The sequence below is a fragment of the Pangasianodon hypophthalmus genome, chromosome 7, assembly GCF_027358585.1.
Source record: "Pangasianodon hypophthalmus isolate fPanHyp1 chromosome 7, fPanHyp1.pri, whole genome shotgun sequence".
NCBI classification, from domain to species: domain Eukaryota; kingdom Metazoa; phylum Chordata; class Actinopteri; order Siluriformes; family Pangasiidae; genus Pangasianodon; species Pangasianodon hypophthalmus.
This window is the reverse complement of record NC_069716.1, coordinates 19,264,372-19,326,708: the sequence shown is the minus strand read 5'-3', so window position 1 is coordinate 19,326,708 and position 62,337 is coordinate 19,264,372. Positions and strand designations below refer to the sequence as shown.

The 62,337-nt window shown below is 38.4% G+C and overlaps 4 protein-coding genes and 1 pseudogene across 6 annotated transcripts; 2 read left to right on the top strand and 3 right to left on the bottom strand.

Annotated features, from left to right (window-relative positions):
* Positions 1–3,931: 3,931 nt before the first annotated feature.
* On the top strand, positions 3,932–21,612 carry loxl3a (lysyl oxidase-like 3a). 2 transcript variants are annotated; one of them, XM_034306184.2, is made up of 15 exons: positions 3,932–4,091; positions 5,603–5,885; positions 6,218–6,381; positions 9,235–9,440; positions 13,805–13,994; positions 14,330–14,510; positions 14,748–14,902; positions 15,049–15,219; positions 16,831–16,961; positions 17,248–17,408; positions 17,572–17,815; positions 18,801–18,916; positions 19,170–19,306; positions 20,853–20,964; positions 21,092–21,612. In XM_034306184.2, the coding sequence occupies exons 2-15, from the start codon at positions 5,606–5,608 to the stop codon at positions 21,163–21,165; spliced, it is 2,322 nt and encodes a 773-aa protein (XP_034162075.2). In that variant the 5' UTR covers positions 3,932–4,091; positions 5,603–5,605; the 3' UTR covers positions 21,166–21,612. The 2 variants fall into 2 exon arrangements, with proteins under 2 accessions (XP_034162075.2, XP_026774014.3); XM_026918213.3 differs by lacking the exon at positions 16,831–16,961 and having other exon boundaries at positions 17,249–17,408.
* Positions 21,613–22,352: 740 nt separating this feature from the next.
* tubb4b (tubulin, beta 4B class IVb) lies at positions 22,353–25,087 on the bottom strand. Its single transcript, XM_026917834.3, has 4 exons — positions 24,917–25,087; positions 24,012–24,120; positions 23,804–23,914; positions 22,353–23,577 (listed from the first exon to the last, which is right to left on the bottom strand). The coding sequence occupies exons 1-4, from the start codon at positions 24,971–24,973 to the stop codon at positions 22,517–22,519; spliced, it is 1,338 nt and encodes a 445-aa protein (XP_026773635.1). The 5' UTR covers positions 24,974–25,087; the 3' UTR covers positions 22,353–22,516.
* Positions 25,088–25,558: 471 nt separating this feature from the next.
* On the bottom strand, positions 25,559–30,995 carry LOC113529110 (lipid droplet-regulating VLDL assembly factor AUP1). Its single transcript, XM_034305946.2, has 5 exons — positions 30,465–30,995; positions 30,206–30,333; positions 27,774–27,879; positions 27,425–27,568; positions 25,559–26,598 (listed from the first exon to the last, which is right to left on the bottom strand). The coding sequence occupies exons 2-5, from the start codon at positions 30,215–30,217 to the stop codon at positions 26,588–26,590; spliced, it is 273 nt and encodes a 90-aa protein (XP_034161837.1). The 5' UTR covers positions 30,218–30,333; positions 30,465–30,995; the 3' UTR covers positions 25,559–26,587.
* A 6,915-nt stretch (positions 30,996–37,910) lies between these two features.
* Positions 37,911–41,869, top strand: LOC113528959 (BTB/POZ domain-containing protein KCTD8-like; annotated as a pseudogene).
* A 1,700-nt stretch (positions 41,870–43,569) lies between these two features.
* On the bottom strand, positions 43,570–55,126 carry aup1 (AUP1 lipid droplet regulating VLDL assembly factor). Of its 2 annotated transcripts, none has more exons than XM_026918469.3 (12): positions 54,908–55,126; positions 53,401–53,538; positions 52,172–52,322; positions 50,515–50,705; positions 49,781–49,853; positions 48,664–48,737; positions 48,253–48,319; positions 47,664–47,733; positions 47,315–47,458; positions 46,975–47,126; positions 45,947–46,035; positions 43,570–45,467 (listed from the first exon to the last, which is right to left on the bottom strand). In XM_026918469.3, exons 1-12 carry the CDS (start codon positions 54,946–54,948, stop codon positions 45,422–45,424), a joined length of 1,236 nt encoding a protein of 411 aa, XP_026774270.1. In that variant the 5' UTR covers positions 54,949–55,126; the 3' UTR covers positions 43,570–45,421. The 2 variants fall into 2 exon arrangements, with proteins under 2 accessions (XP_026774270.1, XP_026774269.1); XM_026918468.3 differs by having other exon boundaries at positions 44,703–45,467; positions 47,664–47,769; positions 54,908–55,123.
* Between the last annotated feature and the right edge of the window lie 7,211 nt (positions 55,127–62,337).

Genomic DNA, 62,337 nt, shown 5'->3' with positions numbered 1-62,337 from the left:
AAGCTCACAGGTTTATATGTAGAAAATGAAGTGACCCTGCCAGCAAAGGAGGGAGACAAGCAACCTAGTTCAGACTCACAGTGTGATCATACGACTGAATGTGATCACAGCTTCTATGCCAGATGATTATCCTCCTTTCACACATCCAATCTCAAGTCAATCAGCACTCTCACACTCCACTGTGCTTGCCACACTCTCGCCACTGATTACATTTGCAGTTAAAGCAAGGGGCTGACCCTCTTCCAGCTCTCTAGCTCTAAGAAAGTATGCATTAATGCTTTTATGAGTCTGGGACCAAATCAGCAACATTAACCTGCCCACTGGAAGCAGTGCTCATGAGGCAAACTTCCTGCTTAGCGGGGTAATGGAGTATGGCCAATGACATGGTAAATGTCAAAATGTATCAAGCACTCTCTGAAGCATGCTGCACCATGTAGGTGTCTGGACAGGCTGTGCATTTCATTTACATCTTGACAGGATAAAAATAAACCAGTGATATACACATATGCAAATACAATTGGACAAAATGAAAAAAGTCCACAACAACAATAAGCACAAACCATATTAAGAAAGTTTTTAGCAGCAAATCTACTTAATTACTTCATATATCTGCAACACTGTGTTATAATGCTGTGATATTCTCTTTTGCAGATGCAGCATGGCAGGGAAGTGAGAGATCTGGCCTGGTAGTTCTAAACAACTGCTTTATGCTGCAGGGCTGCTTTGCTCTCAGAATGAAGAAAAGAATGAAGACAAGCTGAGATGAGACATACCCTGTTCAAGAGGCATGACGGCCTGGAAAGAGGCAAGGCCCAGGTCGTCGTATCATTCTCACACTGGGAGCAATGAGGGGGAGAAAGAAAGACATGAGCATGGCTGGTTAAGCTGGCATTCTGGGAGACTCAAGAAATGGGGAAACATTCAGCAAGGTTAAAACGGAGGGTAACGTTTAGTAGGGGACCACCTTGCCTTTGGCTCCTTTTATTGCTAATACAAATCAAACCAACACCCTCCGTCTCCGCATGTTATGTATGAGCTGGAAATAAAATTTGGGGCAAGGTTTGTCAGCACCTTTTCAAATGTTGATGCTACATGCAAGAACACAATTGAACACATTCATAACACCAAAGTACCGTACATAACACACACATAAAGTACCTCTATATCTATGGTATATTAAACAATGTAGCCAACAAAGAATACAGATAAAATATTTACGATTATTTTATTGCTGATGTTGACTTTTTGGTCACAACTTTGTACTCCTTTTATAAATTATAAAAACAGCAAAGGTTCTCTGTCATTCAAATCAACATTTGCTTGTAAGTTAAATGCTGATTAAATTACAGTGAAGATACTCAATCTGCATCTCTAGTAAGATGATCAATGTTTCACATATTAGGAAAGGAACGCAGATCTGCATTCTCTGCATCACAGCATGAAAGAGAGAATGCCAACCTCAACACAAACTCACAAAGAGACAGCTTTTGTCATCCAAGCTTTTCCTGTGCTGTGATCCATCACATCATTAAAATCAAATCAATATCACTTGCAAAGTCCTCTAGGAACCTCATAATGTTTGATGACCAGCTGACCTTCACAGCCCACTTTGCAGATCTGTCAGTCATACAAATTCACTCTGTATAGTATCAAGGAAAATCAGACCTCACCTGTTAGCGGTTGCAGTGTAGCTCGTGATGCCAGCCCTCCTCATCTCATGTCTCTGTGTCTCACTCCATAGCATAAAGTTCAACAGTTTAAAGGCTCCAGTGGTTTGCAATGCAGGCGATGGAATAGAATGAAACTGTTCTGAGATAGGAATTTGAAAACTGCTTACTTGAAACTTAAAGGCAGTTGTTGAGGTAGTCAGGGAGCATTTATGTAAATCGTATTTTTGTGGTATGTGTTATTTGTAAAATAAGCTCCTAATTTGTGCTGTCAGAGATGGGAATACTTTTTCAGAGGATGAGTGAGCATTGTAGCTCAGCATTAATGCTGAAATGCCACTGATTCCATCTGATATTTCATAGATAATGTATGACCTTAAGGCAAACAGAATTGTTTTTTTTTACTAAATAGCTCTAGTGCCTGAAAGCTACAATGATCTACAATGTGCTCCTTAATCTCATGGGCACAGGTTTTGGTAAGACACTTTTTCTAAGCCTGTTACATAGTCAAATATTTTGAACAGTGAACAGAATGTAACAACTCTCTCAGACTCCCATTATAGAGTAAGTGAGTTGTAAGTCATTTATAAGTGAGTTTCCCCCTAAAATGTAAAACAGATCAAGTAGTTTTTATTTCCTTTAATCATAAATGTCACTGGACATCTACAATAAGTCACTCCTTCAACCCTGTGTGTGATCCCAGCCACTGAGGATAAATATCATTTGGAGTTCTTGATTACATGGCTTTAAGTTTGACTCCAAACACTTCTCATTCATCTGCTGAAATGTTTTACAACTACAAGAAGCATCTCTCAAAGCCCTAACTGTGAACACTTCATCATCTGTGTCTAATTTTTCTCTGCTTTACTGCTTGCTGAATAACAGTGTTATTTGAGGTTGCATAACATGTCTCTATCCTCTTCTCCCCCCCTCTCTTCTTGTATTTCATATCCTTGAATTGTACTCTCTAAACCTAATGTAACTTGTAGCTCTTGGCACTGCACTGCAGGTTTTTTCTTAGCATTTCTTTCTTGCACAGTTCCTCAGATGGAAATTCTACCTCTAGGATTTGCATCAAAGCAATTTCTTGTAACTATATGCTTGGATTGTACTTGCCACTCAGTCATGTGCCAAATGAACACAGGTACATGTAAATGTAAGAAGATGCAAAACACAGAAGACAAACGATTTTCTTTAAAAAAAAAAAAAGCTCTCTCTTGAGGACAATCCTCAGTATGCGAGTGAGTTACAAAGATAGCATCTAACTCTCCATAGATTAGGTGTGAACTCTGTAACACTCTGAAGTTATATAGGAATACTACAGAAATAGAAATACTCCAAACTTACAGCAGTGATCCTTTACTGTAATAAATTCAACAACAGTGTCTCAACAGTGTCTCATGCCGTTTGTATTTAAGGAAAAGTTTATGTCAAGTGACGTTTTTTTCTGTTTAAACACACGCTATATAACGAGTCGGTTCTTTGAACCGACTCTTTAGGGTGAATGTTGGGAGTCGACTCGCGATTCTGAAGAGTCTTTTTCTTCTTTTTTTTAATAGATAGGAATGAGATAAAAAAGAGAGGATTTCATGATGCTTTCTCTGAAAATCTATCAGTATTCAGTACTCATGACTTGAATTAAAGGCAGCTGTAGTATAGTGAGAATGATTTTTTTTTTTTTACATTTATTTAAATGTATTGATAATCAGAAGTTTAGTAGACCATTAACACATCAACAACTCCTAAATGTGTTCATCTGAAAGATACATTGTGAATGCACAAAACACACAAACAGACTGCAATTCGAAGTTATGGTTTTATCATACACATATATAGCAGTGCCTTGCATAAGTATTCACCCCCTTGGGCGTTTTCACATTTCACATAACAAATCAAGATAGTTTACAAAATTATTTACAAACAGCCTGAAAAACTAAAACTGTGATTGCATATGCATTCACCCTGGATTGTTTTGAAAAGAGACGTGGCTAAAGCGTCAATTATTAGTATAGTACAATATACTAATATATAGAGTGGAATAACAGAACAGCTTACCCAGCACCCCCAACCCCCCTCTTTCCAGTCCAATTAGTTTTAAAAAAAATAGCAATGAATCATTTGGGAGTCGAAAGAGTCGGCTCTTTTTGGCGAGCTGAGCCGAGTGCTCTGACTCACTGAAGAGCCATCATTTCCATCACTAATACAGAGCAGTCTGCGCCGCCCCCTCTGGAAACTGCTGAAAGTAGGCAGTAAGGACTCAGTGAACTTCTCACCACAATCCCAGTGCAACCTCTGTCTCCAATCAGCTCTCTCTCGCCCCTGAACCTGAACACAGATCCTGAACAGAGCCTACAGACTACAGGAAGCTCCTTCTGTGCCATTGAAGGAAACTGGGCAGGTGTGAAGCAGCTCCTATAAACCCAGGTAGGAGGAACTAGATGTTTTTTTCTGTTCATCATTTCCAAATGAAGAGAAGAGAGCTAAGAGAATTTGGTAAAGCAATTTCAGTATGAACTTTGCATTGTATTACATTCCATTGGCAGTGTTGTAGCAGCTAGAAATATAATAGATACAGCCGGAGGAGTCTAATTGAATCCATTGGTTCAGATGAATTCAAAAGAAATCATGAACATGAACAATAGTTTCAAGTTGTTTTAATCTGTTAAGACCAACTGGGAAAGAAGATTAAAAAAAAAAACATTTTTTTAAAAGAAATATAAAAGCCAAAATGCGGTGTAAACATTAAAATAAGACAGGTTAAATGAGTAATGTTTATGAATCCATTGTGAATTATCTGAATTTCTGATATGATCCAGGTCATAGTAATGAATAAAGACTTACTCCGTTAAATAATTTAAAATCTTACTTCTCCAACAATGTGTTCTGCATTTTATACATTATCCCTTACTTGAGTTACATATATGAATTGAGCAGTGAACAGTCATTGAAGAGTTTGTGAATCTCCATATGCAACAAATACAGTCAACTTTAGAATTATTGGCACCCTTTATGAAAATGTAAAAGAATAACACAAGCACTTGGTGATATTTTGAGCTTAAACATACAGGTACACTATATTACATATTGCAATATGTTTTCAAACATGAGAAGCTTTTTTAAAAAGTGCATTTTAATACTTTTAGAGGGATCTTGGGCCACTCCTCTCCTGCTCCAATTTTTTCTGAAAATCCTTACTATGCTTGAAGGAAATTTATTGTGTATGTATTTTTATATCCATTGTCTGACTTGTGTTGAGCAACAATCAGCTGTTTTTTTTTTTTTGCGATGAAAGCTCTTTGGTTTTTATGATGATGACATCATCAAGGGATTTTACTTGTGTGCAACCTTATACTTATCCTGAGGTAAAAAGGAAATGGTCAATTGGCCAAACTGCAGTTTCTTGAGAGTGACAGAGAAAAAAAAAAAAAAACTTTTATGAGAATTATGTTTTGTTATGCTGAATGCAAACTATGCAAGTTTAGCCCTGATTTCCCTGTTGCAGATTAATTTTTGGGATCTCTGACAAACCCCCACCCCAAGTTCAGTGACAAGCTTCAAGCAGCTAGCATGCAGGCACTAGAGATTTGGCAATGCTGGATTGGATGTGGTTCAGTGGGGATCTCTCCAGTTCTGAAATTTTGAAAGTTGTGTAGTGTCCATTTGGCTTTAGGGGAAAAGTAACTAGCTTTTCCAACTGTCTGAGTAAAAATGTAATTGTAAAAGGTTGTGTATAATATTTTTATACAGTGATTTTTACCCATTGTTTTGAGGCATGCTAATAATTCTGGAGTTGGCTGTATATAAATATCTTAAAAAAAATTTTTTTTATTATTGCGGTGTAAAAAGTACAGCAGTTATCCAGACATGTGTACCACTGATCATCATTGATCAGTTCTAAAATGTTCTCTGCCCTTGTTTTGTCTTTCTGACTTTAGACCATGGTGAGTGTTTGGGATGTAGGGCTGATACTGGGTTGTATATGGCTCCCCTCCTGCTTGTGTCAGACTGTCTCTCCTCAAGCTGGCAAACTAAAGTTCCGTCTTGCTGGCTACCCGCGCAAACACAACGAGGGCCGGGTGGAGATCTTCTATAACAGCGAGTGGGGCACAATCTGTGATGATGACTTCACTCTGACTAATGCCCATGTGCTCTGTCGCCATCTAGGATTTGTGAGTGCTATCAGTTGGTCACATAGTGCCAAGTACGGAGCGGGCACAGGTTGGTGTAACAGCTGATGTTTCCCTTTGTGATTTTAAAATGAGGACACAGTATGAGCATTGCAAATTTGAGTTCAAGTCTAAAGAAATATACTCAGTGTGGTAAAAAAAAAATGGAGAAGGACCAGAATAGAGTGTTGCGACCACTAAAAATCCTGACTGCTTATAAATAAAACAACTTGAACCAGTAATTATTTTGTAATCTTGGTTGTTAAATTGATTTCTACCACAGCACTGTGGAATTCTCAAATCTGTTCTGCCCTGTCCCTGTTTCCACTTGGCTTGCAGTACTAGCATGCTCATTAACTGTGCTCCATATCACTGTCTCTGCAGGTAAGATTTGGCTGGATAACGTAATATGCACAGGCTCAGAAAGCAGCATTGAGAATTGTGTGTCTCGAGGGTGGGGCAACAGTGACTGCTCTCATGAGGAGGATGCAGGGGTCGTCTGTAAAGATGAGAGGCTACCTGGGTTTTTGGAGGACAACATCATTGAGGTAAGCTGAATATGGCAAGAGGAAGACAGGATGTGGCTCTGTAATGCAAAGGAATTGTAATTTGAATTTCCAGACCCCAAGTCTACTATATTTGCAACCGTTGATGGACGTAGACCTGTATGTTACCACTCTGAATATCTGAGACTTTGGGATAAATAGCTCATTCAAACACGGTCATTTATTTTTTAAAATTTATTTTCTAATTTGATAATTCAATAAAATCTTTTGCTTAAGTTAGTTTACATGCTGCTCATATCAAATTGAACTTTGAAAGACAAATAGATTGTGCTGCAAATGGTTTTTGCCTTTTTATGTGTTTTTTTTTTGTTCATGCTGGAACCAATTATCATGCTTCAAACCGAGCAATTTGAATTAATTAAAGCAATGACTCAGATTCTGCAAAAAGAATACAATAGGACGAGTTCTGTCAAAGCAGTGTCATTATCTGAATGCTGTGAGTGTTCTTTTTTCTTAAAGAAAAGACGGTTTTCCATTTTTCTCATTTACTTTTGTTACTCTGAATGTTATTCATGTAGGTTATTTGATAAACTTAAAACTCACTCCAATTCAGTTTTCAATTTGCATATGTTTTACTGGGGAATTGTAATGATCATTCGATTTTGCTGTCTGTCATGTGACCTAACAATGTTTTATTCTCTTTCACTCTCTCTCTTCATGCTTCTTTCCCCTTTTTCCCCAGCTGACTTCTACAGGATGGGGTTTAAGAATGTAGAGTAGAACATGGAGAATTCTATCTGCTAGTGCAAGCTGTGCAAGCTGCTGCAGCCTCTGCAGGAAATTAGCCTCTTATGGTCTGGCTGCCTGTGTACTGACCTCACATCCTCACATCAGACGGAGAGTGTAGTAGTAAGAGAGAAGGGGTGGAGGACAAACAGCTGCCTGGTCTCTTTACTTCACACACACAGCTAGGCTGGAATATTGCATATAAGAGATTTCAGGTAGAAATTTAGCATAATTTCTAAAAAACAATTAAAAAGAATTGTATGATGAGTAGTCTCACTAAATAGACATAAACCCAAAAATGGGAAAGTTGTTTACCATCAAAAAAGAAAATAATGGGACTGGAAACTCACCACAAAGCCACTCGCAAACAAATACCCACATTCACCCACACACGCAAATGCACACTCATAAAGAAACATGAAAACAGATGCACAGGGAAAGGAAGAGGTTCTTATTCTGTTCACTTCTGCAAGGACAAGCACACCATGGCACTGATTCCGCAGACTGAGTGTACATACTTGAGTGTGTGTGTGTGTGTGTGTGTGTGTGTGTGTGTGTGTGTGTGTGTGTGCGTGCACACGTACTCAGCTCACATCTGGATTTCTTTCATAACTTCACAGTTGTTCCCATTTTCTAAAGCTAACTTTGGCGATTGTACATGTCTTTTTTTAAAATCCATTCACATGCCACATACTAATAATATCAGTAGAATAAAACTGTTGGCAGTTTGCACATGATGTATAATAGTGATTTCGTATAAGCCAAATTACAACTTTTTCTACAATAGGTATAGTCTATTAACTACTGCAGCTAATAGAACTTGTATGGTGGTGCCATTTTCCCAGAATATACCATATGAAAACCTGATTGTCTAAGTTGGAATCAGTTTTCAGGAACATTATTAGATATTACTACTAGCGATGTGCACAGGCATTCGAAGATCTGCTTAACTGCTTCAGGTGATTTTATGTGTTTTTTTCTCGTGATGGGTAAAATGGGTGATCAGATATGAAGATGTTAACACTTAGTACAGCTCCATTAAAAGTTGTAACTACATTGGACACCAGTTAGATGCCTCAGCTTTTTATATGAAGCCCAGGTTAAAGTATTATGTAAAGTATATATTAATGTAGCTTATTATATTAGAAAGTGAGTGTGCCTGTCCTATTCTGTTAGATACAAAGGTAATGGAACCTTATGGCAACTGACCGGGTTTGAATCTGTACAGTAATAGGTTCGTACAGATGTTAGAGGAATGTTCTTCAAACCAGTCCAGGGTTATTGTAAGGTTCCCCAGAGGTCAAATAATGTAAAGGCAATGGAATGTTAAGGGAACATTCGCTGATCCATATGCGTAACTAAACATCAACATTCTGTAAAAGAAAACTTTCCTGGGAATTTAAAAATTTTCTAGGTTTCCATTTTGTTTCTGCTATAAGCTAACAATACAACATTTTGGAGCTGTAAGAAAATGTGGAGTTATTTGAAGTTGCATATATGCGTCTCACATATGACAGATTTGATTACCAAACATTTATTTTATGCTATATTAAGTTATTACTTTATAACAGACATTGACAGTAGAATAATGTATTGTTGCTCTTGCCAAGTCTTTTTGCTATTGGGATTTCTTGCTTTTATGAAGGGATATGATATTATGCAATATTAGCCTGTGGTTTGAAAAGCCCTGCAACATTTATTAAACTTAGATAGATCTGTTCCATAACCCTCTTAAAGTCCCAGCGTATTATTCGTATATTCATCTTAAAGCATATTATTCAGAAGCTACTATGAATTATTCAGTAGCCACACTGAAACTAATAGGAAAGGTATGTAGTTACACAAGTGAGGAATGTGAGTCTTGACCCATCATTGAATCCTGGGAGTTTAAGTGGCTACATCTGCAAAAGAGTTTTATTAATGTCTAGACTTAATGTAATATAATCTGCAAGCAACTGAATTCTCGAAAATGTGCAAAGTAAGCTGCGTGCTGATTGTTCAAACCACTGTGCTAAAAGCAGTACATTCATATAGCAGATTTTTAAAGAGGCAGCTTGTGCTGCGACATACAGCAAAATATTGGTTTAGTAACACAGCTGCGTGTTTCAGATGCAGGTGGATGAGAACAGATTGAAAGAGATCCGCTTGCATCCTGTCAGTGCCCAATTGCCTACTACTGAGGGTGTGGTGGAGGTGAAGGATAAAAATGGCTGGGTTCACATCTGTGACATCGGCTGGACCACCAAAAACTCCCGTGTGGTCTGTGGGATGATGGGGTTTCCCAAAGGCAAGACTATGGCAAAGAGGACACACAGGTATGAGATCAGGCATTACATGTGGGTACTGGAAGGGGATATTTTCCCCTTGACAGTATTGAGCATGAGGAAATGAGTAACCCAGGAAAATAACTTGTCAACTGGAAACATAGCTTTAAATGATAATAAATACACTGTATGGCCGAAAGTATGTGAACACCTGACACCTATATGAGCTTGTTGAACATCCCATTCCAAAACCATGAGTATTAATATGGAGATGGTCCCTCTCTGTGGCTATAGTATCCTCCACTCTTCTGGGAAGAGTGTGTCTGTGGGAATTTTTTGCCCATTCAGTCAAAAGAGCTTTGGATGCTGTTGGACGAGAAGACCTGTCTGTGACTTTGATCATGGCATGGATATTGGTACCAGAAGGGCTGGTTTGAGTATTTCAAAAACTGCTGATCTGCTGGAAATGTCCAACCAGACTGTTCTGAGCTGACAGGTAAAGAGTGTAAGGTGTGATTATTTGAGTTACTATAGACTTCTTGTCAGCTCAGACCAGTCTGGTCATTCTCCTCTGATCTCTCTCATCAACAAGGTGTTTCAGACTGCCACAGGACGTTTTTGCTTTTCACACCATTATGTGTAAACTCTAGAGACTGTTGTGTGTGAAATTTCCAGGAGATCAGCAGTTTGCGAAATACTCAAACCAGCCCACCTGGTTCCAACATCCATGCCATGCTCAAAGTCACAGAGATCACATTTTTTTCTTCATTCTGATGTTTAATGTGAACATTAACTGAAGCTCTTGACCTGTACCTTGCATGATTTAATTCGATGTGCTGCTGCCACATGACTGGCTGATTAGATAACTGCATGAATGTGCAGTTGTACAGTTGTTCCTAATAAAGTGGATGATGAGTCTATACACACACTGTTCACTTTATTCAGACCTGTACACTTGTACACCTGCTTATTCATGACTGTGGCATGGTTGCTGGTTTGAGTATTTCGTAAACTACTGATCTCATAGGATTTTCATGCACAACAGTATCTGGAGTTTACATTGAATGGTGCAAAAAAAACAAAAAAAAAAACAAAAAACATCCAGTCAGAGGAGAATGGCCAGATTGGTTTGAGTTGACAAGAAAGCTACAGAGACTCAAATAACCACTCCTAATGCACAACAGGTTGAACCTTGGTGTGGATAGGCTACAACAGCAAAAGACCATATCAGATTCCACTACTGTTAGCCAAGAACAGGAATCTAAGGCTACACTGGCTAGAGGCTCACCAGGCGATGAATGTATAGTATCAGTAAAAAAAAAAAATGTAGATGATTAAATTGATGCCTATGTATAATTTTTTCTTCACTTTCGAAAATATGATTTGAAATGCCACTCTTCCCCTACAATTAGCATTCATTTAGAGCTTAGGAAAAGCATCCAATATGTGCTCAGCATATGTGATAACCTTTTCAAAATAATTAGAACAGCATCCCAGACGATTCCCTCAAGAAGCTTCCGAGAAAATGCCAAAAACTCAAAAAGCGGTCATTGAAACTTTGAAGAATGTGAAATATAACATCGATTTGTTTAACACTTCTGGTAAATGCATAATCATATATTGTATGTGTCGAGGGTGTCATGGTGCGGTGATGGGTAGTGTTGCTCACAGCTCCAGGATCCCTGGCTCAATCCTAACTAAACTTACTGTCTGTGTGATTTTCCTCTGGGTTGTCTGGTTTCCTCCCATTTCCCAAAAACATGCTGGAAGGTGGACTGATGTGAATGAATGTGTGAATGTGTGGGCACGGTGCCTTGAGATGGACTGGTGTCTCGTCCAGGGTGTATTCCTGGGATAGGCTTCAGATCCACTGCAACCTTTACCAGGATGAAGTGATTACTGAAGATGAACGATTTATGTTTTATTTCATAGTTTTTATGACTTATTTTTGTCCATTTCCAGGTTCATCCAAACTTCTCACTGGTACTGCATAGAAAGCTTAACATGGCATAACAAAAATATGATAGAAGAACAAACAAGGCATGAGTGTTATGCATGAGTGTTGAAAGCTGGAGCCTGAAGAAAACAGGAAGCAACCAAGAGAGTTCAGCTGCTGGCTGCTTTTTGAGTCTTATATATATTTTTATCTTAGTTATTGAGTGTTGAGTGTTTATCTTAATTTAGTGCATTGAGGAGTAGCTGCTCAAAGAACATATCTTATGTAATTGAAAGATATTCAGCTTGAGATATGTGTGTGTTTATGTCTGTATGTAGACTTTAGAGTTACTGTGGAAAATCTCTTCTACAACGGAAAAACTCTGTCATGTCTTGTAATGAAGCTTGGCAAGATACAGTACATAATAGACATAAACATGTAAATCCTAGTACTATCCTAAACTATTATTGATTCTGAGAGTTTCTAAAATGGATCCACTTGATCATAAACCTGATATTGATCTGATGAGACATCACTAGTATTTGCATGGTACTTGATAGTTAATAGCTTTCATTTGTGAGACCTCATGCCAACATATTGCTGGAGACTCTGGTGCTTGGGCCTGTTCTTTTGTCAGTTTCTGGCTTGTCCAGGTGTAATTGTATTTCATCAATTTCTGAAGTCTTTGTCTAGCCCCCCTCCCGCAGTCCGTCTGCCTCTTTCACTCTCTCTTTCTGTTCTGAAACTGCGGTCCACGTCAGAGACACTTTTGCAGATTCGCACCAGATGGTGAAATGTAAGCAGAGAGTGCTGTGCTAGACAGACCATGTTCATGAGTGATAGAAAATGTGTGTGTGAGTGCACAGGAAGGAACCAGTGAAAAAAGGGAAAAAGAGATTGTAAATAAAAAAAAGGGGATGAAAGTCAGAACTTAGCCAAAAAAGAGGCTGATTGAGTCTATCAAAGGATAAGCTTACTGAGAAAGGTCCTGTGAGTATATATTTGTGAAAAAGCATGATTTAGAAATAATATCATCATTATGGCTACTTAAGGGCCATATTCATAACTGAGTTACACTCTCAAAAATAGTACTAAACTGTACCTATCCTTGTTGCTGGGGTGGTACCCTCAATCAATGATACATCTTTTATACCTTTAATATGTATCTTTCATCTGGAATCATGAATACAGAATACAGACTTACACTTTACACAGACAGCTGTGCAGGAGTCTTACATGTGCCCAATTTTGACCTTGAACTTAACAGTGATTGTCCACAGTACTTTTGTGGTCTCATGCCACTGTGCGCCCTCTTTCTGCTCATTGTTGTTGGTCATTTCTATGACTTTTGTGAAACCCTTGCCTGATTAGCTATGTGGAGTTGGTACATTTGGTGTGAATGTTCATAATAGATAATTTCTGTTTTTCAATATTCATTCATTTGTCTTCACTAAACACTTTACCCTGGTCCCAGGTTGCGGTGGATCCGGTACACTGGATGTGAGGTGTGAATACACCCTGGGTAGGATTCCAGTACATTGCAGGGTACCATGCGCACACATTATCACACTAATTTACACCTAGGGGCAATTTAGGGTAGCCAATCCACCTACCAGCATGTTTTTTGTAGGTGGAGGGAAAATGGAGAAGCCAGAAGAAACCAACACAGACACGGGGAGAAACCATGAAACTCCACACAGACAGTAACCCATGCTCTGGATTGAATCAAGGGCCCTATACCTGTGAGGTAGCATAACTACCCACTGCAATATTATGCCATAGCTTTCATTATAAGAAAGAGATTTTTATAGTCTGAGAATGTTTTCTGCTCTGCAGCTGATGCACAGCTATTTATGAAATAGCTGACCCTTCACCTTTTATGTCATAGCAGACTTTCTATAGTTATGCAGTCTCTAATGGTAGTAGCTGAGATTTAATCTTAACCAAATAACCCTGGGGAAATGCCTGAGCATGTAGAGAGCAAATATTGCCGTGTGTGTTGCACACCCGGTAGATGGAGACAAACACACTGCGTAGCTTATACTTAACAATGCGTAAAATGAAATGCTACACTTAAAATTTGTTGGTATAAGTAAACTGTCTCAAATGATAATTGTGTGGTCTGTATTCCTATAGATCTTATACACTTATATTTTAACATCAGGTCAATTTGAATTGTCTCTCCCTGGAAAATTCAGTGAGAGTTACACTGGGGTTCATGTCAGTAAGCTGCTAGAATGTTAGAAATGTGTCCATTGTGTCAAAGGGGTTGAGTTGGCAATCCCAGGTTGCTCACATTGACCTGGAAAAGCCTAATAGACTATTTTAAAGCCATTTCTAATATGACATCTCTGCTTATTTCACCCTAGCTGAGTCTCATTCAATATGACTTTGAATTTTTTTTACAAAACTTTTTCAAAGATGTTGCCTCTTGATTTGTTTACTAATTTGTTTACTTTTATGAAATTACTGTCCCTAGTCACAATAGTGTGTATAGGATCCACTCTGTGGCCTGCAGTGGGAATGAAGCTCATCTCTCTGCCTGCACCATGGTGTTCAGTAAGAACACTAGCACCCCCTGTCCTGGTGGAGGCCCTGCTGCAGTCAGTTGTGTGCCTGGACCCCAGTTCACTCAAGGTCACAGACACAAGAGCAAGCGAAACCGTAGAGTAAGCTCAAACTTGTTGCCTCTTGAAGGAATAGTGGTCAAGTGGTGGTCAAGTAGTCAAGTGGAGTTTAGTTAGTTTAGTGGCCACTGTATGAAGTAATTTTACTAGTAGCTTCTCTCAAAGGCCTGAAAATGTACAGAATGGGTTTGTGCTGAAAGCTTACAATAGTGTAGTGTAGAAAATATCAGATGTGTGATGTTGCTGACTTTGAAAAATACTCCATACAAACACTATGTTTTCTCTTTGGCAGAATCCATCACACAATAAACTAGTTAGAATAAGGACTATTTAAAGTTATAACAGTAACAAAGGTAGTTCTTTTTTCTCTGACCCAGTCTAAGGTGCGTCTAAAGGGTGGTGCGAGGACAGGGGAAGGCCGGGTGGAGGTGCTGAAGGGCTCTGTGTGGGGTACAGTGTGTGATGACCACTGGAGCTTGCAGTCGGCTAGCGTGCTATGCAGAGAATTGGGCTTCGGTACTGCTAAAGAGGCTCTGACTGATGCACGCATGGGCCAAGGTGGATTACACTGAGCACTGAGCACCAACTTTTATCTTGAACAGAAAGTCTTTAGCCATTAGAAGCTGATATAATGCAATACTGAGAATGTCACTGTAAGCTTTCGGTATAGAGCATGCCTGCATGTGAAACTATTATAAATCAGTTTTTGTGCAAACTTATTATTAGAGGTGTAACCTTAATTTTGCTCATATTAATCAGAAAATGTAATGTTGTGTAATGATAACCTGAACATAGGCACAGGACGCATCTACATGAATGAGGTACGGTGCCGTGGGGATGAGAAGAGCTTGTGGGATTGCCCTCATAACAATGTCACTACTGAGAAGTGCAAACACACGGAGGATGCCTCAGTCAAGTGCAACGTCCCTTACATCAGCGTTGAAAAAAGGGTCAGAATCTTTACTTCTAGAGGCATTGTAGAATCGCCCCATTATATTTTATGGATGCACTACCTAGTGACTTTAAATGAGCCACTGGAATGAACTGTCTTCTACCTTTCTTTGCTTCTTGCTGCTTGTCTCTAAACCCATCCCAGATCCGTCTGACCGGAGGCCGTACACAGCTGGAGGGCCGTGTGGAGATTCTGGCCACTAATGCTGAGGTTTTAGGGGAGTGGGGCCTGATCTGTGGGGATGACTGGACTTCTCGAGAGGCCATGGTAGCATGCAGGCAGCTGGGACTGGGACATGCCAGCAGTGGCCTCAGAGTAAGAATTCACAGAATTTCAAGAGCATGTGTATTATATCAGAGGTACCCAGCTCAGTTACTAGAGACTTATTTGCCTGGCTTTAATATTGAGATCTTGGAATTATTTTGGACAATTTTTGGCATGTGAGAAGTTTTGTATCAACCTTTTGAAAGATGTATCTGCTTTGACCTTACTGAAGGTTAACAATTTATAGCAAAGAATCTTAAAACCATAGAATTGTCAGATAGAGCCATATATGAACTGTGCAGCAATGCAGTTGCCAGGAGCATGGATCAGCTCCAATGCATTAAATAAACAGAGTATGAAACTGGAGTGGATGTCTATAACAGCATGTTGAAATTGTAGCATAAATAATCTCAGGATAAGAAACAAAGCACACACAGACTATGGTGCAATATGTAGCGGGTTTCATTTGTAGATTCAAGCTGTGGACTGACAGGCTCCAGATGCAGCAAGTATAGACTCAAACACTCAGAAGTACAATAAGGCTGTCCTATTCATAACTAATTATAAAGCTTAAGCGCTTGCTGTAGTATAATATCCTCCTAGAAACAGTCAAAATTAGTGATGTGCTGTTCATAAACAAGTCAGCTGTTTGAGTCGGCTCTTTAGTTGACCATTGAGAATGGTTGGTAAATGAAGACTAGATCATTTTTTTTCTTTTAATTACTATTAAAAGTATTTTTGGAATTGCAGAACCACACTATAATACCAAGGACTGGCATTTGGCAAATGTGTTAGATATTTTGAGAGGGGATGTTAGCATAAAATTGGTTTATTCCACTGATATAGACCACAGTATTGTACTGTACAGTATTGTAGGAAGCTGAACTGGCCATAGTTCTTAACTCATTTAGGTGAGCCTTTAGAATGTTTGGTACATATTTGGACAGTAAAGCTTGCTAGATCATTGTATATCTTTGTATTCTACAGGCCTGATGTTGTTAATCTATGATTAAAATCTATTCTAGGAAACTTCTAATCAAAATCTCAGAGATTTTCATTAGGGCGACTGATGAGATGTGTATTTGACTTTCAGCTGTTTGCAGTCTAGGCAGCGTGAATGAGACAATCTAACTACACTGCTTCTTCTTATGATAATGTATCCATTGATGTTTATAGAAAGGTGAGCAGTTATCAAGATTAATGGGCAGGAACTTAAACTATAGTTAAGTACTAACACAAAAACACAATAATATGAATGAATGCTTATTATATCCACGTAGCACATGCTGTTTATACAATTAAACAAACACATTAAAAAACATAATAATGTAATTTTTTTAATTAGAAGGAAGAGTATGATTTCACTGAATAAGTTAAGTGGTAGGCAGGCAAAGATGAATAATAATTGATCAAAAATTTTGCAAATGTGTCAGTAAGGCAATGAGCCATTTGTGTCTTATTGGTAAGCTAAACTAAATGATCTGACTTACTGAAAAGAATCAAAATTCCCATAATTAGTCAAAATCAATCTATTTATTACATAATAATCTTTGAAATAGCAGAGCATGTTCTTGTGTAATAGAATTGCAATCTAGTTTATATTCACTACATTGTCGTCAGGTAGCACAGTGAATAGTCCTTGCAGTCGGGATCCATGTGCAGATCCGTATGGTCAGGGGCAGGAAGGACCACGAGGTCAGGGTGGTGGTACAGGTTGGCTCCAGATGGAGCACTAGGGAGGCCATGGAGGCCTGCCGTCATCTAGGCCTTGGTTATGCCCTGCATGCAAACACAATAACAGAGGACTGCTATATGAATAAGCCTTTTCATTCCTGGATTTAGATTTTAGTTTTGTAAAAACACAACAAATACTCATGCTATGATTTTGTGGATGACAAAGTGTATAGAATATATATTATGGATCTGTGCTCCAGTAATACATGACAGAAACACCTAAGCACAATCTATCTGGTTTAATCTGCCGTTATTATCAGATTGCTTGAATACCCTCATTATAATGATAGATAAGATCTCTATAACTCTTTGCACTGTCATTAGCATCATCCTCTTTGTTACTAAGGAAACCTGGTACTGGGACAGCAGTAACGTGACTGAGATGGTGATGAGTGGTGTGAAGTGTCGTGGAGACGAGATGACTCTAACTGAGTGTCAGCACCATAGTGTTGTCAGCTGTAAGAAGGCAGGAGCTGCATTTGCTGCTGGAGTTATCTGCACAGACAGTAAGTAATATGTGCATTGATTAATATTGTGCATTCATCTACATTATAGCACTTGGTTTATTAATTTTTGTTATTGCTTTAGTAAGAGAGAAATGACAAGACTGTTTCTTGAAGCTTTTAGAAAATAAACAGTAAATATATCCTCATCTCCCATGATCCTCAGCGGCACCAGACCTGGTCCTGAATGCCCCTCTTGTGGAGCACAGTGTCTACATAGAAGACCGGCCGCTGCATTTGCTCTACTGTGCAGCAGAGGAAAACTGTCTCTCTAAATCTGCAGCCAATGCCAACTGGCCATACGGACAGAGGCGTCTACTTCGCTTTTCCTCAGAGATCCACAACGTGGGCCAGGCCGATTTCCGTCCCCGTTTGAGCCGTCATGCCTGGGTGTGGCATGAATGCCACAGGTAAACATTTGGGCAGATAATCAGCACTGTTTGTTGGTTATTAACAGTAAATATATTTGTCAGAGGCTGCTGTATGACTTGCTGGCATTGAGGAATGATGACTACTAGAGGATCTATCAGCTAAAGGCAACTAAAGGACCAAAAAAGCAATAGAACATAATAGTCAGGTTTTGCTGTTAGCTCCTGAAAACAGAAGAGCAAGAGCTTCTCACTCACCATTTTCCAATGATTTTCAATGTCAAATCCAATGAAAAAGTAGCAGAGACACCAAATGACGCAGTTGCAATGAGATATGGCAGAGTCAGTAAGGTAGTTAGCAAGATGACAAACACAATGGTGTTAATATTGGTATTAGCATAAGCTTTGGAACCTGATCTGTTTGAGCAGAGTGTACAGATGTGGTGAAACAGCCAGACAGACTAAAGTGCTGCTGCATCAGTCACTTTAGTTAGAAATGAAGCAAGGTCTAAATCTGACTGACACCAATATCAGCAGGGAGTTGAATGCCATTGTGGTAAATGTAGGAAACAAAAGTAAAAAAAAAACAAAAATCTTGATAAAAAGAAGTTTAAACTAAAAAGAACTAGGAATTTGATGACAAAAATAAATGTTGAACACCATTGAAGATCACAATTATAAAGATTAATATGCAAGTCTTTGTGGGGTGGATTTTCCTTTAATAATTTGTGCCATTTAATGGGGAAAAACTGGAAGTCATGAGCATGTGTAACTGAGCTCTAGTGTTTATACCATGGGTTCAGTCTCCACCTGTAGAGTTTGTTAATATTTAAATTTGCTTCTGGAAAACACATAGAGGCTTAATACTACATAATGTTCTAGTCACATTTTAGGTATTTTATGTATTGTGAGCAGGCATTAAAGTGAATTAGTCTAGTTTTATATCTGAAAATGGTTGTAAGAGCAGTAATAAATCCTGCCGTAATTTTGCCTGCAGCACTCACTACATGTGTGTTACCCCTACCAGGCACTATCACAGCATGGATATCTTTACCAACTACGACCTGCTGGATCTCAATGGCACAAAAGTGGCAGATGGTCACAAAGCCAGCTTCTGCCTCGAGGACACAGACTGCAATGAAGGTAAGGCAGAGGTTATGATTATGGTGCTTTTGATATGCAGAGCCCTAGGCTGCACATCTGGGTCTGATTTTGCATTTTACGAGTGTAATGTAGATGTAGGGCAGCTGGACTTTAATCATCAGCATACACACAGAAAGAGTGGCACAGTCCACATATACCAGATAACACATTTGTCCTCATGGTTGGACAGTTTTTAGGTTACATGTCTACAGAAAATGAACTTTGTTTTGATTTGTTAACTTTATTGCTGCAGGTGTTTCAAAACAATATGCGTGTGCCAACTTTGGTGAGCAGGGCATCACAGTTGGCTGCTGGGACACGTACAGACATGATATAGACTGCCAGTGGATTGATATCACTGATGTTAAACCAGGAAACTACATACTGCAGGTAAACACTAAGAACACTGATCAGCCATAACATTAAAACCACCTGCCTAATATTGTGTAGATCCCCCTTGTGCCACCAAAACAGCTCTGACCCGTAAAGACTTGGACTCCACAAGACCTCTAAAGGTATGCTATGGTATCTGGCACCAAGATGTTAGCAGCAGATCCTTTAAGTCCTGTAAGTTTGCAAGGTGGGGTCTCCATGGATTGGACTTGTTTGTCCAGCACAGATGCTCACTCAGATCCCACAGATGCTCACTCAGATTGAGATCTGAGGAATTTGGAGGCCAAGTCAACTCTTTGTCATGTTCCTGAATGAACAACTTTTGCAGTGTGGCAGGGCACATTATCCTGCTGAAAGAGGCCACTGCCACTACGGAATACTGTTGCCATGAAAGGTGGTACTTAGCCTGCAACGATGTTTAGGTAGGTGGTATGTGTCAAAGTAACATCCACATGAATGCTAGGACCCAAGGTTTCCCAGCAGAACATTGCCCAGAGCATCACACTGCCTCCACCGGTTTGCCTTCTTCCCATAGTGCATCCTAGTGCCGTCTCTTCCCCAGGTAAACGATGCACACACACCCTTCCATCCAAAAGAAAACGTGATTCATCAGACCAGGCCACCTTCTCCCATTGCTTCATGGTCCAGTTATGATGTTCACATGCCCATTGTAGGCACTTTCGGCAGTGGACATGGGTCAGCATGGGCACTCTGACTGGTCTCCAGCTACGCAGCCCCATACACGGCAAGCTGCAATGCACTGTGTTCTGAGACATTTCTATCATAGCCAGCATTAACCTTTTCAGCAATTTGTACTACAGTAGCTCTTCTGTGGAATCAGACCAGATGGGCTAGCTTTCGCTCCCCACATGAGCTTTTGGGCACCATGACCCTGTTGCCCGTTCACCGATTGTCCTTCCTTGGACCAATTTTGGTAGGTACTAACCACTGCATACCAGGAACACCCAACAAGACCTGCCATTTTGGAGATGCTGTGCCCCAGTCGTCACAATTTGGCCCTTGTCAAAGTCGCTCAGATTCTTACGCTTGATCATTTTTCCTGCTTTCAACACATCAACTTTGAGAACTGACTTTTCACTTGCTGCCTAATATATCCCACCCCGTGACAGGTACCACTGTAACAAGATAATCAATGTTATTCACTTCACCTGTTGGTGGGTTTAATGTTATGGCTGATCGGTGTATATTTTTGGAATGCAGAACCACACTGTAATGGCAAGGAAAAATGTTTGGCAAACGTTAAATATGGTGTTCAGAGACTGCACTCTTGTGGCAGACATATGGTACTGCAACAACACAGCAAATTAACAATACATGAGCACAGTTTTCATTTCAGGAGGTGAGGAATTTAAAAAATGGTTTATTGAAGTGATATAGCACACAATGCTGTACTAAAAGAAGGAACATACACCTGTAGGATTCATTAGTTAAAATGAACCTAAACTGGTCACAGTCATTTATTTCTTTAGCACTTTCCTCCTCCAAAATATGTAAATAATTTTGCTGGTTTTGTCTCTCACAGGTTATACTAAACCCCAATTTTGAGGTAGCAGAAAGTGACTTCACCAATAATGCAATGCGCTGCAATTGCAAATACGATGGCCATCGAATCTGGCTGCATAAATGCCACTTAGGTAACTACTAACCCTATTTGTATGGATCTGCAGTGTTTAGATCTTTCACTTTTTCAAGACATTATTTACCTACCTTATATGTTACTTCTTAGCAATACAATAATTTTATTTAATATTCTGTTCTTAGGTGATTCATACAGCGAAGAAGCAGAGAAGGAGTTTGAACTTTATCCTGGCCAGCTGAATAATCAGATCTTATAACACCAATCACCAACAATTCTTTAAGTCACTATGAGAATAATATCATAACTTCATAATATACTCAACTATTTATTCTTACTGAATAATGTTTTAATATAGTGTCCACCAAGAGATATCTCTTTACCAACATCTGAGGAGCTCTGTGGAATACCATGGACAACTCTCCAGCTTACATGTGACATTGGAGCTAGCGTTGCTGCTAACAGCCATTCCAACTCAGGACCAGTTGAACAAGGTGCCTTAAATTAGCCCTTTGTCTAAGAAGAAAGAAAAGGAAATAGCTGAAGGGAGCAGCCCAATTTAGTACTTCCTAATTAATGGACACGTCCAGGACAAACTTCTTTTAATCCCTATACTAGAGAAATAAGCTTTCAGAAAATTTAAAACATTTTAAAGAGAATGTTCATAATGGATGCATTAATAAAATTTGAGCATATTTTTCAACAAGACATTTCAGCTATGTTTATTTATCCCTGGTTATTGAGCATTGTTTATATAACCTTTAGGAAAGTGGATATTGATTTTCAAGTGGGCATGTACACTCTATCCATGTTTTTTAAATTTCACATGGCATGAGGTTAAACTCTCAAACTCCATCTATATTTAAACCAAAGTCCAAAGCCCTGAGAGAACAGTGATATCCAAACCATGAAAGCAATACTTGTACACAAAGCCAGACAACTCTTCACCAAACAATCCAAAATCCACTTTGGGCACCTATCCCACAACTGCACAATTGAAGGCAGTTTTCTTAAAACCTGCTTTTTCTGGCTTGTTCTTGGTAGGTTTCCAGCACTCAATGTGCTGCCAGTTTTTACATGAACCATCTGGAAGAAACAGCAAACTTATGCACACAATGGGCGATAGTTCTTTATGGATAAATAGAAAGGCAGAAAGAAGCCCTTAAAACCACTTTGGTGTATTTAACAGTATTTAATTTATTCAAAATTGTGTAATATGTGACTACTGCAGTTGGTCACACTGAATGCCTAACAAGTTTGGGTGGCTGAAATGTTCAAATGAGTTAAAGACCTTAACCTCTTAAAATATTTAACAAAAAGCCAATTTAACAAACTGACCCTTATACCAGAACACTGCAACAGAGCCATATTGGTCTTAATAGTTAAACGAGAATTGTATTAAGATTTCATGGATTAATCACTGCAACAAATACCCCAAGACCATGATTATTAATTGCATGTTTATTTGGTATTAACCAGACAAAGAACTTGGAAGGAACATAAGTGAGAAACACAGAATCTGAGAAACAACTTGACAAACAAGTCAAAAGGAAAAAAAAGGAAAGTTGTGAACAGAAAAACATGGAAAAAATGACTGACAAAATATATATTTAAGCCAGCTCCTCTTCTCCCTCCTCCTCAAACTCTCCTTCATCTTCAGCAGTCGCATCCTGGTACTGCTGGTACTCTGACACCAGGTCATTCATGTTGCTCTCAGCCTCTGTGAACTCCATCTCATCCATACCCTCACCTGTGTACCAGTGCAGGAAAGCCTTGCGTCTGAACATGGCTGTGAACTGCTCGGAGATGCGCTTGAACAGCTCCTGGATGGCAGTGCTGTTCCCAATGAAGGTGGCAGCCATCTTCAGGCCACGGGGTGGGATGTCACACACAGCTGTCTTCACGTTGTTGGGGATCCATTCAACAAAGTAGCTGCTGTTCTTGTTCTGCACATTGAGCATCTGCTCATCCACCTCCTTCATGGACATGCGGCCGCGGAAAACGGCAGCCACCGTGAGGTAGCGGCCGTGGCGTGGGTCGCAAGCAGCCATCATGTTCTTGGCATCAAACATCTGCTGGGTTAATTCAGGTACAGTGAGAGCACGGTATTGCTGGCTACCCCTGCTGGTCAGTGGGGCAAAACCAGGCATGAAGAAGTGCAGACGGGGGAAGGGCACCATGTTGACAGCCAGTTTGCGCAGGTCAGCATTGAGCTGCCCAGGGAACCTCAGACATGTTGTGACTCCACTCATGGTGGCAGAGACTAAGTGGTTAAGGTCACCATAGGTTGGTGTTGTGAGCTTGAGGGTACGGAAGCAGATGTCATACAGGGCTTCGTTGTCAATGCAGTACGTCTCGTCCGTGTTCTCTACTAGCTGGTGGACAGACAGTGTGGCATTGTAAGGCTCCACCACTGTATCGGAGACTTTGGGTGAGGGGACAACGCTGAAGGTGTTCATAATGCGGTCAGGATACTCCTCACGGATTTTGCTGATGAGCAGGGTGCCCATGCCTGAGCCAGTACCACCACCCAGTGAGTGAGTGAGCTGGAAACCCTGCAGGCAGTCGCAGCTCTCAGCCTCCTTACGCACCACATCCAAGACTGAGTCCACCAGCTCAGCACCTTCTGTGTAGTGGCCCTTGGCCCAGTTATTACCAGCACCACTCTGGCCTGTGGACAGGAAGTGTTGGCTATTATATATGCAGAGTTACAGCTAGCAGGAAACAGCAGGCAAATCAAGATGTGGCACAATGTCCAAATTAACCCAAATTTGATTGCAAGGCAGATATGACAGTATCAGATTTACTGCTTTGCATCTGAATGTTAGTTTAAAAAAAAAAAAAAAAAAGAAAGAAAGGAAATAATGGTCTATTATAGAGTGTCGTGTAATAGTTACCAAAAACAAAGTTGTCAGGCCTGAAAATTTGCCCGAAAGGTCCAGACCTCACAGAGTCCATGGTACCCGGCTCCAGATCTACCAGCACAGCACGGGGGACATACTTTCCACCTGAAAGGATCAAAATAAAGTTTAAAAAGTAAAGAAAATGCATTAAATGTTTTTGTTAAAAAGTATTTTTAAAGGTACATAACCATGCAAAGCTCACCTGTAGCTTCATTGTAGTATACATTAATTCTGTCCAGCTGAAGATCACTGTCACCATGGTAACTGCCTGTAGGGTCAATCCCATGCTCGTCACTTATGACTTCCCAGAACTGAGGACACAAAATGTGGGGTTTTGTTAAAAAAAAAAATTATGACAAATTACTAGCTTTCCCTCAAAAGCTTAAACATAAAGCAGAGCAGACTGACAGGACCACAGAAGAAGCACAGGAGAAGCCTTACTCAAGTCACCACTTGAAACGTTATACCCATCTGACACACTGCTCCAGCAGAGACACAGTCTGCCAAGTCTCTAACGCCATTTTAAGCCGCCGACGCAGACTGGCCGGTCAAAGTCTTTACCCAGACTTAAAAGAAATAATGTATAGGTATCAAATACAGTTAAACATTTTGTTATTCGGAGTAAAAATGTGGTGGAGTTTTTGGCACGGCCGCTGAGAGCGCTTTCCATGAGCCTAACCAGATACAACCGGTCATGTCAACGGCAGGGAGCGCGCGCGCCGGCCAACACCCTTCAGCAGCTGCATTGTTTCGCCATTAGTTCATTCACAGCAAACCGCTTGTCGGGGGAAAAAGTCCAACAAACTAATAGTTGACAGGCATCTGGGCTTCACATCGACGATTTATCAAATGTGGGATTTATTCCTGAGCCCGACAGTTAACAGTATAGTTGTTACATTAAAAAAAAATTATATAAATGTTATAAAAAGTTATAATTGAGCATGTGATTCAAGAATACGAAAATCAATTATCATATATAATGAAAAAACTTTTAAAACGGCTATTAAACAATCACCAAGAGCTAACACACACCGAGGCCTTCAGTGTCAGAGAGAGGCCGGGAAAACCTGTGAATATGTGTTGAAAAGGCAGTCTTTCACTTCTTACCTTGGCACCAATTTGGTTGCCGCACTGTCCTGCTTGCAAATGAACAATCTCCCTCATTCTGCACGCTGTAGAACAAACAGATCGCCTGAAAGAAAACTCGCCTGGCTCTGCCCTGCGACAATGAAACCGCAATTTGAGAAATACTTCTAGTTATTCAGTCGGCTGAAATCACCCAAGCGCTCCATTGGTCGCTTTATGTCCTGCGCCCGCCTCCCCGACGATTTAATTGGTGGAGACTTGTCGCGAGTCAACCGACAAATTTATGACTATTGGCTGAAGGTATATACACTCACTTATGATTGGCAGATATTGTTACAACAATGTTTCAAATTTCTTTCATGTCTTGATTTTATCTGTGACTTTCTGGGTTTCTAAGAGGGCTCATGAGCTGTAAAAACAACATTCAGAGGAGCGCTGCAGTCCAGCCATTCTCCAATGGTCCCTGATTTTTAATTTATTTACAGTGGTCCACGTCACAACCCATTATTATCAAAGTTACATTTATTATTGAGTTCTTCTAGCTCTCTTGTTTGACTGCTCACTTGTACTGGGGTTAATGGGGTTAACCCAAAGTTCTCAAAAATAAGTAGCCTATAAATAATGTCAGCTTGGACCTAATGTGTTCTCTAGCAGAAAGCTGAAGACTCCAACACATAGACAAAATGTTATTGTACACATTTAAATAATGTTCATGAAATAAAAAGGGGGTCCACTGAATTTATTTCTACAGTTAAAGGGATCCCTAGCTACAGAAAGTACAACCTTGGGTATAGACTAGTTATAAAGTCTGCTCCGCAATTACTCAGTGTCTGTCTAGTTAGCATGTGTATTATAAAATATTGAGATTTGTGAATTAGCTATATGAAAAATTTTAGTTCATTTTAGTTAGTGGTCATTGTAAGATCTTCAGAAATTGGTGGCAAATAGTCACTGATCTGCCTGGCAGACTAGGTCATGTACGCTGAACAGGCCCTGAGTGTTGCATTGTTTCTGTTACAAACACCACAAGTTCATGGATTGAGAAGAGGTGTGGAAATGATGCAACTGACAGACTATTAAAGCAAATGAGTTAATTGTACACAGATAATTTAAATCAAACTGCCAGTTTGTCTCCACATGATTCAAAACAAATAATAATGACAGTTTAACATTGATTCCTTCGAGATATTCAGGGAACTAAATGAAACAGCAAAATAAAACAAGATTTTTCATTTATAAATGATCTTTAATGTCTGATACTGAATCAACACATATCCTTACAACATAACCTCAGACTGGGTTTTTGTTCGGTACCACACAATGCCAAGCTCCTGCTTTCTAAGTCTAAACGTTATAAAAATAATATGAGATGTTCCACTGGTACTGGGGTGTAGTACAAACTGTTTACCAAAATAATCTTTTTTTCTGTAGCAGAGAAATCATTAAAAAGACATGCATGATTGCCATGCAAGAGGATTAATAAAAATCCATTGAAGTCAACTTATTCCAAAACTCTTATTTCCAACCCTTCTTTTCATCTGTTTGCTGAACAAAAATGCAGGTAAAGTCAGTGTAACGCTTTCTTCTCCTTGTTTTAGGAACATTGTGTGAACTCCAATTAACTGTCCATCAATTAACTTGAGTGGTTTGTCCACACTCACGAGTCTTCCTCTAGATCCAGGCCATGTTTCTCTATGTAACGTCTACCAAAGGGGGAGAGAAAAGAAAGACAACTTAGTCATTCGATGATTAACTTACCAACGACTTCATACTTTATACTTCTTCTTAGAAATAAATTTCTTCTTTGACTATTACATACGAGTAACGTGACTTGCCTGAGATGCTAGTGAGAAGACACTTCTACCACAGGCCAAAAAAATACCTTAATAATTCTATCGCTCTTCCTCTTGAGCTCTTTGTTTTATGATAACTATGAATGCTCACTGGTAACCTGCCAATCTGCATTGCTGAGTATGTGCTGCTGCTTGCCTGTGTTATGAATCTCAGAAAAATGCTGAAACTGCATACACAAACTTTTTCTATGTTGATGTGTAGTTTTTATACAATACATGTAATGAGTTCATACAACACAAATGGCTGTCTAAATATTTTCAATAGCATTACCAATAACAATATCAACATAATAAAATATTACAATATACAAAGAGTACATCTCTTATTTATTAGACAAATTGACTAACTGACATTAATCTTAAATTATGTGCACCGGACAATACATATGTTTTAAAGAACCAAGCATGTCTGCGAACAAAAGTAATCTTGATATGTCTAGAGTGCTGATGATAAAGAAGTCCTGATACAATTAGTATACAGAGATTATACAGGTGGACATAAAGCACCATCATTCAAGAGAAAACATGGAAGACTTATTAAAACGCACAAAGAAAAATGATGCAAGTGGAACAGTATAAACCGTAAGTTAGAGAATCATAGAGTGAATTATGCCTTTTTGTTGAGATTAGTGCAACTATTTGACTGCTGTTGTGAGGAATACTAAAGGTGTCTTACACAGATCTCTGGTGATAACACTCAGAGGGACATCTGGTAGCACTTCCTTCACCTGATGTGCCATCCGCACCACTCTAGGATCCTCTGCTCCGGTGCTCGAGCCCAGAAAACCCTGCGCCGCAGTACGAGGTCTGGCCCCCAAATCTATATGGGGAAAAAGATATGTTTAATAACCAAAAGTTTTTCCCACTGAGTGTATGAAGCTTTAGTAAAAACTCTCTTCCAGAGTCTTGAAGGTTAGCAGTAAGCACAGCGTATCATCTTAACTCAGCATACAGTATGTTATCTAATAAATTTCAGTACAGTTTCAGTGCTCTACCCAGTTTCTCCCAACTGAACCTGTACTTACCCAGGTGCGTAGTGTGGGAAACCGTGTGCCTTTTCCTTTTGATGTGCTCAGCTTTGTCTGCTTTGGTGATCTGTGTTGAAACAATACCGATCTCAGTGGCCAGAAGCTGAAGACAAGAACAATAGATAAAATAAGATCAAACCCAGACAGATGGTCTCATTTGTCCAAGTTTTCTTTTGATGTATTAGATCTAAATGTTTATACAACATACAGTGTATAGTTCAATAACTGGAGAAAAAAACAAAACATAACAAAAAAAACCCCATGATAACCATGTTTGGAGATTAAAAAAAAAGAATCTGCGGGGATATTTTGGTGAGACGAGTAATTCAATATTCTATATTTATAGAATGAAGAACATTAAAATGGCTCTTTTAATCCATGGATAAAATTCATTTCAAAATGGGTTTTTGCTTACTGTTATTTTGTTAATGTATATGTATTTTGCTTAGGTTGCTTCATGGAATATAGTATTTTTCAGTTAAAGCATTTACTGCAACCCTGCAAGTGACTCTGCTTGTACATGCATGTATTTATTACTTTTTTAAACTATGCAAAGTTAAGAAGGTCTCTTGGACTTTGTTGGCTTTGCACTGGAGATAGCCACCTGAAGTTATGTTTTAAAAAAAGAGGGACAGAGAAAAGAGTGGGATAAAAAAATCCTTCCTGTTAATAAATTATCTTTAAGAATGACTCCATAGAATAAATGACACAAATGTATTACATTAATTTTATTTGTCATTAAAATGCAATAAAATTGCATTAAGTGTGAAATAGTAAATGCAATTATAATTAATTGTACAAACATTTCAAACTTAATGCATAAATCAGTTTTCAGTGAATAATAATCAGGGAATTGTTGTGGAAAAAGCGATTTTAAAACTAATAGTAGGAAGATAATAATATTTAGTACCTGTCCACAGCAATTCAGTCTGCCACAAGGGAAAAAAATGGTTTTATCAATTCAGGACAGCTGGAGGTGTCATCCGTTCCTGTCTATTGGTTGGTGCTGTGTAACTGATCATGGAGCTTAAATTCAACTCGCTCTAGGGATGTTGCCCCCTTTGAACTCTACCTGCCAGCTGCTTTAATCATGACCTTTAAACAGACACAGTCATAGCATGCTGGCATATTAAAAACAAGCCTGTAACATTTTTCTGTTGTGGAAAAAACACAACAACAGGGCTGGCAAGTGTATACCAGCTGATCCGATGACCTTCACCAACTCTCATATCATTCCACTCTGTCACTTATTATCACCATGTCTGCAAGCTACTATAAATATCCTTATAATGAGGCAGTCACTTTGACAAACGGTCCTCTGTGTGAGTGCTGTGGGGACTTGTTTCTGACACTAATTCTTTCTGTTTGTGTTGTCATACAAAGATCTTAAGATTTAAGCTGTAGCACAGTATTCTACCAGACTGTAAAATGAGTTACATTCTGGTAGTTAAATAGATTGTCCAAAATTCAATTGCTGTATTTAGCATTAATATGCAAATTAGCTCATTATATCTTCCAGTATTTTTCTTGTTTTTTTGCTGTTTTATGAATAAGATGGTTGTCGCATCAAAAACTGTGATTTCTTTCGTGCTGTCACTCACTGACATTTTTAAAAGGCACCAGCTTTGGCATTCGTGAAGCATTTGTCACTTATTGGGAGCGGTGTTTGTTATCAAACGTAGCTTGGAGAAACAAAGGCATGTAAATGTAAATGTGTCTCAGACCACCTCCTGTAGTGGATTGAGGAATCTGAATTAAATCTGTTGCAGATGTGTTTTGGGTGCATTTACACTTTCTGTTTGTGGATAATCTCCATCCAGATACAATCCTGCTTTTCAAGCGGCATTAAACAAGTGTAAACACTGTCTAACATTTCTCTGAAGACATAAAGTATGTTGAAAATAGCATGTAATCACACTCAGGCTGTGACCTCATCAATCAGTAATTTCATACATTCCATATCCATGAAAGTGTTTAGAGTGTTCATTACTTTTTTCAGGCTAGTGAGTATTTGGCATCTCTTTGAAGTGTCTTTTGAAATGTACAAATGAAATGAATTATTTTGCTGCATTTGGGTATAAATGGTATTCCCACTAAACAAAATATTTGAAGCATTTCATTAAAAAAATTGTGTTGGTATTGTGTAATGTATTGTTCTAATATTGGTAGTCTATTAGCATGAGAATGTATTTGGGTCTAATACTTAATTACAGAATGTACTGTATACCTTAAAACCATTAAGCCTGAAAAAGGGATTAACTATTCTTGAGCAGTATACACTATACAAGTTTGTGGACACCAGACCATCAGACCCATATGTGGGCCTTCCCCAAACTGATGCCACAAAGTTGGAAGCACACAATTGTATAGAATGTCTTTGTGTGCTGTAGCATTGCAGTTTTCATTCACTGGATCTAAAAGGCCCAAACCTGTTTCAGCATGACAATGTTCCCGTGCACAATGTGAAATCCATGAAGACATAGTTTGCCAATGTTGGAGTCGAAGAACTGGAGTGGTCTGTACACACAACATCAGTGCCCAACCTCACCATTTCTCTCTATAGAGGGAATAAAAATCATTATGTGTCAATATATGAAAGATATTTGTGAGAAAATCTAAAAAAGTGACTGAATAAGAGAGAAAGAGAGAGACACTGATGTTAGACTGAAGGATTTCTCTGTTACTTACTAAAGAAGTGTAGCTACTCCAAATCATCTCCATATAGTTAAAAAAAGCAGATGTCCCTGTGGAATTGCAAGCCACCATGTGAAAGCCAGCCTTGCTCAGTTTGTCAAAGGCTGGCACTTAGTAGGTTAACCTCAGGTTGAAGTATGAAGTGTACTTCTTGGGTGGCCGGTCTGGCTCATTGCTTTCATTCAGAGTCTCACCGAACACCTTTTTGGCCAGGGGATACGTCCACACACCATGATCCTTGCCAAATGCTGGAACATGGCATCCGCTTGTTTGTATAGGAGCAACAAGGAGCTGTGTTAGCCAAGGGTGATGAACCCTGACCTCTTATCCAGTCTTGGGGTGCGTCCAGTCTGCTCGCTGCACTGAAAGCTCTCCTCAGTGTTACTCTGGCAGCACTCATCATTGAGCGAGCCCTACTGGGCAATACGTGGTGGCCCCAGCAGTCTCAAAACAGCTCATTCAGCTGGAAGTACTCAGCCTCACACTGCAAGCATTCATGCTGAGGGAAGTGGTCGGGCAGAACTATGTGCTTTTCACATACAGTAGGAAGTCCAGGACAAAGCAAAACAGGAAACCATCACTTCTTTTACATCACAGCTTGCACTAGCAGATAGCATTCTCCCTGTGCTACCGTACACTTTTAAATCCCATCCTGTAAAGTCAGCTGAGGAAAGATGTGAAAGAAGTGTACAACAAAGAGAAAAGATGGAGAGAGAACATGAAAGAGAATAAAAACAGAAAGTACAGAAAGTATCAAATCAGGAAATAAAAAAATTAAAGTAAATAAAAAAATGACTGTTTTTGAATGTACTATTTATCCCAATATCTCTGATTTTCAAAGAGTGGTGACATGCAGGTCTATGGCCATCAATAAATATAGTAGTAGCTGCTTTTGGAACCTGTGCATATTATGATGTGATGTGGTACACAGTTTATGAGCATGCTAGTACTGCAAGCCAAGTGGAAACAGAGACAGGGCAGATCAGATTCAAGAATCCAACAGTGATGTGGTACAAATCAATTTAACAATCAAGATTACAAAAATATTACTGGTTGTTTTATTTTTAAGCAAGTAGGTTTTTTACTGATTGTAAAACTCTATTTTGGATTATTCTCCTTTTTTTTTTTTTACCACACTTGGTATGTTTCTTTACACTTATAGAAATAGAATTACGCAATACTTGTACTGTGTCCTCATTTCAAAATCACAAAGGGAAACATCATCCTTTACACCAACCTGTGCCCACTCCATACTTGGCACTGTTTGACCAACTGATAGCATTCACAAATCCTAGATGGCGACAGAGCCCATGGGTCTGTCAACGTCATAGAACATCATTGTGCCCCACTTGCTGTTACAGAAGATCTCCACTTGGCCCTTGTTGTGTTTGCATGGGTATGCAGCAGGACAGTACTGGCTTACTCACCTTCTTTGATGATGTAACTGCTTATGGCAGTAGCAGAATGAATTAAGCAAAGTACTTCCATTTTCAGGGGCTCAGAGGTATTTGGACAATTGACAATTAATTGACCAGGTGCGGTCCATTCCCTCATTACTTCAAGACAAATGAAGCAGATAAAAGGTCTGGAGTTGACATCAGGCATTGAGTTGGCACTTGGCAGTGGTCCGACTGGAGCCTTAACATCACTTCACATAAAAGTTTCACTTTTAAAAAAAGACAGTGTGATCAGTTTGCTACGTTGTTGTTTAATTTGGAGCAGTGAAGGATCACTGCTGTAAGTTTGGAGCAGTTTTTTTACTCTCTGGAATTTCCGTATGAGAAAGAGAGCTCCAGTTCAGAGCATTTTGGTCATGTATTGTATGTGAAATAACATCTAATACAGTATATGGAGAGTTAGATGTTATCCTTGTAACTCACTCTCATACTGAGGACTGTCCTCAAGGGAGAGCTTTTTTTTTTTTTTTTTTCAAGTTTGTTTTGTGTCTTCTTACATTTACATTTACCCGTGTTCATTTGGCACATGATTGAGTGGCATGTACAATCCAAGCATATATTTACAAGAAATTGCTTTGATGCAAGTGCTAGAGGTAGAATTTCCATCTGAGGAATTGTGCAAGAAAGTTGCAAAAGCCAAGAAAAAAACTGCAGTACAGTGCCAAGAGCTACAAGTTACATTAAGTTCAGGGAGTACAATTCAAGGATATGAAATACAAGAGGAGAGAGGGGAGAAGAGGATAGAGACATGTTACGCAACCTCAGATAACACTGTTATGCAGCAAGCACTAACACACAGATGATCAAGTGTTCACAATTAGGGCTTTGAGATACTTCTTGAAGTTGTACAACATTTCAACAGGTGAATGGAGGGAAATTGCTCTATAAATGAGAAATGGTTGGAGTCAAACCTAAAGTCGTGTAATGAAGAACTCCAAGCAATGTTTATCCTCAGACTGTAGTGGATGGAATGAAGCACAGGAAAAACACAAACTCATGTATAAATGACTTGAAACTCACTAATGGAAGTCTATAGGCAGTTGTTACATTTTGCCAACTATTTAAAGTATTTGAACATGTAACATAAAGTCAAAACTAGTATAAGACAGACTTAAAGAGATGTTTGTGCACATTCTTACAGCATGTAGCTTTTAAACACAAGCTATTTAGTAAAAAAAAGTTTGCCTTAAAGTCATGTATTATCTATGCAAGATTGGCACAAAACAGTGGCATTTCAGCATTAATGTTGAGCTACAATGATAACCTTCCCTCTGAAAATGTATTCCCATCTCTGACAAATCAGGAGCTTAATTTATTCATTAATTATTAATTTATTCATTAATAAATGCTCCCTGATTACCTCAACAATTGCCTTTAAGTTTCAAGTAAAAGGTTTTCAAATTCTTATCTCAGTACAGATTTGTTCTATTCCATCAACTACGTTACAAGCTGCTGGAGCCTTTAAACTGTTGAACTTGATGCTATTGAGTGAGGCATGGAGACATGAGATGAGGAGGACTGGCATCAGAAGCTACACTGCAAGCACTGACAAGCGAGGCCTGTTTTTCCTTGATACTATACAGAGTAAATTTGCATGACTGTCAGAACTGCAAAATGGTCTGTGAGAAAGCAGATTTGCATTCCTTTCCTGATTGCCTGATTAGAGATGCAGATGGAGTATGTTCACTGTAATCTAATCAGAGTTTAATTTACAAGCAAATGTTGATTTGAATGACACGGCACTTTTGTCTTTTTTTTTTAAAAAAAAAACGTCATGAAATCAGATGCAAGTGAAGACATTAAAGAAGACTTTAATGAAAAAAACAATAACAACTAAATAACAAACAAAAAACAGAAAAACCCTCCAAAACAAGAAAAATTAAAACAAAGGACGAGACCACACGGCAAGAAGACAGGACAAGGCAAAGGAAATTTAACGTGAAACCAAAATGAAGCACAGTGCAACTACAACAACATAACAGTAGCCATACAACACTTAATGCTCAACAGCTAAAGAGGGAAAACACAGAACTTTAATAGGGTAACTAATTAGGGGAACACAAAACATGTGTGCACACAGGCAGTGAGGCAGACAACAAAAGAAGAAATTCAAACATGTGAGTGAGGGTGCCCTCTGGTGGTCTGGGGGACTTGTCCATGGTGAACATAATATAATTTACAAGGAGAGTACAGTGTTTTAACCAAAAAGTCAACATTAGCAATAAAACCATCTTTATTATTGTATTTTTTTATGCTTTTTGGCTATAACATTAAATATATACTGTAGATACAATGTATGTTTTAGTGTGTGTCATTTTTTTTGGTGTTATGTATGTGTTCAATTGTGTTCTTCGCATGTAGCATCAATATTTGAAAAGGTGCTGACAAACCTTGCCCCAAATTTTATTTCCAGCTCATACATAACATGCGGAGACGGAGGGTGTTGGTTTGATTTGTATTAGCAATAAAAGGAGCCAGAGGCAAGGTGGTCCCCTACTAAACGTTACCCTCCATTTTAACCTTGCTGAATGTTTCCCCTTTTCCTGAGTTTGGCTAGAATGCCATCTTAACCAGCCATGCTCATGTCTTTCTTTCTCCCCCACATTGCTCCCAGTGTGAGAATGATATGGGCCTTGCCTCTTTCCAGGCCATCATGCCTCCTGAACAGGGGATGTCTCTTCTCAGCTTGTGTTCATTATTCTCTCCCTGCTGTGGGCAAAGCACTGGTTATACTCCATTACCCTGCTAAGCAGGAAGTTTGCCTCATGAGCACTGCTTCCAGTGGGCAGGTTAATGTCCCTGATTTGGTCCCAGACCCATAAAAGCAATAATGCATACTTTCTTAGAGCTAGAGAGCTGGAAGAGGGTCAGCCCCTTGGTTTAACTGCAAATGTAATCAGTGGCGAGAGTGTGGCAAGCACAGTGGAGTGTGAGAGTGCTGACTGACTTGAGATTGGATGTATGAAAAGAGGATAATCATCTGGCATAGAAGCTGTGATCACATTCAGTCCTACGATCACACTCTGAATCTGAACTCGGTTGCTTGTCTCCCTCCTTTGCTGGCAGGGTCACTTCATTTTCTACATATAAACCTGTGAGCTTTAGGTACTTACTTACACCCCCTCCATCTCCCTCCACCTGATTAAATTCACAAAGGATGTGGTAATTAGCGCATCAGTTGGTGTGTAAGAGTGGGGCAACAATGAACAGTGCAGGGGGAAGAGTGCTGATTTAAAATCACTGCAGTATCAGGAGGAGAACAAGAGAGAGAGAGAGAAATAGAGGTGTGCATGTGTATATTCAGTGTCAGAGCTTCAGGTAAATGTCATGCTAGCTGTCCTTGCCTATAGACTACTTCGACACGCTGGTTATGTTTCAGCAGGAGTCCTGCAGGAATCATTAAGCCTGATCAGTCAACATATTCTCAGTTCCAAAGCAGTTACTGACCAACTTGTGTCACTGCTAATAACCACGCCAACAGTGTATTGAGCATTGCAATTGACTTGGCATAATTACCACTCTGTGAATTAACACAGCCAGAGGAAAAGAGGTCGTGATTAGCACTAAAAAAAAGCAAGATGCTTGTTATTTCCCCTGCTGAGCACTATCAGACAGGGTAGAATTCCTAATCTGACTCTGATAAATGACACTGAAATTATCTGTTTGGCCAAGTAGCTGATGAGTGGTAATAAACATATTACAAAAAGCTCATACAGAGTTTGTCATTGAATTTCACTCCATATGGGATTATTTAAGCCTCTGTTATGGATTATCTGTGATGGATTTATTCTCTGACATGGCAGGGGTTGGCTCTAAATAAGTACACTGAAAGATGTCTGTTGTTTTCAACTCCTTTATTTCTCTGCCAATTGAACATAAAGCGTATTATTTCGAAACTACCAAAAATAATTCAGTAATGATGGTGAAACTGATAGGAAAGGTAATGAGTGTTCTGATTGTCACGTCAACTGCTGATTCATTGTCACACTACAACTCCCAGAACAAAACTTGGCCTTCAACCATGGCTGCCGCAAACAAAACGCCTGCGGGCTTTGGCACATTCAAGCTCACTGTCATTCTGATCATACATACCTGTACACAATCACAGTCACAATATTGAAGATCACAATGTACACCATCTCACTATGAAATATATACTCTGTGTCATTGTTGCAAGGTTGTTACCAAGCCTTGTATTTTGTTGTTCTGACTATCTGGTATTTTGATCTTGTTTCTGATTAACCGAGTTTTTGATTCTGTTTTGCCCTGTCTATGCTGCTTGCTAATTGCCTGACCACTGCCTGCCTGAGATTGTTCCTGAGATTGTCTTACGATTTGGATTTGTCTGCAAGCTTTCTAAATAAAGCTTTTGTTTACCTGCACTTGTGTCTGCCCCTGCTGCCAGACACTGATCTGATACTGAGTATCAAGGCATCATGACCAATATGAACCTGAAACGCCTGACTGCTATCTGATCGGATTTACGCTATTTTCAAATCCAATTTAATTACATATTTTATAGAGTGACGACATCTATCATGAAAGTAGAACACAATTTAAAGCTCAAGATAAGCCTAATCAATCAAGCCTCTGACATTTCCCATAACTTCACAACAAAAGCTTGCAAGAGAGTCAGCTGCTGAGAGAATGTCAGCATTAGATCAATATGTAGTATTGCTGATACTCGGAGATGTATTATCAGTATACATAAAGTGTGATAGGTGTAAGTCTGGACCCACCGATTGCTTCTGGAAGTTTGAGGAGTTAGAAGGTTGTGGAACTGAGGACACCAACATGAACTGGTGAGAAACTGTGAGAGAATATGAGTGTGTTGATCTCTCAGAGTCATTAGTGAGATGTTGCGATGTTTATTGTGTTACCTTGTTACAAGGCTCAGGTAGGGAACATGTTCATGTTATGATTGTTGCTCACTTCTCTTAGAAGTTAAATGTACGAGAAGTGTGACATGGAAGCTCGGATATTGTTTTAATTGTGTTTGTATACACAGCATCAGTGTTATTTCACCTTAGATTCAGGTCCAAACCTGGTTCAGTGCAATACACTTGTTATTATGAATGTCCATTAGATTGAACTGTGGTATACTAGAAGTTATGTGTGTGTGTGTGTGTGTGTGTGTGTTTGTTGTAATGGATTGGCAGAGACAATGTAAGAAGCACAGTGAATCTGTCTTTATTCTCCAGACACTATCAAATTACATGCCTGTTTTATGTTCTGTGCCAGAACATAACTAGGAATAGACCAACACACCAGCTTTGTGGCACAGGCTGTAATTTCACCTCACTCCCACAAACAGACCTTAATGAACTGAAGTCTACTATATTAATCAGGAATTGTCTGATTTATATTAGTGCTTTTTCTGAGGCTTTATTATTGCTCTGATACACTACTGGTCCTGCCCTACAAGGCGGAGCCATTTGGCTGCTCCTCCCCCTGAACTGTAAATGATGTCATTGTGGCTTCCCCAAACCATAGACAAATGATGTGAAGCCTCTCAGTGAGGCTCTACTCTCTCCCTCTCCCTTTCCCCATGCCTCTCCTTGTGTCTCTCTTTTCCTCTATGTTTCTCACTCCTTTGCTTTCTATCTTGAGTTGCTGCAGCTGAAGCAACTTGGCTACCCTCTGTCTATCTCTCTTTCTGTCTCTCTCAGCAGAGATGTAGCCCTCTCCCTCTCAAACTTTCATTCCTCTTTGCTGATGAAGTTCTGAAGCCCTGACTGATCTCCATCTTCTCCCAGTCCACTTCAGTCCTCTGCTACTTCATGGATCTCCTCAGTCCTGCTCTGTGACCTCCTGTGTTCTTTCTGCTATAGCCTTTCTCCTCCTGCTTCTCCAGTCTGGTCCATGGCCCATCAGTGAGGTGTGCAGCCCCTTCCCAGAGGTGATCGAGCATCAGGTGTATGTGATCAAGTGCACCACTCTGCTCAGTGTTTCTGACACCACGCTTCATGCCATGTTTGCATGATGGGCACCTGGCCAGCTGCCCTGCATCAGCCATGGCCTCTTCTTCGTCGACTGTGATGGTTTCTTGTTCTGCTATGTCCTGGACTTTCTGCGTGACCGGCACATAGTTCTGCCTGAGCACTTCCCTGAGTGTGAACGCCTGCAGAGTGGCAGGTTGAGCACTTCCAGCTGAATGAGCTGTTGAGGCTGCTGGGGCCACCACGTATTGCCAAGCAGGGCTCGCTCAATGATGAGGGCTGCCACAGTGACATCGAGGAGTGCTCTCAGAGCAGCGAGCTGCCTGGACGCACCCCAAGCCTGGATAAGAGGCTTGGATAAGATGGATTCATCACCCATGGCTACTGTGGTTCCTGTATCACAGTGAGGAACAAACAAGCAGATGCCAAGTTCTGGTGTGTGACAAGGATCATGATGTGTGAGCGCATCCCCCTGGCCAAAAAGGTGAGAGTCTGAATGAGAGCCGTGACTCAGACCAGCCACCTGCTTCTACCTGAAGTTCACCTATCTAGATCAGGCCTTCTACAGATTGAGTGAGGCCGGCTTTCACATGGTGGCTTGCAATTCCACAGGTACATCTGCCTTTGTTAACCACTATACAGAGACAGTAAGATTTTGAGTAGCTACATACATACAGTAGAACATTATTATTATTAACCATCCTTTTATTTTGTTCTAACAGGTTTCCAACTAAAGTTGGGGCAGGAAATGCTGGAGCAAGAACTTAAGAATATTGTTTCTGTTCAGAACAACCCAAAATGAAAAATAGTTTCTAATCCCTGTATACTAATTTTATCAGGACCTCTTTATCATCAGCACTCTAGACAACTTAACATTACTTTTGTTCAGACATGCCTGATCCTTACAACATACTGCACTGCCCAGTGTACGTGTGTTAAGACTAATCACTATAGTCCAGTCAGTTTGTCTAATAAATAAGGAAAGTCTTTTGTGTGTTTTCCATGTGCAGTAGGAGAGCTTACTGCCTGCTGAACTAGCTTGTCATGTTCTTCATGCTGTTGTGCAAGTTTGTCCATGTTTGTTGGACCATTTTATTCTTTTATTCTGAAAACTTTTTTGTGTTTAATCTACAGCCACCTGCCAAATCTTTTGGGAAATCACCAGCAGACAGACACATGTCTTTACAGGAGAGAAAAGCAGCCTTGTATGATTATGCAAGAAGGTAAAATATGAACAGCTTATAAGAAAAAATATTGTGGCATTTCATTAGGTTGCTATTATTATTGGTGATTATTACTGAAAATGTTTAGATGGCCATTTGTGTTGTATGAACTTGTATTGTATAAAAACCACACATCAGCATAGAAAAAGTTTGTGTATGCAAGTTTGAAAGCATTTTTCTGAGATTCATAACTCAGGCAAGCAGCAGCACATACTCAGCAATGCAGATTGGCATGTTACCAGTGAGCATTCATAGTTATCTTAAGGCAAAGAGCTCAAGAGGAAGAGCTTTTGTTAAAAGCTTTGAATCTAACAAAACCAACGAAGCGACCGTACGTTTATCTTTTCGCTTTGTGGACAGAAGCTCTACAAAGGAGCACCCATATACAGAACAGTGTTTAGACTATGATGCTCCAGTGAAAACTCTGAAGCGGCATCTTCTTAGGAAGGTAACAACACATAAATATAAGATAAACTGCATGTGAATGAGATTAAATGTTATTGAGATTGAGCTAGTTGTTTGATAGCCCAGTGGTGTCCAGTGTACCCAAACAGCAGCTGATGCAGACAAAGGTTAAGTTATTTCATAAGCTGTTTGTTCTCTGATATAACTGTGAGACTGGCTAGCTAGTAAGCTAACATTAGCTACATCTGTTCATAACAGTAGCTTGCAGTGTCAAACAGCTATGCTCATAGCTCAGAATTAGCAGCCAGCAAGATATAAAAAACATTCTGAACATGAGGATCATGTCTCAATCAATTTGGTTTCTGGCAGTAAATTTGAAGATGACAACTGACCATCAATTCAATTCAATTCAATTAATTTTTATTTGTATAGCGCTTTTTTACAAAGGTCATTGTCTCAAAGCAGCTTTACACAAACAAAAGTAAAGTGAAGTGTGTGTGTGTGTGCCGTCTCTGATGAGCAAGCAGGGCGACGGTGGCAAGGAAAAACTCCCTGAGATGGTGATAGGAAGAAACTTTGAGAGGAACCAGGCTCAACAGAGAACCCATCCTCATATGGGTTTACACTGTAGTGTGCGTGTGTGTGAGTACAATGTGTGTTGGTGTAGTCCATGGAAAACAGCTGAAGCGTTTTCGTGGCAGTATGAAGCATTGCCGGTGGACAGGTCCAGAGTGAAGGGGGGGGGAGGTCTGGATTACCAGCAGCTCAGGAGTGATGCTCATCTGGTCCAGAGCGTAGGGGGGTCTGGATCACCGGCAGCTCAGGAGTGTATCAGACCATCAGACCTTCCCAGCACCAGCTCATCTGCAGCCTACTAGATGAGACAGTATGGTGTCTAAAAATGATGAAATCGAATAGTCTCCTCATCCTAGTACTGAGCCACCAAGATTGGCTTCCAAGGCGATGAGGATGAAACTGGGACCAACGTCTTAAGTGCAGAACATAGTCTTCTACTGTGAGGACACAGCACACATGGGCAAGGTGTATATTCACAACACACTCAGTGAAAATCTGCCCCTCATTTGTTGTGAAAATGCATGAAAGTGTATTGTGCTCCTTTATCATTCACACAAAAAACTGTGTGTATGTTTAAGTGAATTTTTTACATTGTTCTAACAAATGACTGAATTTCAGTAGTGATAAAAACTGGTTATATCTGTACTTGTTCAAGATAAAGATTTCTACCATCTCTATCTTCATTTATTACAAGAAATGAATTAACAAAGGTTTATGAGCTAAAAAAAGGAATAGTCCAGTTTTATCCACATACTCTATTGTGTTTGTACTGCTTGCAAATGAGATGAAGTATATATTTGTAACATATTTCTGCATAACTTGATATGAATGAACTTGTATTGTTTTACAAAAAAATAATGCAGTGTGTAACAAAAACACACACACCACACAAGGGCTAGAAGTGTTTCTCAAATCACGGTCTCTTTTGTCGCAGGGCAGAGCCAGGCAAGTTTTCTTTCAGTCGATCTGTTTGTTCTACAGCATGCAGAATGAGGGGGATTGTTCATTTGCAAGCAGGACAGTGAGGAAACTGGTGCCTGGGTAAGAAGTGAAAGACTGCCTTTTCAACACATATTCACACGTTTTCTCTCCCTCTCTCTGAGACTGTCTGAAGGCCTCAGTGTGTTTTAGTTCTTGGTGGTAGCTGAGTAGTCTCTGGCTTGTTTTAAAAGTTCCAATTTTGTTTTACATGATCGTTGATGTTCATAATTTTTCTCACAGGCTTACTCATAATTTTTTTTTTTACAATGCAACAAGTGGACTGTTAAATATCTGAAGGGTGTTGGCTGTTAACCTGACCTGATGGATCTGCTTAGGCTCATGGAAAGCGCTCTCAGCAGCCACGCCAAAAACTCCACCACATTTTTACTCATTCGCTGTCCGAATAACAAAATGTTAAACTGTATTTGTATAATTGAATCACACACACACACACACACACACACACACACATATATATATATATATATATATATATATATATATATATATATATATATATATATGTTTCGTATGTGTTCTCTACTAGCTGGTGGACAGACAGTGTGGCATTGTAAGGCTCCACCACAGTATCGGAGACTTTGGGTGAGGGGACAACGCTGAAGGTGTTCATAATGCGGTCAGGATACTCCTCACGGATTTTCTGATGAGCAGGGTGCCCATGCCTGAGCCAGTACCACCACCCAGTGAGTGTGTGAGCTCTCAGCCTCCTTATGCACCACATCCAAGACTGAGTCCACCAGCTCAGCACCTTCTGTGTAGTGGCCCTTGGCCCAGTTATTACCAGCACCACTCTGGCCTGTGGACAGGAAGCTTGTTTCTTCATGAAAAGATCCTCAGAGTCCTCGTATGATATGCAGTTGCTAATAGAACTACTGCTGAAGCATCTGCACTGTTGAATATTAAAATTTGTGTCATGATCAAAGAAAATAATAATCAGGAGATAATAACAGCAACAGAAGTATTGATTTATCAGCTAGTAATAAGTTTTTGTTTCTAGCCATTCTTTTTTGTTTTGAGAGATACTAACTTTTTAGTGTTTTGTAATTATTAGAATAAGCCTAGTTTCAGAGCTACAGAATCCCCGCTGAAAAAACATGCCCCCTCTCAGCCAAGCCGGGCAAACTCTCCCGTTTACTAATTACTGAAACGTTTGTTTGTTTCTTTTTATGCCAAACTGTTATGGAAAGAGTGCTAGCACAACAGACTGGATGTAAAGCGGCCAAAAGAAGAAAAGAACTCAGATTGCTGGGTCTCATTGTTGCATTTGCTCTCGAGCTCTCTATTATTAATCCTGTTTTGTCTGTACTGATCTGCCAGTTGTGATTACAAGCTATTATTATAAACGTTGGTTAATAAAGTACATAAATAAATTGCACAGCATACAGAAAATGTGCTCTATGGATTTCTATGCAGCACAAGTGCAAGTAAAAAAACAGAATTAAAGAAATTGGAACTGAATTAAGTGACGCATCCAGATGTGAACTTTAGTATTAAAGGAAATCTTTGTTTGACATTATGTAAATCAGTTTGTCTTATCCAAGTACTTCTAGCATCGGTTATCTCATGGAGCTTTTGTCATATGGAGTGACGCTTTGTCTATGATGTTTTTATACTGATATATGTTTGTAATGTTGCCTCGCTAAGTTAGCACCAGTGCTCAACATGATCCGAGATGGTGGCACAGCAATAGCATGCAGCGGCTGCTCCGGATCCAAAATGGTGCTGTTTGCACACGTTTCCATGTGCACTTTATGTAGTAATGTGTAGTCTCATGTAGTTCTATGTTATTTTATGTAGCACCATGGTCGTGGAGAAGCATTATTTCATTTCACTGTGTACTGCACTAGCTGTATATGGTTGAAAAGACAATAAAGCCACTTGACTTGACTTGATTGCACAGTACCTATTTGTGAACAATGTGTTTTTTTTCTGAAACCAAAATGCTGTTTCTTTTGGGTACCAACATGTCCAATTAACCCTGGCTCTCACTCAATTGCTCAGATGAAGCGATCATCTTCTTGCTAATATTCAGCTCTTGCTCACCTAATAGTTGTCATGCGCAGGTGTAATTTTCCCTTATAAAACTTAAGAGGACGTGCAATAATAAGGCTACTGGCTAATTCAAATCACTCTTCCCTAACTAAAGTGGATTTGCAACCAAGTATTAAAAATGACAATTTAATTTATGATTCTATTTACTTTTGGACCCTTAAATAGGGGGATCACATATAAAAAGTGCCGTAAATTCTACATTGTTCACCTGATTTGGATAGAAATACACTTAAAGCTTAATGTTATCCATAATTTAAGATCAACTCCAATAGACATATTTATGGATATTTATAAATTACAAATTTATATATATATATGTATATGTATATATATAAAACTTACAACTTATGAAATGCATGAGAGCATCACACTTATTAAATTTTAGATGAGCAATCATGATTTTATTTTGTATATTTCCTCATTCCACCAAAATTAATCTCTGCTTACACCACTGCCAGCACAACACGCTACATACTTCTGAATCATTTTTAAATGCGAGTGTGACTTACATCAAGCGCAGCATACAGGCGTTGATTTTAACTTTAGGGTCAAGGTCAAGCCAACCATGGTAGAAACTGGAGTGCACGCATATATACGGAGGTTTACAGTAGCTACCCTTCGGATGGTTATGCTATGGACCTGCTGTGAATTCTGGATAGTGTGAAAATGCTTATCAGTAGCATAGTATAGGCCGATTTGGTATTTTTTTTTTCCAAGTTCACACAGGCTGAATGAAAAGAAGCTGCAGGTGAGATTCAGCCCATGGGCCTTGTATCTAACATGTGCTCTATAGGGCTTTCACTATTGATTATTTTGATAATTGTTTAGTTGACCATTTCCTTTGATTAATAATTAAGCAGATAATTGTTAACGTGTCTTTTTTCCTAGATAAATGCTACATAAGTGGTATATAAATATACTTTGTTTTATCCTAAAATTCTATTTTTAATGAAGAATAAATTCCCAACAATTACTGTATGTTTTATAATGCATAAACAAAATCTCTCCTTTTTTATAATGCATGGCTTTCCTGAACAAAAATTGCAAATGAAAAATCATAGTTTTATTTGGTGGATCATGATTTAATTGGTGGAGGCTTGTCTTATTTATTTACAGTGGTCCACATCACAACCCATTATTATCAAAATTATTAATTTTATTACCGAGTTCTTCTAGCTCGCCTGTTTGACTGGTCACTTGTACTGGGGTTAATGGGGTTAACCCAAAGTTCACTAACTCAAAAATAAGTAGCCTATAAATAATGTCAGCTTGGACCTAATGTGTTCTCTAGCAGAAAGCTGAAGACTCCAACACATGGACAAAATGTTATTGTACACATTTAAATAATGTTCATGAAATAAAAAGGGGGTCCACTGAATTTATTTCTACAGTTAAAGGGATCCCTAGCTACAGAAAGTACAACCTTGGGTATAGACTAGTTATAAAGTCTGCTCCGCAATTACTCAGTGTCTGTCTAGTTAGCATGTGTATTATAAAATATTGAGATTTGTGAATTAGCTATATGAAAAATTTTAGTTCATTTTAGTTAGTGGTCATTGTAAGATCTTCAGAAATTGCTGGCAAATAGTCACTGATCTGCCTGGCAGACTAGGTCATGTACGCTGAACAGGCCCTGAGTGTTGCATTGTTTCTGTTACAAACACCACAAGTTCATGGATTGAGAAGAGGTGTGGAAATGATGCAACTGACAGACTATTAAAGCAAATGAGTTAATTGTACACAGATAATTTAAATCAAACTGCCAGTTTGTCTCCACATGATTCAAAACAAATAATAATGACAGTTTAACATTGATTCCTTCGAGATATTCAGGGAACTAAATGAAACAGCAAAATAAAACAAGATTTTTCATTTATAAATGATCTTTAATGTCTGATACTGAATCAACACATATCCTTACAACATAACCTCAGACTGGGTTTTTGTTCGGTACCACACAATGCCAAGCTCCTGCTTTCTAAGTCTAAACTTTATAAAAATAATATGAGATGTTCCACTGGTACTGGGGTGTAGTACAAACTGTTTACCAAAATAATCTTTTTTTCTGTAGCAGAGAAATCATTAAAAAGACATGCATGATTGCCATGCAAGAGGATTAATAAAAATCCATTGAAGTCAACTTATTCCAAAACTCTTATTTCCAACCCTTCTTTTCATCTGTTTGCTGAACAAAAATGCAGGTAAAGTCAGTGTAACGCTTTCTTCTCCTTGTTTTAGGAACATTGTGTGAACTCCAATTAACTGTCCATCAATTAACTTGAGTGGTTTGTCCACACTCACGAGTCTTCCTCTAGATCCAGGCCATGTTTCTCTATGTAACGTCTACGAAAGGGGGAGAGAAAAGAAAGACAACTTAGTCATTCGATGATTAACTTACCAACGACTTCATACTTTATACTTCCTCTTAGAAATAAATTTCTTCTTTGACTATTACATACGAGTAACGTGACTTGCCTGAGATGCCAGTGAGAAGCCACTTCTACCACAGGCTGAAAAAATACCTTAATAATTCTATCGCTCTTCCTCTTGAGCTCTTTGCCTTAAGATAACTATGAATGCTCACTGGTAACCTGCCAATCTGCATTGCTGAGTATGTGCTGCTGCTTGCCTGTGTTATGAATCTCAGAAAAATGCTGAAACTGCATACACAAACTTTTTCTATGCTGATGTGTGGTTTTTATACAATACAAGTTCATACAACACAAATGGCCATCTAAACATTTTCAGTAATAATCACCAATAATAATAGCAACCTAATGAAATGCCACAATATTTTTTCTTATAAGCTGTTCATATTTTACCTTCTTGCATAATCATACAAGGCTGCTTTTCTCTCCTGTAAAGACATGTGTCTGTCTGCTGGTGATTTCCCAAAAGATTTGGCAGGTGGCTGTAGATTAAACACAAAAAAGTTTTCAGAATAAAAGAATAAATGGTCCAACAAACATGGACAAACTTGCACAACAGCATGAAGAACATGACAAGCTAGTTCAGCAGGCAGTAAGCTCTCCTACTGCACATGGAAAACACACAAAAGACTTTCCTTATTTATTAGACAAACTGACTGGACTATAGTGATTAGTCTTAACACACGTACACTGGGCAGTGCAGTATGTTGTAAGGATCAGGCATGTCTGAACAAAAGTAATGTTAAGTTGTCTAGAGTGCTGATGATAAAGAGGTCCTGATAAAATTAGTATACAGGGATTAGAAACTATTTTTCATTTTGGGTTGTTCTGAACAGAAACAATATTTTTAAGTTCTTGCTCCAGCATTTCCTGCCCCAACTTTAGTTGGAAACCAGTTAGAACAAAATAAAAGGATGGTTAATAATAATGGTTAATAATGTTCTTTACGTATGATAGTCCATGTACTTAATTTGGTCACTTGAGCATCCTTCTATTTTGCAGTGTGATTGTCGCTTGCAGAATTGTATGAAAAATGCTTCCTACACAGATTTTCCTGCCATCATACCATCTTTGGAATAGCGCTGCTATAGCGTCTATCTAACATCATATCTTTAGGTAGCCAGATGTGAAGTGATGCATTCTGGACAGGAATTTAGGCCTATTGGGAAAATATTTAGGTTTAGGCTGTACTTTCTTCAAATCACACTGCAATGGAAAGATAAAGTTATTAACTGCTTAAGCCCCTTTGAAAATAACATTTTCACTCTGGAACAATTTAGAGTGATTTTCAATTACATTCAATGAAAAATGTAGTGTTTTTTTTCTTTTTTTTTTCGTTTCGTTTTTTTTTTGTTTCTCATCTCCGTTAGTACACTGACATACAGTGATGTGGCAGTGTGAGATCTGTGAATCATTCCCACCTTTAGATTAGGTGGTGGAGCAGGAACAGAAGGAGTGGTGGAGGTTAAAGGTTGTGATGGGCCTGATGGTGCAGCTTCTGCAGGTTCTGTATGATATTGCTCAGTGCTCTCCAGCAGGTTGGTAATAGTTGTATCCACACAGTTTGTCTGCACTAAATGGACATAAAGGGCCATCATGCAAGAGAAAACTTGGAAGACTTATTAAAACTCACAAAGAAAAATGATGCAAGTGGAACAGTATAAACCGTAAGTTAGAGAACCATAGAGTGAATTATGCCTTTTTGTTGAGATTAGTGCAACTATTTGACTGCTGTTGTGAGGAATACTAAAGGTGTCTTACACAGATCTCTGGTGATAACACTCAGAGGGACATCTGGTAGCACTTCCTTCACCTGATGTGCCATCCGCACCACTCTAGGATCCTCTGCTCCGGTGCTCGAGCCCAGAAAACCCTGCGCCGCAGTACGAGGTCTGGCCCCCAAATCTATATGGGGAAAAAGATATGTTTAATAACCAAAAGTTTTTCCCACTGAGTGTATGAAGCTTTAGTAAAAACTCTCTTCCAGAGTCTTGAAGGTTAGCAGTAAGCACAGCGTATCATCTTAACTCAGCATACAGTATGTTATCTAATAAATTTCAGTACAGTTTCAGTGCTCTACCCAGTTTCTCCCAACTGAACCTGTACTTACCCAGGTGCGTAGTGTGGGAAACTGTGTGCCTTTTCCTTTTGATGTGCTCAGCTTTGTCTGCTTTGGTGATCTGTGTTGAAACAATACCGATCTCAGTGGCCAGAAGCTGAAGACAAGAACAATAGATAAAATAAGATCAAACCCAGACAGATTGTCTCATTTGATGCATCATTTAATCTATATTAATTTCTTGTTTATAGAATTGTTGTATAAAAGCAATATCGCACTCGCAGTCGTGCAGTTATGTTGAATATCAGCATGGCCGTGATTACCTACAGCACTCACCCTGCGGAGCTTGTGTCTGCGGCGAATCACAGCAGCGCCGATATTCCGAATAACCGCACTCTTGCTCATGCGATATTGCTTAATTACAGAATGAAGAACATTAAAATGGCTCTAATAATCCTTGGATGAAATTCGTTTCAAACCAGGATTTTGCTTACTGTTATTTTGCAACACTCTTACGTTGCTTCATGGACTGTAGTATTTTTCAGTTAAAGCATTTACTGCTACCCTGCAGGCAATGCTGCTTGTACGTGTATGTATTTATTACTTTTATAAATATGTAAAGACAAGATTAAAAAGGTACCTCTTGGACTCTGTTGGCAAATTCTTGATGTGATTCTTCATCTTGTCTTTGCACTGGAGGAAGCCATCTGATGATATTTTATAAAGGGACAGAGAAAACAGTGAGATAAAAAAAACCCTTCCTGTTAACAAATGATCTTTAAGAATGACTCCATAGAATAAATGATTCAAAAGGATTAAATTAATTTAATTACTTACTAATAGATTATTAAGTGGTTTAAGTGAACAATATAAATATTTTTAAATAAAGATTATCATTAAAATGCAATAAAGATTCCATTAAATATGAATAATGCCTAAATCAGTTATCAATTAATTATAATCTACAGGCAGGGAATTGTAGTGGAAAAAGCCATTTTAAAAGGCAACAGTATAACTCTACCAGTAGTAGGAAGATAGTAATATTTAGTACCTTACTTGATACACTGTGAACGGGACAAAAAACGTCCACAGCAATTCAGTCAGCCACGAAGATTCTGTTACATTCTAAAAGGAGAAAAATGAAAATGGGCACCAAAGGTGGTTTTATAAATTCAGGACAGCTGGAGGTGTCATCCATTCCTGTCTATTGGTTGGTGCTGTGTAAATGATCATGGAGCTTAATTTCAACTTGCTCTAGGGATGTTGCCCCCCAGAACTCTACCTGCCAGCTGCTTTAATCATGATCTTCAAACAGACACAGTCATAGCTACATAGCATGCTGGCATATTAAAAACAACCATGAAGCATTTTTCTGTTATGGAAAATACAACAACAGGGGACGGGCAAATGTATACCACCTGATCCGATGACCGTCACCAACTCTCACATCATTCCACCCTGTCACTTATTATCACCATATCTGCAAGCTTCTTTAAATATCCTTATAATTGAGTCTGGCACAAAACATTTTTTTTTTTTTTAATTTTTCTGTTATTTATTTTTTGTTTTAAATTTTGAGTAGAGATTTAGTAAAGGCCGAGAACGAGAAATATTCTAGAGAGCTACAGAATATTAATTTATAGTAATGCTCTCAAGTGATTTGTGAACAGAGATGCACCCTTTTTGAAAAGCTGTGTCAAGTTTACAACTGTAAAACTGTAAGCCAGTGCAAGGGACGTTGCTTTGGTCTTTATACATTTACGTTACACATATTTTACTGACACAGAAAATTGGGGTCCATTTGGGGTTGTTTGCACAAAAAGTTTGCGAACTCCTGCTCCAAAGACACAAAAGTATATTGAAAACAGTGTGTAATCACACTGAGACTCATCAGTGAATAATTTCATACACTCTATTTAGATACAGAAAGTGTTAGTGTGATAGTGTGATCATTACTTTTTTAAGGACTGTGATTATTTGGGACTTCTTTAAAGTGTCTTAAAATGTAAAAAACAAATTTGATTATTTCACTGCATTTGGGAATAAATGGTATTTTCACTAAACAAAATATTTGAAGCATTTTACAATAAATTGTGTTGGTACTGTGTATCATGTTAAAAATCACAAGGTGACAGTTATGACAATGATGATATTTTGCTACTAATTACCACAGCTATGAAGGGCCTCTTCACCCTCAGGGCCACAGGCTGTACAGCATCTGCCACAGAGAAAGGCCAGGAGCTAAAATGGGGAAGAGACGGAGAGTGAGAGAGAGAAAGAGAGAGAGAAAGAGAGAGAGAGAGAGATCTTAAGTGAGTTACTTATTTAAAGATTAGTTACTTACATTTTTTTTTATCTGTCACATTCAGTCAAACTACTACTATTACTACTACTACTAATAATAGAGTCTAATTGAACTATTCAAGGTGCATGAATTATTCAATCTGATACTGACTTTAAAAGCCAATGGGAAGTGGAAATATTTGATATCTTTTGTGCATACAACGACTGTAATGAGCAAACACACATTACTGTCTTGTCACAGCTTCACACTGGGTGATTAATCGACTCCCAGACAGGCAGCTTCGGGGAAGCTTATTCAGAACCTGGCAAAGATCCCAGGAAAGCTCTGCTTCTAATCACCCAAGTGCTTACACCAAGCACCTTACCTAAGCACAGAAAGCCTTCCGCCCTATTCTCACATTATTCATACTGAGTTTTCACTTGCTACGTTTGAGATGACAAAGAGCCTGACACAGGCTGGAACTCAACCATAAGACTCTCGATAGAAGAAGCCTTTATTTATTATTATGATACTCAGTTTGCATATAACAAAAAGAAGTGATGGTGATGAAACAGCACTGACACTGTTCTCTACATTAAGTATGCATCATAGGCTCACCTGAACTTGAGCAGACCAGCGCGCCCGTTGGTTGTGTCTTCTTCTGGGAAGAGTAGTAAGGGCAGAGCTTCAGGAACAGAGCAATACCCACGCAGGGTCTGTGCCAGCTCAGCCCTGCTGCCTGTCACAGTGCCCAGCTCCATGAAGCCCCGTGCCCAGCACACAAACCCTGAAGGGCCCTCTAACAGTGGCTGCAAAGGGGTAATTAGGAGATTTAAAAGAAATCAGATTATTATCTGAGGGTTTGAAGACAATCATTGTTAAAGAATCCTTGTCACATGAAATTCTGCACCTTTTATGCATTAGACATATAAGTGCCTGAATAAACAGACTATGTGAAATAAAAATCAACTGGTTGTGCATATTTTTTCCCCTCTTTCCTCTCATTTTGATTTTTTTCTCTCTTCTGTTTCTTTTTTCTCTCCCTCTCTTAAAACTGGCTTTATAAGTCCATAAAAATCTAACTTTCTTTATTGCTAACAAAGTGCTTAACTGAACGAAACTCAATTGATTGGCACATATGCTTAACTAATAATGTAATAAACATGAGCATGTAAGTCAATGAACACTGTAGAGTCAATATCTCACAACTGCACTTCATAACCAAAATTCTTAACCCCTTAAACTATCGGCTTATTGTTCAGTTCTTTGTCTGCAAGCTTATTCGTTAACTACTATGAGTTATTCAGTATTCTGTGAACTGTCATTCGGAAAGGAAATAAGTTAGTGCTCACTACCATGCTGTTTATTAGGTTGAATCATACTGACAATGATATTAGATACTGACAAATGATTCAGCATTTAAATAGTCACAGAATTTAAATATCTTGGCATCTGGCTCTATATCAGACTCACATACCTGACAAGTAAGTAATCTTGTGAGTAAACTGAACTAAAATATTGGTTTTCTTCACAAACACAGAACTTGTCTATTTAGTAGGCTGACGAATGTTGAAGTCACTTTTCTTTTAGTTCACAGTGGCATGTGTCAGTTACTAACACAAGCATGTTGGGACTGGGTTTAACAGTGTTGGTTTATATTAAAGTCCTTTATCTGTCATTTGCCACCATGTATCACAACTATGTTGACACTGAGTAACAGACTCTTCCAAATTTGCTCTTATAACTGGATTACACATCCCTCAGGCTTTTACTTAGCTTGGCTTTTAGCTATTGTGTGCCATTAAGTGGGAACACATTACAAGATGTGTTAAAGCTCAACTTGTTCATATCTATAAATATATCTGTAAATCTATAATTTCAAACCACTTTCTTTAGTTTATAACCATTTATTGTTTTATTGTGTTTATTTTACTGTGTTATTGCTTTTATGTTAGTGTCATTCATCATTTGGTAGTATTTGAATACTACTTCAGCACTCACGGTTTAACCCCTAAAATAACGCTTTAAATTGATTTTAAGTCAGCCTAATTGAGAAAACATTGAAGAAGTTCAAGAAAGAAAAAAGATGAAATACACAATCATTTGACACAAGCCTAACATTAAGTTACAACAGCTAATAAAATACCTCACTGAGAGTACAGTAATATAGAAAATCAATGTTGGGTGTAAAACAATACAAGAGAGCACAAAAGCAAACGAGACTGCATTATGTTACCACTCTGGAGATAACTAGAGATATACAGAGGACACTCACAGTGTGGCAGGAGGTAAGGAGGTTAATAATGTTGTGGTCAAACTGAGTAATGTGATTGCTGACATACAACTTGACATTTTTGTCCCTTAAGCGCAGGTTGTTCTGTTTTACATGCAGGCCCAACACAGAGCACATGACTCGCACTATAAATCTGAAACAGAAGGAAAGATGTAGGTACATTGAGAAAAGCTCAGAAGCATTCAACCTGGCCATAATAAACATAATAAAGTATGCTAATGAAACACTATCACTACAAAATTATATATATATATATATATATATCCCACAATCATAATCTTAAATGCAAAGGCGTCACATCACATGCTTGATTAATGAGAAAACATCATAATTATTAATCAATAACACCATTATTACACATATTATATTCAATCGGATAAGATTTTACTACAGCATGTGTAATATAACATCAAAATAAATACATATGAATGTAAGTATATGTGTGTAATACCACATGTACTACGAGTTCTATGCTAAAACATTTGTCCCAGCTGTGAACATAACTTAGTAACACAAACTGCAATGTCTGCTTTACAGCAGAGCTCAAAATATCTGCTTTATAAATAAGTACAGTTTCTGGCAGCAAATCTGGGAGGTCAGTTTCCAGATTCCTCTGCATGTATATTATAGGGGCCTTTGATTTTAGGCTTGTGCGATATAAGGATTTTATTATCCCTTCATGATATTATACAGTGATGTTTACTCTAATTATACTGCTTTACCAGTCCTATATAGGAGCTCAGCAATTTAACAGCAGAGTATGCTAGTATGAATTCTCACTCAAAAATACACCAAAAAAAAAAATATATATATTTTTAAAATAAAATGGGAGATCAGCAAATCAGTGAATAAATAACTACATATTTAACATCATTTAATCATATATATTAGGGATGCCACCAAAAAGGATGAAAATTTTGACCTAAAAAGATAAACAGGATCTAACACTTAACGAATAATGTTAATGATGATAAATAAAAAGTGATTAAATAAGCCTTTTTTTTTTTTAACATGCCATATGTGTTCAAACACTTTGCGAGCAGAACAGTGAAAATGTTGGCTACGGGGACATAAATAAACAATCTGTAAAATTATTATATTGAAAATGTACTGTCGTTTATCGCAATTATTTAAAACCACAATCAGAGACAAATCAATATTGGACAATCTAGATTTCATTTTAATTATATCTTATGTGCTTTTCTACTTACCGTCTTACAAAACTGTCAGGAAGTGCACAACTCACTAGGAATATATGAACACCTATAAATATACGTAGTAACATTAAGCAAAGGCCAACTGGGGAGTACAGCAGCAGCAGCAGCAGGATCAGACCATCACTTGGCAACCTACAAAGAAAGTTTTGGTGGTGAATAAAATATATAAAACAATATTCAGTACTGGAACGCCACATCCCTACTTTTACTTATATCAGTGCACTATTTTGCACAGCCTATTTTCTGCTGTGCCTCCATAACTCAGCTCTTATGCTAGCTGTGTGCTTATTCTAACTGTATTAATTGATGAAAATTTCTCCACTGACGTTAACAGAGTTCATTCGTGTGAAGAGGTGTCGATGAGGCACGTGTTAAAATATCACAATTAACTTTTACCTCAGGTGATGAAACAGAGATTCATGTTGACGATGCGCATAATCATTACCCATTGTAAGCTTCTGTATACGTTTTGGCAATCATTTTGTTAGGTAGATTAGATTATAAATGTAGAGGTAGGCAGGGGATCTTTCAGTGGAACTGGAGTGAATATTTAAATGAAACTCTCCTTTTTCACTTTTGGGCTAATTTTAACTTTACTGGTGGTTGAGATACATGCACAAGAGCTTTCAGAACTATATACAGTAGAAAATTTGACTATGGGAAGGGTTTTCCACAGACCCCCACACATATAATATGTATTATAAAGGAATCAAAAAGTGATTCAATGCAAATGAATCAATTCTGCTGTCCCTGAACATGGACTTGATTCATGTGAGAGTAAAACACAGAGCTGATGACCAGCCAGATAACTAATACACCCGAGTTACTGAGCTGAGTTATGGACAGTACATGCCATTTTAATTCCAAAAAACCTGTATAACAAAAGCTTTAGGTCGGAACATTTTCTGAACGGAAGCAGCTAACAGGTTTTAAGCCATGTAAGGCTAAAGAAACCTTTAAAACGTCCTTTAGAGCTCCGCCAATTAACTAATTTAGCTAGCTAACGTTTGCTAGCTGCATAAACAACTACCATTATCTTTCTTGGAACTAGTTTAGCTAGATATATTATTATGTTTACTTACAATATAATAATATTAGCTATCTAGTGTGACTCATGACGGCTTAAATAATTTGACAGCTATCAGCTTGCCCTCCTTATTTAGGTAACCTGGATACTAGTTAGCAAGTCAGCTAATTAGTCAGCTAAGTTAAAGCTAGCTATGTAGTCTAGTCATGGCCAAACAAGGGTAAGTTATCTAGTAAAATATAGCTAATTTGCAAGCAGACAGCACCAAGCTAACGCGACGAGCCATCTGTTATCCATATTCATTTTAAACCAGTTATTACATTAACGATATCAAATCTACAGTATGCTAACCCTCAGCTGACCTTAGCTAACGTTAGCTTATATTCCTTTACATTGGCTAACCTTTGCTAACTAGCTCCTTAGCTGATCTAGCTAATAACTAAACCTAGCATTAATATTAAATGTGAATCTTACCGCTGAAAGTCAAACATCTGCTCTATACCCCGCGTTTCCATTATTAAAGATTTCTATACGTGTCTGTCAGTACCGACCGGCTGCTTTCCTGCATACTAGTCTTCAACGAGTTACAAACTTGTTATTAAATTTAAACACTAGCTTGTATTATTTATCTGAAATCCCCCCGGCGCCATATTGAAGTCTTGATATTTGTGGGGAGGGTGAACCTCACGATACTGTAAGTTTCTCCTTTACACTGACACAGGATCAGCTCTGCGTGACCCGCTCTAATTTTTAATCCCTACAGGCGACACGTTGAACTGATTCCAGACCAGCTGTAAACGTCTATTTCTGTTATACCGTTAGTCTTCGGAAGGACAGCTCAGGCTTTTTTCATGTACGCCTTTCATTTGAAACACTGACATCTAGCGGTGTGGAGTGTGTAACAGGACACGACCTTCTATCGTTGGAGTTCAGTGTCTGATTGTTCATTGTTTCTTTGTTCCTTTGTTTATTTGTTTGTTTGTGGTTTTTTTGTTTTACTTTAATTAGTGCCTCCAAATAGTAAATGTAAAAACCTATAACTAGTTTTGGTAGTTTAGCTAGATCTCATATCAGGAATGAATTAGTTTGCCATGCTGCTAATCATGTATTTGGGAAAATATAATCACTTTGAAAAACATTTGATTGTATTTCAAGATATTTCAAGAAATTTACTCACAATCTTTACTGTACAATGAAATTCTTCATTTTCACATTATTACAGATACTACAGTAGATTTCAAATAAAGCTTAATAATAACACATAAAATAAGGTAATGAGCTTATTATAATAATAAAATATGGTAAATAATAAAATAAGACAAATAACACTGGTGGTAAAAGCATAAAGTAGCATTGATCATTCACATGAAGTGAGGTATTGTGTAACTTATGACAATGTATGTAACATACTTGGTCGAGGGTGGCACATTCCTGCTTTTTCACATTGACGTATTTTAATAATCCTCTATGACAAGTATAATCAAAGACTGTATATGTACAAATATATGGTAATGACATGTAAAAGCAGAAACAGTGTTAGAGTAAGACTTGTCCAAACAATTTAGATGATGACTTTTCATATGGAGTATCAAAAGTCAGCCACAGAAGGTATAGTGATAGACTTACACAGATTTCACAAAGGTAGCTTTATTCTAAACATCAATGGCTATAATGGGGGGTGGAAAGATTTTAGTTTTAGTGTAGTGTTGACGATTATGGAAATAACCATGTCATCGAAACCAGAGATTTGCAAACCTTTTGCAGCCAGGAACCCTGTAACTCTAAAATAAGTTCTGCTGACACCTTCAGTACAGTTTCATGAATGTAATCCAAATATATAAATATTAGGCTTATAATTAAAATGTGTACAATAATATTTTGGCTACTACCTGGAGATATACTACAAATTTCTGACAGACCATATAAGGCCCAAGCTGATATTATATACAGGCTACATGCTTTTCAGTTATTTAGGTTTGGATTAAATATCTTTAATTCAAGTGACCAGTCAAATAGGCCAATAACTATACAATAAATCAACAATACATATATTTCTCTCCAAGAGGTCACTACAACAAACATATAAGCATATAAGAGGTACCAGCAACAAGATGGCCTAAGTTGTCTTATCTGTACTTGAAATACTCAGCAGTTTTTTTAAAATCAAGAAGTACATTGACAGTTTTCACACACCAGAGGGCAGAATTATCTTTCTTGTAAGCATGCCTTGAAAATCAGGGCAGCATTACCTTTTTTCTTTTTTTCTTTTTAACAAATAGTAGTATGATCATCATAAATTCTATATGCAGAGGGTATTCTGGTCTCTTTAAATCAAAATCTATAGATATGCTTTGTTAATGCCCAAAATAGGTATATATATATATAAAAAAAAGACACAATGAGAAAACAGAAAAATAAAAATACAAAAACACAGATGCATGAAACTGTCATATTGTAGGTAGTTCAGATGTTCATTATACTTGCAATAATTCCAGAGTAGACTTTTCATCATAGATGCTAATAACTGTTGTAAAGTTGAAATTAAAAAAGTTTATTAATATTTTACTTTTAAAAGATATTGCCCCCCAACTAAAGTTCATCTCTTTTGCTCTCACATTGATAAATAACAGTTGTGCTCCTTTAGTTCAGTGCATTTGCCTCCAGCTGCATCGCCCCAATATGTCTCTGCAGCAAGAGATTAAATCTGCCCCATTCATTAGCCTAAGTGGATGAGCCTTCCTAATAGATGCTCCCCTTCCCCTCAATAATTGCTGTTGATTGGCGCAAATTAGACCCTAGTTGCCAGACGAGTGATTCTCGACGACGATAATCCGATTCCCAACTCAAACTAATAGGATTTTAACTCCAGCTTGGCCTAATGTCCGTCTGTAAGGCCTGGCCCGGCTCTGCTTAGGCCAACACTGCCCCTCTGGCCTTCTGCTTCTCACTGCACGCCTGCGGGACAGAGAAGCAGACCTGCTGAGTCTGTGTCTTTGGCCGAACATGCAGTTATTTACATACTCTACAGCTGAAAATGTGTCAACAGGAGCTGTTTTGTAACAGTTAAAGGCTATGAATGACTAGAGATACACAGGACTAAAGGCTTGATGTATGGGAAGAAACTCTGATAGGACATAGACATCTCTTTTTCTTATGTATTTTATCTTGTCCTTATCAACTGAGTCCTGTAACTGTGTAGCAACAAAATGTCATTGCGGTTTCAAAAGTGTGTAAGACTGAGAATGATGTATAAAACATTTGAATTAGTTCTAATACCTTGTTATTTTTTTTACTGCTGGTAATTCATTACTTGGTTGCACCAAAACACTATGCATGTTCTTCATAAGCCACTACCCAAATGAGGACTCACACATATTTGATAGTATTTGTCATTGGGATGATAAGAGGAGATCGGATGCCTGCTTAGGCCTCGAGTCTAATGAAACTCCACTCCATTAGAGCTGAATCGGACAGATTGCCCTCCCAGAGAAATGAATTGAGTTTTTTGTATTTGTGAGATCATTCTCCCTCCATTAACTGCTCTTTATCCCGTCTCTTCATCACAGCCAAATCAGGTTAGACGGCCATGATTAGCTGGGGTGGCCTCCCTTTTTAAGCAGTAATTGGGTTTGGCGGCTCAGCTGATAGCGCCATTAAGACCAATAAAGCCTGGGCTTGGCTTAGAGAGTGAAACAGATTCTTGCGGAACAGATGGCAGGCGCACATAAAGGGGTTTGATTTAGAGCTGGCAAAAGAAAAGTTTGTGTAACTAAAGAACTTGGTGTACAACAGCATGCCTGGGAGACGGTGTTTCATGTACACTCGCTGTTTGTTTTTGTGTTGTCTGTCTTTGAGATGTTACATCATCTTGCATAATGCAGCATTTTGAAATAGCATGAGCATGAATAAATGTTTCATAATAGCAAAACTGAAAGGTTGATGGATGGATCCCGAATGGGTGGATAAACTAAACATCTGCGAAACAAGATGTTATGTACATGCAAATGGTGAGGAATTTGCAGTAATCTGGAATTTTACACTGGAAAATGTGAAATGCAGTGAATGTAACATATTTTTCCATAGTGACATTTGGAAAGCATACTTAAATTTATATTATTTCACCTCATTTGGTCTCTAGAACAAAAGAAATACTGTGTGTGCTTTTCTTTGCTCTTCAGGAATGTCAGAATTTATATAGTAACCCTGGTGAATTGTCGATTCTGATCGGTCAGAAGATGTTGATTAAAAAACAACAGCTCAGACAGTAGTTCCTCCTGCAAGGTTTAGAATAATGGGCTCATTCTACAAATTGTTGTTGCATCGTACATTGGGACTTGTATGGAGGACGCTACACACTGATAGATGTTTCTTGGTAACATGACAAACTGTAGTTTTTTTTTTTTTGTCTCATTAATTTCAATAGAGAGAAAAAAAGAGGCTGGTCAGGGAATGGCTGTTTATAGCTGTTAAAACATAAGTCATAACAGGAACTTGTTACGCAGACGTTCCACAACATGCAGGAGTCATGTAAAAGAGTAACAGAATGTCTGTTCAGTCGTGTTCAGTCACAACCCTGTATGGAGCCAGGGGGTGTGGTTGAGTAACAAGTTCATAATGATGATGAAACTAGCCTGACTTGAAGAAATGAGATAAGAAATTAACAGGCTGCTGCATTCAGTAGATTGTGCTAATGTAAGAAAAAATGTTCTTTTCAAAAATAAGACAGCAAAAAGGATTCATTTTACATTGCCCTACAATGATGATTGTATTTAAATGTCTCACAGATTCTTCACCTTAGATTGTTGGATAGAAGTACTGGGGATATTTAAAACCCCTACAGGGTGTAATACTGGTTAATATCTGGTTTGGTGATCTATATTTGTTGCCCTGAATTAGGCCCTTTAATTTAATTCATTCCAGTTTCTCCCTCATGTATACTCTTCATGGTTAAGATTGAAAATATTTGTTTATAGTACTGTTAAATGCATTAATTAATCAGCATATAAATTGGTATTAATTGTTATTATAGTCACTGACACCTCGCATCAGCATGTAATGAATATTTTGGAGAGCTCATGGGCCTTCATTTCTTCCCAGTTCTACTACGTTTATCAATAGGGTGTTTTCTATGTTATTCTTTCTTATGTAAATGTGTTGAGTTGTTTTGTCAAAAATCTTTCACTAGAAAAAGTTGCCAACAGAAGTAATAAGACGAATTAGAAGAAAACACACACACATACTTGCTTATCTAGAGGGCTGAATGCTGTGTATAAATTGCATAATGGCTATGGAGAGCTGTATATCTTTCCTGAGCCTCATTAGGATGAAGCGGAGTGCTTATTTTATTTATTTAAGAGCATTTCACAATACTGCTTTTCCCGCTCGGACCTTCCCGGGGGGAAAAATAATGAGAGAGCACTTCAAATGAATTACTGTATACACAATCACTTTAATTATTCAGTTCTAGCTAGGCATTGGGTGTGACTGTTGGGAAATACCATGCATGCTGCCAGGTCTACCTGTTACAGTGATGCGATTAATGTAACAGTGAGATATGCACTTAAAACATCGGATGTCAACAGCTTCTTGCAGATTAGCGTGGGATCATGCTGTGCAGTTTGCAGAAGGCCCCATGCAGATGCACTGCTCACTTGTGTGAAATCCCTGCACCCTGGCTGATCATTTGAGGGTGAAGACAGTAACCAGAAAAAGCTGCAGTTTAAATTAATTTTTAAGGAATATAACAGTGTGCAGAAGGTTTAGCGATGGCGAGTGGCTAATATAGTTGACTGTTTCCAAATTACTATTTCAGACAAATAAAGAAATGATATTTAAAAAGAGAGCAGGAGATAAATGTTCTTCTTGAACTGCCACTCAGAATTTTTTATTGTCTTTGAAGAGACTATGATGTATTGTTTTTTTTGTTTTTGTTTTGTTGTGTTTTTTGTTTTCTTTTGTTTAGCATTTTTTTTGTCTTTGTTCTATATGAAACAATTTTCAAGCGTATAATGGTATTTTATTTTATTTTATTTTATTTTATTTTATTTTATTTTATTTTATTTTATTTTATTTTATTCTATGTTATTTTATTTTATTTTATTTTATTTTATTGTATTTTATTTTATTTTATTGTATTTGACGGAATGGAAAAAACTGCCATTCCCACATGAATTCAGATATACATCACATTAAAATGTGTAAAACACTTGATCTATATGAAACAGTTTACAAGCAGAAAAGAACCCTATAGAGATTAACTCCTTCCTCGAGTGCAGTGTGTTATGGCCCTTTATGTCATCATGAAGCAGTATGAAAAATCCCTCATATTAGGCGTATTCTTCCCCTGTTTGTGCTAAACACAATACAGCTGCAATTCATGTGCTATACAGCATCCAGAATTATAGTTTGACAAGCATTTGCTCCAGCTGTGACCTCCCCTCTGTGACATTCTTATAAAAGAATTGAATTTGCACAGGCTCCGCGATGACTGTGAGGCTGCTCCTCCTATTTGCCTCCTTGTATATTGCTTTTATAAGAGACAAGAGGGAGAGATATGAGAGAACGAGAGAGAGAGAGAGAGAGAGAGAGAGAGAGAGAGGGAGGAAGGAGATGGAATGATGCCATAGATCTTCATAGCTCTGGCAGCAGCTGTCCATTTGAAAATGAATCACAAGATGCAAGAACCCATTATAGAGGACATTTACAACCAAGTGTATTACTGAAACTCTTTAATATATGTAAACAACAACAACAATAATAATAAAGTGTAATGTTTTAGTTTTGTATGCCTAAATAAAGTGTATGCAGGCTGTTTTTGTAATACAGTAACTGTAATCTAGCTTTAAACCTGCACACATTTTACACGCTATGCATAAATATCACTATCTAGAATAAACCCATAAGATATTTTAGTAACAATTAGTCATGACATGGATCACTATCAGATTATGGATAGTGTTTATGGATTTATATTATGGATCATGTTTCCTTCTCAGTTATGCTCAATAATATGAAACAATACTGTAGCAAGGGCAAACATAAAGCATTTGAAATTGAATTGAGGATAGAAAAGTCTGATCTTCCATCTCTGTACAGCTATATCCAGAGATATCATTAAGTATATTTTGCTCATCATTTCAGACAAAAATTAAATTTTTGTAAATTATTTTACAAAAAACTGAAGATACAATGACAAAAATGTCATGATTAATCATACACTGGAAAACAACTGCTTTACACAAAAAGCAGATGAGCAACGTTTGTTTCTCAAGAAGCTGCTGATATTCAGAGATAAATGGCTGACAACCAGGGAAGCTTTGCCTTGAGCAAAAATGTACTCATAATGTAAGTACATGTTAATAAGTAGAGTAGGCCTATTTTTTACCATCATGACACACTGCTGACAAGTTGAGAAGAACAAGCAAAACCAAACAAATGACTGGGACAATATGTAACATTAAAGAGTATATGATATTTCTGAAAGCATCATAGATTTTTTTTTATTACAGTAATGTTGACCTTGCTGTAGAGGTATGAAAGTGAAAATGCATTCTTGCATTAAGAATCATTTGTCCATGTTATAAATAATAAATACATTCTTATCGTTTCAAATCTTTACTTATAATGCTAGGCCACAGCTCAGTGAAAAGCTACCTGCAGCTTCTCTCACAATGCATTGAAGCAGTCCATTCATTTCAGCACTCCATTGAGATGGCCTGAAGCAATTAGCCCCACTAAGACCAACTCATTAGGAGGCATGGGCTGAATGAGCTCTGCTCACTGCAGCTAATCAATATTAATGATGGATTATTTACAATTAACAATGGGCCCTTAATGGCCCCCTAATTGTTTGTTTTGCTCCAACACAGAGAGGTGAGAATTGCAGGTAGAATGGAGAGATTAGT

Excerpts from the sequence above, each read along its gene's own strand:
- loxl3a (XM_034306184.2), top strand. The coding sequence starts at position 5,606 with ATGGTGAGTGTTTGGGATGTAGGGCTGATACTGGGTTGTATATGGCTC. Across the intron at positions 6,382-9,234 it reads TGGAGGACAACATCATTGAG|ATGCAGGTGGATGAGAACAG; the intron begins GTAAGCTGAATA and ends TGCGTGTTTCAG. Across the intron at positions 18,917-19,169 it reads GGACACAGACTGCAATGAAG|GTGTTTCAAAACAATATGCG; the intron begins GTAAGGCAGAGG and ends TTATTGCTGCAG.
- tubb4b (XM_026917834.3), bottom strand. The coding sequence starts at position 24,973 with ATGAGGGAGATTGTTCATTTGCAAGCAGGACAGTGCGGCAACCAAATT. Across the intron at positions 24,121-24,916 it reads GCAACCAAATTGGTGCCAAG|TTCTGGGAAGTCATAAGTGA; the intron begins GTAAGAAGTGAA and ends TTGTGTCCTCAG. Across the intron at positions 23,578-23,803 it reads GCCTGACAACTTTGTTTTTG|GCCAGAGTGGTGCTGGTAAT; the intron begins GTAACTATTACA and ends TCCTGTCCACAG.
- LOC113529110 (XM_034305946.2), bottom strand. Across the intron at positions 27,569-27,773 it reads TTCCCACACTACGCACCTGG|ATTTGGGGGCCAGACCTCGT; the intron begins GTAAGTACAGGT and ends TTCCCCATATAG.
- aup1 (XM_026918468.3), bottom strand. The coding sequence starts at position 54,948 with ATGGAAACGCGGGGTATAGAGCAGATGTTTGACTTTCAGCG. Across the intron at positions 52,323-53,400 it reads CCTGACAGTTTTGTAAGACG|ATTTATAGTGCGAGTCATGT; the intron begins GTAAGTAGAAAA and ends CTTCTGTTTCAG. Across the intron at positions 45,468-45,946 it reads TTGTATGATTATGCAAGAAG|ACGTTACATAGAGAAACATG; the intron begins GTAAAATATGAA and ends CCCCTTTCGTAG.